Below are 66,125 nucleotides of genomic sequence, written 5' to 3' on the forward strand. Positions count from 1 at the left end.
GGCAATTGCCCTGAGATTACATCTCCAAACAAGCAAAAATACTAAACTCTTGTATCCTCTTTCATTAACTTGGTTTCATTTAAGAGATTTTCCTAGTGCTGGAAATCACATGAGCAATTATTTATCTGCAACGTGGAATCATTTCTGGTTGCTTTGCCAGCAAAGGATCACATGAATTTATACAGTAGAAGAGATCAGAAATCTTCTCAGTCAGCTGTTCTGCTTCTCAGTGGCTGGCATAAGATGCTTCATAACAGTATCTATGGCCTTTCACTATGAATGCTACCATGAATGAGATATATGTGAGAATAACATGAAAGGTTTCCTTCTAATTTGTGCCAAATTTGCTGCCTTTGAAAGTCCTATAAGTTTCCTTGCTATTATATGATGGTATAGTCGAGCTATCTTAACCTTAGATACACATTATTTTTACACTGTTATCATATACAATTGCTCTTTTTCAGATTCTCAAATAGTTTGCTATTGACTGTTAAGGAATTGCCCCCAGTGCAAACAGTTGTAAGAGTCCAAGTTTCAGTCTCTTAATCTCTTTTAGTGATTAAAAAATGATTGATTTTTCCATTCTGCCTTGCCAGTTAGTTTGATGACTTCTTTTATTTCCACTGTATCTTTTCTAGTAAGACGAGAAACCCACAATTTACTGTAAGTGAAAACATGCGTCCAACAGGAAACACTGTTTTCCACAGTGATCTCCATTACCTGCTCCATGAAGCCAGTATCATACTTGGATTTAGCACTGACTGTTCCATGCTGAGCAGACACCACTACTGGGCTGACTGATGATTCATTTTCACTCCTCTGGCCTCTGAACTTCCCCTGACTTTCAAAGGAGAAAGCAAGTACAAATAAGCTTGCCCTGAAGGTTAACAGTTTCAGGCTGGGGCCAGTTGAGGAAGGAAGGAAATCTTACACATCTCCTCCATCAAAATGATTTCCTTCTTCTGCTCTCTTTTCCATGCACAGAACCAGATCAATACAGTGCATACTAAGTGACTTAGCCATGCTTGAAGGCAGTGGTGGCCCCTCAGGGAACTGCAGCTCAAACCACGACAATCAGGTAGATTAAAAGTAGTGTCTTGAATTGCAAATGGAGAGAGGAGGTCTTGTGAGACATCACCCTCCCTCACAAAACAAAGTGAAGAGAGTGGAAAGCAGGTTTTTCATTCTAGAGGATAACACGCCTCCAAAATTTCATCAAGGAATTTCACACAGAATTTCTAAAATGCAGTGTTTCATTTTCCTGTGGATCTGCTGGTATGCCAATGTATCTTGGAAATTATGCCATAATAGCTGATTTCCCACTTTTGTTTAGGAATTTGTTAAACAAGATACATGTTGAGTGATTTGGAAAAATTGTCTGTATGAGTTAAACCATATTTTGTTGATACAGTCTCCTCAGGAATGTTTTGAAGACTTTGGAAGGTGAAGAGTGCATTGCCATAACCTGTAACTGTTCTAATGGCCAATGTTGACAAGAAAAAGCGTACAAATTTGTAAAAATAATAAAACATGGTAGAATTGGAAAGTTGGAACTGTATTCACCACTTCCAGACTATCTGGGTTTTGTATTAAAGGCTCCATTAGAATGGAGCACAAGGAATCTCATCTTGATAGCAATGCAGTGGAAGATGAAGTTATATGATAGAATATGATAAGATATCACATCAAACCATATCATGATTAAGTTGCAGAGAAACTTCTTAAAAGGGCATGTAGGGATAGGATAAGAGGTAATGGCTTTAAACTGGCAGGGATTATATATTAGAAATGCTTCACTGTGAGGTTGGTGAGACACACCCTGTCACCAGGAGTGTTCAAGGCCAGGTTTGATGGGGCTTTGAGCAGCCTGATGTAGTGGAAAATGTCCCTGGTCATAGCAGGAGGGTAGGGACTAATCCTTAAGGTCCCTTCTAACCCAAGCCATCCTATGATTTTATGGTAAGTGTTCATTTGGTAAGATACATGATACAATATCTTATCGTGATCGTGATATGATAGAGCAAACCAAATGAACGCAGTTTGACTTCATTTATTTATGTAAATAGTATAAGAGATGGCATTCACATTTCAAGGCTCAGAATCTACATCCAGGAACTTGAGACATTAAAAAAATAGAGGAAGAAAACAAAGCCTCTGCTAATGGTAACTCACAGTACTTCACTGAGAACAGGCTTTGAGGTAACTCCCCTCAGCCTCAACCCTAGTGATAAATACTTCTAGCACTGACCTGCTGGAGGAATACAGCAGAACCCAGAAAAAGTTGTGGGGCTGCACTGCACTTTAATTGGTGTGTTACAGACAGAACTTGTCAGTCTGCAGCAGAATATAATGCAGTCTTCTCAAGGCACTGCATCCAACAGTATCCCACAAACTGAGTCCAGATTTTAAAGATCTGAATGGGAAAAAAATTATGGCTAAACAAATCCTGACTTTCTCAAGGCAGTTCAAAACATTTGCACTTCGAAACAACAGAAAACCAAAAGAACTTGTTTTGGAGCTAAAAACTGTCATAGAAAAGATTGTGAGTGGAACAAGTATCACTGCAAGCCAGTAATTACTAAGACTTGTGAACTCTAGGGGATTAATGATTGCTAGAGGATTCAAAGCCAAAAGATAGAGACAACATCAGTCATTACAGACACAGGAAAACACTGGACAAGGGAATAATTTCTGAAAGTATTTGTTTCTGACCTGGTGGAACAACACTCTAACCAGTTTCATATTTCTCAAATTAATTTCCTAAAGATTTTTTGGTAGGGGGCCACAGGGGAGAAATCTACAAATGCAGCTGTGCCAGAAAGCAGTCACAACAGCAGATTGCTTCATGTCTTCTTATTTTGCAATGAAAAATCAAAGGAGTGTTATTTTAGCATAAAGAGAGACAAATTCCTCCTGCTGGAGGCAGAAAGGATCCATTTATTATTCCAAAATCTTGCAGTAAGGGCACTTCTGAGAGCAGATGGGAATCAGAGGTCCTTAGACTCTGCTGCCCTCCTGTTGCCTTAAAGTCCCTGGACAGAGGGAGACAAAGAACTCCTTGGCATTGGCCCAGTAAGTGTTTCATGTTATTCCAAGGATGACTTGGTTCAGAGGAGCTTCATTTGTTGTGAGTTGCAGTGGAGTTTTTCCCTTTTTTTTTTTTTAATATATTTCATTTATTTTCATGTCTTTGACGCTTTCCAGAGCAGCTCTTTTCTCATTGTCAGCTTCAATTAAGGATATCCTGGGAGTATCTGACATCTCCCTGAGGGCCTGGAGCAGACCTTTCCTAGTGTTGATCCTGGCTGTCACTTGCAGCAATTTTATTCTACTTTCCATACTTAAAATGGGAAATTGCATTGGAAATGAATGGCTGACAATTTGTGGATAAAAATTAGGATTCATTACATTCCTGGTAGTTGTCTGAAAAGTTATCTGGGTATTGTTCCTACAAGCATCTACATGTTCACACCAGCAATGTCATGGCGGAGCATTGTGATTCCATACCCCCTGCATTTTAGGTATCCAAAGGGGCAGCATTAAGCTAGTTGTGGTAATTCTGGTGCAAACTGGGAACTAAATCCTAGCTTGAAGTGAAATTGATTGGATAAAAAAATCAACACCAAACAAATTATAACAGGTGCTAGCATTTCTCAGGTGACTGCAAAGACTGTTTAAATCTCATTTCTAGAAGTTAAACTAAAGCAATCTAAGCAATCCAGGCTTGGCCAACACTTGCCTGCAGTCGTGCTTGTAACTTGGGTTGGAGCAGTTTGGGAGAAGCTTTCTTTGACTTTTCAGATGGGTATCCACCATTTTATGCAGGTGGGGAGAGGGTAAACAAAGTATCTATACCTTGTCCATGATGGCCACAGGTGTTCTCCTCTCGGGGGTGGTAGATCCTGTTCCCTGCCCCCTTCTGCCTGGAGACAGCCAAACAGCTTAGCAGTGCTTTTGGGAACCCTGCCCTCCTGCATCGGAGGAGGAGGAATTCCTCCACTGTGTAGAGGAATTAGCACTTTGGGCCCTGTTTATCCTTGGCCATGTGTATTGGGTCACTGGCAGCAGGGAGCTTGTAGCCCTGCTGGCTGGTTGCAGGAGTGTCAGTAACACAGCACGTTTCGGATGTGGGAGGAGTTAGCCTGCTCATAGCCACCCATACCAGAAATATATCTAGTTTTGGCTGCAACCAGGTTGGAATCTCAATTACAATGAGAAGATCAATGCTACAACTTGTGTATAACTACACTACTACTCCTGACTGACAGCTTGTAATGGACTTTAGTACTAGTGTTGTCTTCAAGGCTTAGGATAAGAAATACATATGTATTTGCTGGTTTGGACTAGCTCATCCACATTTGTTTTCTAGCTCTTCCTGACAGAGGTAATTGTTACCAATGAAGAAATCTTCAAGTGTCTTCAAAACTACATAAATAATTTGCTCTGCAGTCTGTAAGCTCAAACAGCATTTTTCATCTTCAGGTTAAAAATGTAACAGAAAGGCTCATAACTTAGGAAAATAAAAATGGGAGTGATGTAAAAGCCATGTCTGAAATTAAGACAATTTGTTTTCTTATCACATATGGACTGCTCTGGCTAAAGATGTCTTCTTTAAAATCTGTTGTAACTCTTTTTCCTTGCCCTGCCCAATCATAACAAAAGAAAAGATGAAATGGTTTTAAATGTTAAGACTATGATCTTCAGTGCTGGCCCTGCTGCTAAAAGTTGAATTCTTACTCAATTCATTAAAGGGCATTGGTTTCCCATGTCATATCTAGTTTTGATCACAGCAAAGAAATGGGAGACAATAAAAACAGGCATAATGTGAAACAGATTTTAGCTTTCTGCTTCATTTTTTTTTTGCATCAGTCTCTCACTTGAAAATACATAAGAGTTAATGTGATGATCTGAAAAAAAACCAAAGAAACAAAAAAACCCAACCAAACAAAAAAAACCCCAAACCATTTTATTTCTCTGTTCCTGTAGGAAACCCTTGCCTTTAGAACAAGATGATGTATAAATAGCAGTGTGCTGATGCAAAGTGGGTGGCTAAAGTTCCCTGTGGTGACTGGCAGTATTTAGAAGTGTGGCTTATGAACAGATCAATTTCTGAACAGACTGGGTGAAAGTCCCCAGCTTAGTGCATCTCACTTGAAGCATGTGTTAACTGATTCTAAAACCTAAGTCAATCCATTCAGGTGAAACTTCATCCATCTGAAGAAGGGAAGGGAAGGGAAGGGAAGGGAAGGGAAGGGAAGGGAAGGGAAGGGAAGGGAAGGGAAGGGAAGGGAAGGGAAGGGAAGGGAAGGAAGGGAAGGGAAGGGAAGGGAAGGGAAGGAAGGGAAGGGAAGGGAAGGGAAGGGAAGGGAAGGGAGAAGAGAAAAGGAGGTCTAAGTAGTCAGAGAGTTGTAACTGATGTAAAAAGTGATAATAATCCTAACACGATAATAATCCTAATATTAATAAAATCTTATTCTAATAATCCTAGTATTAATAAAATAATCCTAATATTAATAAAAGTGATAATAATCCTAATGCTTTGTCTCCTAATAAACTAAATCAGGAGGCATAAAGCCAAACTGATGTGTCTGATTAAAAAATCTACTCAAGTGGACTACATAAGTGGAAAAATAGGGCTAAGAGATGCAGATACTGGCATTTTTATTCTACACTATTTTCCTTTAGTCCAGTTTCAAACAAGGTCAAGACTACCACTGTGCTCAGTTTCATACTGCATTAGCAACATCTTGCTTGCAGGCTTACCAAGTTCCCTTACAATAAGTTCCCTCAAGCAGAATCAGGCTCTATTCAATTAATTTGCTTCAATGAAGTGTCACATTGTGATGACAAGCAATAAATGGTAAATTAGATCTTTAGTGCATAAATCATGCTTAGAAGTGTCCCTCACAGCAAGGGTTCTCAGGCAGCACTGTAATTGTGCTGACTGACAAAGCAATGCTGTCCCAGGCTACCAGCTTGGATGCGTGGTTATGGTCAATCTCCTGGAAAACTAGCCCTGTAAGGGGGAGAGGAGTTAGACAACTTTTAAAGTTTGAAGCAGTGATCAAAATTTATTGTTCCACTGTGCATTCATCTGTCTGTGACTGCCTTGACTTACTTGGCAAAGGTAAATGAGCCCAGAAAAGAGGGGAAACAGCTGAAAGATATATGTGATTTTTGCAAGTTTTGAGATGTCATTTCACAAACTATAGGGTGGAAATTCAAGGAAATCTTTGTTAGTAAGAGGAAGGAAAAAAACCCAGCCCAAACCTCAAAAACCTAAACAAGACACAGCAGAGGAAAAAAAAGGAAGAGGTAGTGGTGAAGGTTGAGGGTTTGCCTCCATCTGCAAACTCCTTCTGAAAGCTGCTGACAGAGCTTTGGCATCTGATCATCTCCTGACTGCTGATTAACATAGCACTGTTTTATATTTAACTCAGGCCAGAGCAGGAGGGGCTGGGGGGTGGGGTTGCGCTGCTTATAAGGGGAGCACGGCAGAAACAATGTTCTTCTGTGTCAGTTCCCTCCGTCTCCCAGCCCAGCTGTGCTTTGATCATTCACGTTTCCTCCGAATGCATGTTGTCTTTAATTAATTGAGTGTCTTGTGGAAAGCGAGGTGAGGGAGACAGGCAGAGAACAGCTATAGCAACACAATTAAAATACGAACCAAGACTGCTGAGTTTACTGAATGCGTGCTGAAGTGACTAATAAGCTTTTTTGTGGTTAATGTTTTGCTCTGAGAACAGATCTAGGAGCAGAGATGGAGGGCATGGATTTTGAGGATGAGAAGTCCAAGAGGTACTGCATGAAGAAAAAGCATGTGGCTATCATCTGTGGAGTCGTGGTTGTTGTAGGACTTGCTGTGGGGCTTGGTGTGGGATTGAGCAGACCTAAAGCTCCAGAGGAACCAACAACAGATCAGACGACAACAACGACAACAATGACAACGACAGCAACAACGGAACAGCCTCCTCCCCCAGTGGATTTGGGTCCCTGTCCTTCCAAGAATGATGACACTGGAGACTGGAGAGATTTTAGGCTGCCCACTTATGTCAAGCCTGTCCACTATGATCTGGAAATCAAGCCTGAAATGGAGCAAGACATTTACAGTGGGACAGTCAGTATATCTATTGCTTTGGAAAAACCAACCAGCTCCCTGTGGCTTCACCTGCGAGACACCAAGGTTACAGAAATACCCACACTCCGGAAATCCTCAGGACAGCAGATTGCTGTGAATGACTGCTTTGAGTACAAGCCACAAGAATACATTGTGATGAAGGCAGAAGCAGAGCTCCCTGTCACTGATGAAAGTGATCCCTATGTGCTCACCCTGAAGTTTCAAGGCTGGCTGAATGGTTCGCTGGTTGGGTTTTATAGGACCACCTATACTGAGAATGGACAGACCAAGTAAAGCAGTTTTGTTTATTAAGCTTTCTTCTCTATTTTTACTTGCTCAGGCCTGCTGTATTCCTGTTTCAGCTTTTCAGTCTTGTCTCTCACCAACTTACTGACATTTCTGGGCTGTTCTTTAGTTTTCTCATTCCCCTAAGGAGGATGTTGTATTCAAAGCCCTTTGGCTTCTGACTAGTGAATGTGGGCTGGAGAGATGAGGGGTTTGTTATAATTAATATTCTAAAAACCTTTTCAAACTCTATTGGTCCAAGCTTACCTTTGAACTGAATGGCTCCCTCAGGGAGCTGGAGGGATCAAGGCCTGTTTTTATCTCCCTAGTACAATAAATAGCATACAACTATCACTACTCTCTCCTGTTATCCTCAAGGTAACAGTTTTGGTGTAAAATGTTCTTCTGATAGTTTTCCTGATAGTGTATCTCCTTGATGCTGTAAGCTTGAGGAATATTCAAAACAGAACTTCCCTGTCTCTCTTGCAGCTGGTTTAAATTATATGTAGGAAAGCCTAAACAGTTAGGGTCATATTTTACTTTTTTTTTTTGTGCTCCATCTCTTCCTTATTAATATATCAACAGTTATTGAAAGATTACAAAGTCTCTACCTGTTCAGCTAACCCATTCCACTTACCAGGTTTGTACTGCTTCAAGGTAGAAGCTTGAAAAAGCCATTGCCCACTGCTCAAAGGCTGCTCTTCACAGTTAATGTATGGAGAAGACAGTCACCCATTTTCTGATATTTACATTTCTGAAGTGATTTATTCCAGCCTTTACAGCTGGTAGATAAACTTGGCTAGACTTTTACGAGGCCCTGTAGCAGGAACATGGAGACAAACACTGGTGTGTTTTCATGGCATTTCTTTGCCCTCCTGGGACAATGGTGTCGTGAGTGAGAATCTCATCAGCTCCATTCAGCCACTGACAGGAACAGCAGCAGTGACAAGCACCAGCAGCAGCGGATCCAAGAGGTAGAGGATAAAGCAAGCATTGATTTTTCCTGTGGAGAAGTCATGCAGGGAACAGCTCGAACACCAGGCAGCTCTTTTCCTCTCGTTTTCCTCCATATATGACCTCAGCATTGCTCTGACTTAAAAGGTGCTTTGGTTTCATACTTTGAGCAGCTTTGGTTTCATACTTTGAGCATCTGACATCTCCCCAGCAGTTTTAAAGTGCAACGTCCTAGAATCCTTCTAAGTTGAGCTGTGTTACTTTTCACTGGTGAAGTATATCTAGATATTAAATGTATAGCCCCAGGTCTGTCACAACCCCAGAACAGCAGGACCAGAACACAGGTCGTCTGAGTTGCAGAGCAGGAGAGGTGAGTGCCTGTCCCTCAAATCCAGACAGTATAGGTAGACAAGGACCAAGCATCTGATATCAAGAAGAAAGGAGAATTCTAAAGAAAGTATAAAATGTGAGTTCACTTTGACTGTTCCTACTTCTTGAGTTGAATGCTGGAAACTACAGTTGCAAGGATGATCCTAGCCAGCAGTCTGAAAACTCAATGCAGAAAGGAGCTTGTAGGTGTGAGCGTGTTAGGCTTGAGAAGGGCTTTAGTAAGAATGAGTGAATGGTAAATTCTGAAATATTTTTCATGTGATTGAGTTTGGGCAGATTGCTTGGGGGTTGGCAGAGGTGATGTACATGATAGTGGTAAGTATAGCTTTGAAAGTAAGGCAACCAACAGCTAAGTTGTTGCTATGCAGCAGAGGGTAGGGGATAGGATGGGGTAAGGAAGGACAGTGAGGGAAGGGTTTTATTACTTATTAAAAATGCATTTTTCCCCAGCTTTCTACTTAAAAATAATGCTAACTCGAATGAACATATTTATTTTGCCTTTGCCTGAGGTACACATCACTCTTGGAAAATTTCAACCCAAGTAGTTCTGTTGTTGTCATGTTGCAAGTAAATACAAATCAGATCAGGTAACAGCAATGATCAAACAAGTCTGTTAATAGTGAATGTTAAAGAGAAGGGGGCCGAGGTGAGAAGGAGATCCAATATATAATTAACCAACTCTATTATCCCTTCTGTGCTGTGTTAGAAACAGCAGCACCTTTAGACAGACTTAATAACACTGAAAGTCAGCTCCTAGGGCGGAGCTGCTCCCCAGATGTTTATCTGTGAAGGCAAAGGTTTGCCAAAGCATTGCTATAAGGCCTTTGGTTTATAAACTGGGCACATGTCCAGGCTCTGCTGTTGCTTAGATTCAAATATCCAAATAGATTCAATAATCTATGTTGCTTAGATTCCTTGAGAGGCTTAGGGAGAAGAACACCTCCTTTGGGAATCCTGCTCAGACAGATCATACAATCCCCATCAGGAGAAAGGTGCTTTTGGACATGTCCTGAAGCAGATTGTGAGATATCTTGGAATCATGCATGTACACCTGCAGGTAGGGAACAGGAAAGCAGAAACTTTGGAAATGTAGATTTTGGACATAAACTTGCCTAGATGCTTCTGTGCGTTCCCAAATCTAGCTGTAAGCACTTAAGTCCTTCGGTAAAACTGTTCCTCTGTCTGCTCATTTCATTTCCCCATTGATGCAAAAAGAATAGCAGTCCTCCCTACTTTGCATGATGCAGTGAGCATAACTACGTTACACTTGTATTGTTTTAGATCTTATGGAGAGGAGCAAAAGAAGAGTCCTTGGCTGGTGTTCTGGGTTATCCAGGTCATTCGCTTCTCTCAACGAATGTGCCAAAGCCTTCTTGTATTTTTTTCCTGAATATTAAAAATAATACAAACATATCACAGCAGCTGGCTTTAATTTTGCACTACTATTAGTGACAAGGTATGGCTTCCCTTTTTTAGGAATTCCCTCCCTTGTTGTCTGTAAGAGAACAAGAGGCTGGCACATGTCTAACAGGGATGTATTTAGGATTTTATTGAATAGACGAGGGAAGAATTTTCTTCTGTTTACAAAAGTAACACTTCTGATTTTCTTCCTGAAGCAGAAAGTTTCCTCAGAAGCAGCAATGAGTTGGAATTTTAAGGAAGACTAGGAGAAAAATGCTTTAATTAGTTCAGGGAGGAAGGAAGTTGTTTGACACTAACGACTTGTACTTTGCGGGAGGAGGGGGGGAAGGAAAACTCATCATGGTTCTAAATGCATCACTATTTTATTTTGAGAACAGCTGGATGCAGTCTCAGCCAGATCTTCACTTCTTATTACTATGATGTTTACAACTGTCGACTCTAGTTCATATTTAAAGGTCTGGACATCAAGAGCAGAAGCCACCAAGCAGTGAAGAAAATCTTATCTAAAAACTACATTATGTTGTTTGAAAGTGAATTACAACATTTCATGTTTCTATTCCCACTTCTGTGCATGCCGTAGTCTGGAGTTCTCATCATCTAGCCTATAGGAAGGGTAGTGCTGAAGTTTTTCACTCTTAATATCTGTCTGCCTCTGCAAACATATGAGGATAGATGGATTATCACCTTATAAATCAACAGATGTATCACAATGTTATCAGTCTGTAGGAACAAGACATAAATGTGTCAAAATATATAGCCAAGTTTTTAACCAATAGCTGTGAAGCATTGCCCTGGAGGCTTGGAGTTAACTTAATTGTGAAATAGCTCTGTTGAGGCTGAAATGATGTTAAAGTGAATGGTCATTATGCTTTCTGCCCATGAACCTTTGAGCTACTATTCCAAGGAACATGAATGGAGAGAGCCCAGACATATTACCTCTGTCAGGCTTGTAAATGACCCTTGCTGCTACAAGTTCCTAATGACCAGTTTAGTATTTAACCGTCACAGGGAAATGCCAAGGGCAACAGAAACATTGAAAAATTGGTTGTCAAGTGAGCTTGTAGGATTGCTGCAGATCTGTAATTTATGATGTACACTTTTAATTACTTTTTGGAAAGAAAAACTGCCTTAATATAGTTGGAGCAGCTGTAGAAGTGCTGTCAGAAAATGCTCAACATTCCAGATTAATTGAAGGAACATCTGTGATCCCTTTCACCATGAATCACTGGAGAATATGCTCTGCCACTGCTGTGGGTCATTAATGGGGGAGCCTGATGTCCCTGGCAGAAGCAAGCACAATATGAACGCTCACGACCTTCACCTTATGTTTTTACATGACCCTTATTGTCTAGCTCCTCCAGCTGGTTGTGCATAACGGAGATGACTTTCTGAACCCCCAAAACAGCTTGCATAGCACCAGTTATGTACTAGGATGTTCACCTGAACTTTCCATGCTTTCTCCAGCAGTTTCACTAATGGAGTCAGGGGAGCATAAGAGCACCAGGAGAAAACTGTATGTGGTAAATGCAGAAAAAGAAACACACAAGCAGGATGATTTATTGGCATTTGCACAGTTTCAAGGTGTTGTTTCAGGAGATGTTCAAGACCCTAATCCCAAGATATGCTGTAGTGGGTAAACAAGTCTTGGAGTGACTTATTCCTTTTAGGTGATATCATCAGTTCTTTATTTTAGGTGATAAATCAATGGTAAAGCTCAGCAGGAGGGAGAGCAAAGTTTTCACTATGCATGAGAGGTCATGCCTCTCTTATTGCCTGGCTCCTAAAAATATTTGATGATAAGCAATTTACATTAGCTTTTGCTCTGAAACCTAGATGATGTTGATGACAGACAGATGTTAATGTCAGCTCCTGCATTTCTAATGTCACCTACTTTTATGAATGGATAAATATGCACAAATATTTGTAGTTGGATTTCGTTTGTGAAATAATTTTTAAAAATGCCTAGAAATTGCAGACAAGATTTCAAAGCCATATAATGAAGCCTTGCCAATGTGTTTGTTTCAGGAGCATTGCAGCTACCGATCATGAGCCGACAGATGCGCGGAAATCATTTCCCTGCTTTGACGAGCCAAACAAAAAGGCAACTTACACCATATCCATCATCCATCCAGATGTGTACCAGGCGCTTTCAAACATGCCAGTACAGGTAAGTATTTCCCAACTGCTGCCTAAGTGCAACAGTTCTGTAGAGCCACTGAAAGGTAATGTGGGTCGCCAGGTTCTGTCATGTTCACAGACTCTACCACTCAGGCACTGGAAAACTCACGCTTAATAGACATTCCATGAACAGAACTGGTTGGCTTGTTAGGACTCAAAGTGGTCCATCAGCACACAACATGGCAGCACAGAGTCAAATCCAAAGCAATAATGAAACACCTCTTCAGTTGTTATCCAGCTGACCCTCTGTTCAAATATTCTAGGTGAGCATCCCCTGCTGACTATAAATAGATTTTGGCAGGTTCTTCAGTCAAACTGGGTAGGCTCGGAGAATGAGTACTCTGCAAGACAGCTGCTTCCTAGATGGAAAGTCTAAAATAATCACTAAAACTGCATAATGGTCCAGAACAAGGGTCTGCTGATCACAATATAATGGCAAAGAATCCTGCTAGCCAGAAAGACTAGGATTATTCTTTTTAATAATGGAGGATCTGAAACCGCATCTGTCAGCTCATGGGTGTGGATATTTATCATTCCACTATGTCTATAATTTCCTAAATAATCCATTTCTAGACCTACTGTCAAATTCCAAATTTTGCATGAAGTTCAATGGCATCAATTATCTACCTCTGGGCCTTCTGGAAGAAGGCTGAATGGCTTTCAGATGAGAGGGTTTCTACTGAATAGTCAACTGAATGTGTAGTCTATTGTATAATTTCTACTAATAAGTTCTGAAGTGGGAGATAAAGTGCCAAGTTTAAAAAAAAAAAAAGAAAGAAAAGAGCTTCCAGCCTCCAGGCTGTTGGCATTTGCATTTTTCCAATCACTCCCTCACCCAGAAAACAAAGGTCTGCTTTTATTTAGAGTGCCCCAAACTTATTCTCCTAGCAATGCAGCTGAGATATCTATTACCAGGCTGATACAGATGCATCCATACCCTTTGCACATTTAAAGCTCTGACCCACTTTTATTAAAAATATTTCTGTGATACCTAGAAGACCACCAGGCACTTTGATGAACAACACATGAATGGAGATTGCTGTACATTTCCTCACAGACCTCAGATAAGTGAGAATATGAGCAAGGAAGTAAAGGGATAACACCATATGTTATCAAGATTTATTGTGTTTTGAGATTTACTTTACACCTTGACATGTGGACCTTGCCTCTATTATGGATCTACAATAATAAGTGTGCAAAGCGCTAACTACTGCTTCTTAATTGATTTGCTAAAAAAATAAATACTGATAAGAAAATGTAGATTATGCTGAATTCATATTGAGGCTTGACTAAGGGATTATAGCAGGGCACTTTTTCATCTGGTCAAGGTCAGTAGCTCTGGTCTTAGTAGTGGAAGAACTTTGGGAAAGATCTTTTCCGCAGATGGAAATGCAAGAGTTTGTAAAGGCAAGGCACGTTGTATGTTATATGTCCCGTAATTTTGGGGGTGTGGAGCTTTATAATCAGCATGGTAAAATCAGATCAGCAAAATCAGAATCTTGTACATTTCATTTACATTTTTCACTAGAATTTCTTCAAATTTTTTTCCACTGAAGTCCTGACTTTGTTGAAATTACAGAAGATATCAAAATAGAGCCAAAATGGGTAAAATAATGGAAAATTAGATTGTGAATACCTTTTCAAAAAGGGGCTATGAATATGTCTGTGAATATGTGGTTTTGTTCATGGAGTCATATTACGTGTAATATTAACTGTCTGTCTGTCTGTGCATTATTTATATTGTGTTTATAACAAAAAAATCTCATGAACCACTGTATCTCTAGAAGGTTAACATCTTTTATACGTTTTTGGCTTTTGTTCTATTATATAGTCATCCAGTCAGAAGCACAAAAATTTTCAGACTATAGCAGAAAAGGAATAGAAGAAATATATGTTTAGAGTAGAATCATGGAATAAGCTGAGTTTAAAGGGATCCATCAAGATCATCAAGTCCAACTCCTGGCCCTGTGCAGGACACCCCAAGAGTCACACTATGTCCCAAAGAGCATTGTGCAAATGCTTCTGGAACTTTGTCAGGTTTGATGTTGTGACAACTTTCCTGGGGACCCTGTTCCAGTTTTCACCCTCTGGGTGAAAACCTTTTCCTAAAATCAAACCTAAACCTCCCCTGACTCAACTTCATGCCATTTCCTTGAGTTCTGTCACTGGTCATGGGAAAGAAGAGATCAGTGTCTACCCCTTCCTATTTAGTACTGTCAGCAAACTTAGAGAAAATACCATCCAAGAAAATCAGGAAATTTTAAAATTGATTTGGTAAATAAAAACTATGATTAGCATTAAATTTTATGTACATTTAGGCAACCCACCTAATAACCTAACCCACCATTCATTTGTATTTGAGTTACTTCAGGATAGATTCATGAGACTGGTCTATATCCCAGGTAGCATCCCTGCATCCTGACTTAAATATGTGATGCATATATTAAGAGAGGGGAGAATTCAGTCTCTTCCCTTCTCTGACCAAAGTGATGTTATTTTATGCAACTATTGCAAGAACAAAATGCAGCATACACCAGAAAACTCCTGTTGGCAAAATTTCTGTTCATGTGAATGATTTCAAATCCCTGATGAAAATTAGAGCAAGGTAAACCTCTTTAGTGCCAAAAAAGCAAAGTACCATTTCATGTATTGCAGAAGAAAAATACCTTGTCTGTTCTCATGCCTTCAGCAATGAAATGCCAGAAGAGGTGGACCTGGAGAGGTGATTTGTTGCTCCCATGCAGTTGCAGTCTTCATACAAATGTACTCTTATGCATCTGTTTGCAATTTCAAAAAGAAATTTGATTATTTTTGCATTTCTGCAGCAAACTGTACAGCTCGGTGATGGCTGGAATCGAACAACTTTTGAGAAGTCAGTCCCCATGAGCACTTATTTGGTATGCTTTGCAGTGCACCAGTTTACCTGGGTAGAGAGAACATCCGCAAGTGGAAAACCTGTAAGTCCTTCTGCAGCCTGAACGTGGTTCAGGTGACAGATGTGCCTTCATTTGCATTTTTTCTTTAAAATCTCTTTTTATATTAACAAGGACATATTTTTCCTTTTCCTGTAGCTTATTTTACGCAGCCTATTTTATCAGATTATGTGTTCACAGTGGTCCCTCTGACCTGGACTACATACAGTGTTTTGCAGTCCTTCCCTGTCTCCCATCTTTGTGAGATCCCAGTTAGTACCTCCCATATGAACATACAGGTGAGGAAGGAACACTCTTTCCAAACTCATCCCTGAATTGAAGCCCAGTGCCTGAAGGAATGTACAAGTTAGGGGGTACAGGAGAGTCCCAGGCCATGAATACAAATACTTTATAGTTTTCTGTGAGTTAAAATTGCATTTGATATTATTACAGCTGTTGAGACATAGGACTACAGTGCTAGGTGCCATTATGTACTGGCTTGCTTTATTTTACCACAGTGGCAACAGGCAACTGCCCAATGCAAGTTCTGTAAAAATAAGTATAGAAGTGATAGTGTCTGCCTAAACATTTGGATATTTGGTTGATCCCCTAATGAAGCAAATAGGTTTGAATCTGAACCTATTAAATTAAAATAGCTCCTTCATTTAGATGCAGTAGGCAGGCCAATCCATTTCCTGCTTAGATTCAAATCTCCTGAAGGTGCAGCTGATCGGGCATAAAGAGATAACAAGACATTGCATTGAATCACAAACTAAAATCCGAAATACAACTTGCCCCTCAACAGAAACTCCTCATTTAGCCTAAACCCAGTTTGGGATACTCAACCTGCTGTTAATTGTTTATTGGTTTAGATCTTTTTCTCATCTGATGCAGAGAGTGATCTCTAGAGCTGTATGCCCCTGCTTCTTCCCCTTCCTTTCCTGTTATGTAACAAAGGATCTTCTTGTTGACATGAGCTGGCAGTGGTTTCCTCGATTTCTGGAGACAATGTCACAAATGGACAGGGAATCTAGAATATAACCTCAGCCATTCTACTGTTCCCTTAGCAAGTTAGCTCTTCCTTAATTGCTTTAACCAAAAAAGCTCATCAAATCCTTCCCTACTGAAAGCTGTTCACTGATGTTAAAATCTGTCTCGTAGAAGTCTCCAAAGTTCTGATTCAGCTCTTAGCAAAGGCTTCCTGTCACAGGACTGTGCCAAGGCCTCTCTCTGTGCCCTTGCTAGCGTCATGCTGTATGCTTATATTCTTACTTGACAAATAACTAAAGCTAAATTACACTTAGACAAGCAAATGGAGCCTGGTTTGAGATACAGATGAAATATTCTTAGTTCTCTGCTGTTTGGCTAAGTAATTCACAGGAGTACATTTTTAGGCCACCCAGTCACACAATTTTGTTAACCAACTGCTCTTCAGCATAGCTGGTCCACTCATTATCAGGGACAGGACCTTGACTACTTGGTCTCACTAGATATACTCTGTAGTTCAGTTCCTTTAAAAATAAAAATTTTTCTAGATTTTCGTGCAGAACATAGTGCAGTAGGGAAAAAAATATACTGAAGAAGTGTGTAACACTGTTTTCTACATGCAGAAGTTAAACATTTACTACTTGTCCATGCCATGCTCCAGAGTATGGCCCTGAGGTCACTATTTTTTTTCCCCAAGCAAAACAGTACAGCCCACAATGTTCCTGACTGGTTGTAGCTTTTCTAAATAGAAGGGAGTGTTCACTGAAACAGGGTAATTAAAGTGCATGTGTGTAGATGCAGGGGTATTCGTGTCAGTACAGGGGTTGCCTGAAGAAACATCTTCTAATTCAGGCCTATGTTACTACATATTTAATTAATGCTGTTCACTAAACAATGTCTGAGGACTTGCCTGCACTAGAAAAATTGGGGTTTAAGTGAGGTTAAAATAATAACTTTCCTTTCTCTTAACATGGACATAGTTTTACAAATATAAAATACATGTGGAAGATCAATCACTAAAAATTATCTTTCCCCAGGGAAACCAGACTATCTTTAGGGGTTTTAATCATATATATAGAAAGTTATTCTTATAGCCTTTCCAAGGCTTCCTGTCCAAGAACTTTGAAGACCAGCTGAACAAAGGTATTTAGATTCACCAACCCCTGAAAATAACATTCCATAGTTTGCTGCGTAAATTTCTAACAATAAATCTCTCATTCAACAGAAAGTATCCACTTGATCCATAAATTACTTTCATAAACAACATCAAGAGCATACAGCTCACATGACACAGTAAAATATTTAAAAACTCTGCCGTTCACTCTGAAAGCCCTAATGAAGACATTAATGAAATGAGTGGTGGGAAATGTGCCCACAGCTGGAAACAATGCTCCTGAGCTGATTACCTGTAAGGTACTAAATGTCTGGTTTGGAAAAATCACAGAGGAGATTATATAAATGAAACCCAAAGTCAGTTCTAGTGCAGGCTGAAGGTTTTGGAAACCATTAATATGGATCAGCTAGGGGACTGAAGACTTCTAAATTGAGTAAAGAGCTTACAGAAGTGGAAATTGCAGATTGTAATTGCAAACTGACCCAGGGGGAAATCCCCTGGCTGGAATGTATTCCTGATTGAATTTCATAAGCTTTTTTTGGGTTTGTTTTGGTTTTGGGGTTTTTTCCCTAGTTTTTGGTTTTTTTTTTTTTTTTTTTCTTTTGGTTTTGTTCCAGCTTTATTTCTGAACACTTTCCCATCCTCCCCTCTCATTGGACAAGTGTAATTTATAGTATTGAAATCAATGTGTTTTCAGGCTCCAGAAGAGTTCCTGCAATGGACCAGCTCTTTTGCTCAGCTTGGGCCCTAAACTCCTGGCTGTAAGACAGCACTGAAGGAGTAAACAAGCCACATCAGTGCAGCAGATGAATGTGTCCCATTCATAAGAGTCATGGAGCTGGGAAAATGAGATAGATCATTTTTCCTAAAACCAGAAACTTCACTGCATATAGAAATCTCATATCCACAGTGGAGATCTTCAGGTGTGGGGGAGAGAACTGACTACATACAGCTCCAACAGGCTTTGGGACAGAGAGATTGAGGGAAAGACCCCCAAAAGGCTCCTTGAATTCTGAACTCAAACTTTGCCTTCACAATGTGAAAATAACTTCTCAAAAGCTTTTTCAAGTTACAGGCCTCCTCATAATGGGCATGGGTGCCATAAGATTCTAGTTTTGCAGAGCTTGTTTCCTACTGCTTGACAGCCATAGCCAAAGTGGTACCAGGCACCAGGTTTCAGGGATAGAAAGGTCAACATTCAACACATCAGTTTTTTGCATTCATATATACAGGAGGAGCACAGAAATGGTCACTCATCACACCAAACATGCCAGGGCTACCAAACATGCCGGTTTTCCCAGACTCACCTGGTCATAAAAGAGAGAACTGATTTTTGCTTATGATTTCCTGGGGTGCAGCAGACCAGAAGGCACCAAAGCTGCGGCTGTGTGGCCCAAGGTCCTGCTCAAGCAGCCACTCAACCTGCATGGGACAGCAGGGAAGACAGCAGGACATGTCTGGGAAGGGTCACAGATCTAGTAAATGCATGGTCGTCAGTGGGTTTGAGGTCTTCAAACATGCAAGAAGAGGAAACCATGATGACAGTACATAGGAAAGGTACAAAGAAGGTGAATAAAATAAGGTGCTATGGCCTTCTGACACATTTCAATACAGATGTGCTCCTGAAGATTGATCTGATGGGATCAGTCAAGATCAGTGAACTGCTCAGAACAAGTGGATCCCCTTTGACTGTGCTTGCCTAGGTTTCCTCCTTGGGAACACCAGGCCATGGGGAAGTAGGAGGTGGTATGTAACAAGCTTGAGGCTTGGCCACTGTGAGCTTCTGGATATGGGTCTTGCCAATTTTAAAATTCAGACAAACAGTGGAAAGTGTGCACATGTTGGCTTGGTATCTCTTATGTACAACACTTGAAAATCTTTATTGAATAAATGTGATAGGGAACAAAATTCAACATTCAGACCAGTCTCAGAGAAAACCTGCAGTGTTACTGATATGTATGCTAAATGCCTTTTCAGTGTTAGATGCTTGATTCCTCTTAACTGAAAACTTTTCTAATTGTCTCTCTGTATTTTACAGCTGAGAGTTTACGCGCAGCCACAGCAAATACACACGGCAGAATATGCAGCAAATGTAACAAAAACTGTATTTGACTTCTTTGAACAGTACTTTAATTTGAGCTACTCTCTTCCAAAATTGGGTAACTATGAACATTTATATTTTTTATTTTGTTAGTTCAGTGTCATGATTATGTTGGTCCTACAGATCTCTGTGCTTTGGTGGAAAGCAGCGTGAAAGCATTTGGTTGCTAACTGCTGATATTATGTCAGGATGTTTTAAAACTGTACCAGTGTAGTTCAAGATGTTTCTAAATGTCATGATGGATGAGTTGGTCTCAGTCACTGTTTTATTGCCAGTTCTCACAGTTCAGTTTATTGAACTGAAGAACTGGTGCTGGCATGTTTATTTTAAAGCATCTTGTGGAAAATCAAGGCAAGTATTGGTGTCATTAGCAAAGGACCATCACGAGCTAAAACAGAGCCAAAAGTTTCAGAAAAATATGTACCACTTCCATATGAACTTCTGGACAAAAGTCAGCAGTGAGATAAGTGAAGATGTAAACTGCCAGAGAGTATGTCATATTGTTTATTAACCTTAGTGCAAAGTGGGTGTGTATCCATGTCTTAGGAAGATGAATGTGGTCCAGCATCTAATTTGTAGTTTCTACTGCTGGGCTAAATAAAGATCTGGGACTAAATAAGAGCGGGCATGCTCTAAAATTTTGCCCATGGTTACAAAACAAGCAAAGAGAATGTAGTGGGCATCCTTTAGCTTGAGATATTTGGACTCTGCATCCAATTCATGCAGTTTAACATGCACAGTAATCAAGCTGGGAATGCAACCAGAGTTTTGGAAAATCTCCCTCCTAAGACCTTCAAAGAGGTAATTCAGTTAGTTCATGAAATTAAAAGGATGGAAAAATACTAGCTGCAAACAAGTCAAGACAATACAGGGGGGAAAAATCCCCAAAACTTTGAAGACAATAATGCTGTGCAAACCTTTTGTTGGCTATTTGTACCTGTACCTATCAGGCTAACCTATGTTACTTTAACAAAAGACTTTTACCTCCTCCCTTCAAAACAGCACCTGAGTTTACTGTAAATATGTTTGCATTTCAATGACAACTGAATTAGGGAAACCAGTACAATATGTTGTTCTTTCACACACTTGTCCCCAGTAATAATAGGTACTATATCTCACCTGTGCTTTATATTCAAACTTTCACTGTCATGAAAGCCTGATGACTGTGCCATAGCAGCATCTGGATAAAGGCCTGTCTGTGTGACAGGACAGACTGGTATCTTCAGGTCAGCAGTGTCACAGGATAGATACTTTTGTAGATTCTACACTGTTTTTCCCAGAATGTCTATTTGTTGGATCCCTAACCTTGACTTGCCATGTTGTTCCTTCATTATTATGTTATCCAGTTCAAACCTGATGAATTAGATATGTTTCTGCATAATGATTTATTTAAATATTGTATTTCACATTGATTTATGGCTTCTGTCATTACCTTTCTCCTTGTACCCTCCTTTTGACTGTCATTGAAATCCTTGCCAAACTATCAGCTTGATTCTGTAATCAAGTTGTTTAATTTAAAATAACTAATTCCTATCTCCTGTTGGAGTGGGGTGAGGGGTTTTCATTCTATTCAGTTTTAATTCCATCTGTACTTTTTCACTAACCCACATAGAAAGCATGTGGTCATTATTTGCAGAAAAAAAATGCCAGTTCAGTTGAGTCTGTAATTCTCATTTAAACTTATATTGATTGCTGACCATAAATGAGTGACCCCCGCAAATTGCCAGGGGTAGAAGCAGATGTTGTTCACTGCATGGGGGATTTACTTCAGTTAACATGTCAATAAATATTTTTAATACAACAGTGTGACAAACAATGTCATGCTTCATTATTCTACAAATAGTTTCAGGAGGTTTACTGCCTACAGCACATCTCCAGACAATAGTATGAATTTCTGGAGCCAAATTTAAGTAATGTATGATATGCACATTCCCAGGAGATGGCATAGCATCACCTTCCAGGACAGATCCTCAGCAAGTGCAACTGATCTTACCTCTGTTAATCTCAGCAGATCCAGGGCACTTGCTTTAGGCCAGTTCTCTTCTTGAACACAGATCATAGCCTGCAGTCCACAGTAGTAAGCCAGAATTACAAATGAAAAGCAAAACAGGCTGTAAATACACAGAGAAGCTAATTGATTTAGAGGATACAGTGGTAATTGTTTTCTCTTTCTTTTAATGCAGATAAAATAGCTATTCCAGATTTTGGGACAGGTGCTATGGAGAACTGGGGGCTGATCACATACCGAGAAACAAACCTGCTGTATGATCCTGCGGAGTCAGCCACATCCAACAAACAGAGAGTAGCTGCTGTTATAGCCCATGAGCTCGTTCATCAGGTATATTTTAGGACATGAGTCACTTTTACAGTGTTTCAAATATATAGTCACAACATTTTAATCTTGAAAATACTGTCATTAACTTCATCTCAGGATCTTCTACATGTGCTCAAAATCTGATTGCAAAAGATCATGTTAAAACAGATTCCTGGTAGAGCTTTAAAATACCATGACTACTGCTTTGGAATTTTTCTCAGGAAGTTAGATGCTTGGGCCCAGACTGTCAGCCAGTTTACGAAAATCTGTCTAAAATGTCTTAGAGAAACTAATTTACGTGTGCAGATGTCTCTTTTGGGCAGGCAAACAAGAACAGTTATACACTGTGGAGGCTGTCTGAAAACATATCCTTAAAAGCAGAAATCATCAAATCAAGAGGAAGAAACTAAAAATATTTTCAGTGGCACATGAATCATTAGCAATCTCCTGAGTAATATGTAATTTTATAATAAAAGCGATGTTTTAACACAAGGCAAGACCTTCATTCCTATTCAAACCCCAGAATTATGATAATTTTCATCTGGCAGCAGGAAGAAAAGTAAGCAAATCAATGTTCTATATGCAGATGGGAGATACTGAAAAGTACATGTACTATTTATCTAAACCTACATCTTTATGTTTATAATTGTAGTGGTTTGGAAATATTGTAACCATGGACTGGTGGGATGACTTGTGGCTAAATGAAGGATTTGCCAGTTATTTTGAGTTCCTGGGAGTAAATGCAACAGAACCAGATTGGAAAATGGTAATTATTTCTGCCTTGTAGAGGGTTCGCAGGGCTGGGAGGAACATTTTGGAAGGGAGTAAAATTTAGACAAGGATGATGAAGACTTAAAGTATATTTATAGAAAACTAACGTAGTGTGGTGCAACATAAAGAAAAAGTTGGTCTACGTTTTTCACCTACCTATGTTATGGTCTGAAGCTAGTCAAAGTGAACTCTGTGAAGCTTCAGTCTGCAGGGAAGAGTCATTCTTTTTTAACCAGTGAGTCTACTGTTCGGTTATTATGGCAAATAACACCTGAGTTCTGGACAGAGCCTTAACAGTTTTGCAGGGTTGCTTAAAGGTCTAACTCTGAAAGATGGAGATTTTCCTGGGCTGTACTGTCTTCATGGGACTTAGGATTGCTATATGATCTGGTAAGGGCTGGGAACCTGGGCCTGTCTCCACAGCTTGAGCTATTATCAAGGAAAATAGTGGACTCCCATTCAGCTTCTGCCAGCATTGTAAGTGTCCTTCAAATGCTCCAACTCAGATAATCTCTGTTCTGTACAGTGCAAAAATAGGCAGTGACAGTGGATAGCCAAAGTGCTAAAAACTGTGCCAGCTCCAGACGCTTTAGGGGGGTTGCAAAGTCGACCTTAAATAGGCATTATATTCTGTGAATAAAGGGAGTTTTCTTACTCCTTCCTTCCTCCCCTCCCAAACAGATGTGATGGCACAGAGCATACATATTTTCCCCAGGTGTCCAGGTGTAATGAGGTTCTGGGTGCTAAGACATACACAACATGCCAGTGGAAGGGAGCAGAGTAGGTTTTGCGTAGGTTGAACCTGTTAAAATCTACTATCTCCTGAGCCTAATGACTTTAGAAGCAGGCAGTGCCTACTTGCTGCTTTACCTGCCTCTCTCCCTGCAAAGAGGCTAAGAACAAAATAATTCCCTGGGTCATTTTTACACTTTAAGGTAGAAGATCTGTGGTCCTAACTATGTAAGAAAAAATCTAATGACCGAGTTTAAAATATAAAAGCCCTTTTTTAAATCTAGATATTGTGTTAATCTAAGATCTAAGACATTTCAATGCTATCCTAGTGAGTATTAGAAGAGAAAATCTAAATTGAATATTAGTATTTTTTGGTCAATATTGATTAGGAAATAAGAGGATTTTAACTGCTGACTACTTAATCTTTTTAAAAAAATTCAAATAAATTTAAAAAAAAATTAAGCCTTGGGATGGGGAACCCTGCCTACTTCTTCCCTCCCTCCCTTCCTACCCAGCTCCTCTTTTACAAGAGGAAACCATAATGCTTTTGTCACACTTCTGAAATTGGTAACACAGACTACTCTTTTTGCCCTACTGGGGGCAAGGGAGGGTGGGATGGGTGCGTCTGTGTTATGATACACACAGGAAAACAGGATCTGAAAAAGGAAATTTCTCTTAGTTAAGGAGAAAATGTGTCCCTCCCCTCTCAGACGTAAAGCAAGAGTTTTCAAATCCTTCTTTAGAGGCATGAAATTTCATTGTATTTCAAATTGCCTAGAGAAGTTGAAGTTCAAGCTACTTATTTGAGAAGTAGGCATATACTCCTGCCTTTGTTTCCATTCCAATGTCTTTTTCTCAGCCTGAACAGGTTTTAATTGAGGATGTGCTTCCTGTACTGAAGGATGACTCTTTGCTGTCTTCCCACCCAATTGTAGCCAATGTGTCATCTCCAGCTGAAATCACCTCTGTGTTTGACGGGATATCCTACAGTAAGGTAGGACATCCTCTGCTTGTGACTTTGGATGCAACGAAAGGGGCAACTTTGGAGAGGGCATAAAAGTCAGGGGTGCTCATAATCAGGACTCCCAACTCACTTGAGCTGTGTCTGTGCAGATCTTTGTTCTGGGACATTCCCAACTGCTGTCAGTGACGATGCAGTTAAAAGCAGCTGTGAGAGGAGCAGAGCAGCAGAGCGTGGTCAGCCACTGTGCACCACGCAGGCCTGCTCGCAGCGCGCACTGATGCAGGCAAAGCACGGTGTCACCGGCCTCTGCCACTAGAGTGCTGGGTTTAAAATGAAACTAAACAAGGTACTAATCACACCCCTCTCCCATCACCTCATGCTGATGCAGCCCAGTTATGTCAAGACTCATAATCTAACACAAGGGTAGAGGAGGCAAGGGCAGATGTCCAGGTATCCTTTCTGTCACTTCTCCATCACACCTGCAGGCCAGCATAACTTCTGTTTTGGGGAAGCAAGGCAGGGAACCAAGCAGTTAAAACAGGAAAGTGACTTTTTATCTCAAGTTGCTCACAGTATCCCAGCCGCCCAAAAAACCTTAGCAAAGATGGGCTACACCAGCCTCTACTGGCATTGGCTTAATTGGGAGAAAAATTAGCCCCACATTTCACTGAAAGTTGTGGAGCTCAGGAGTGCACTAGAGTGCAATAGTCCAGTAGCCCAGGAGGTGGTAGCAGACACTCCATTAAGCATTTGGTAAGATTTTTGCTCATCCCGTCCCAGCGTGCGGCAGTGAGGACCTGTGCCCATAAAGACTCCCTAAGGAGCTAGCTAGGATACCTTGGGTCTGTCTGAGCAGAGAGACACTGGAATGCTGGAGTCATCCAACCACTGTTGTGACCAGGGCACACAGAGGCCTTTGGGAGCCCATGGCCTCTGGTAGTACTTGCTGTGTGGGGCGGCAGCCTGGAGATCAGCCCTTGTGGGAAAATGCTGTGAAGTCCAGAGCTTGAGGGATGCCAGCAGCCAGCCTGAGGATCATCACTTTGAAGACCCAGCTTAGGGGGCTGAGGCCAGCTTCTTTCTCTCCATATCAGATGTAGCCAAAGCCACTTAGTCCTTAGACAAGGCTTAGACTTGGAACAAAGCAGGTGCCCCCCCATATCAAACCAGGCAAGTCTCTTGACTCAAGGGCCCCAACAACACTGTTCCCTCCAGTTGTTTTCTGCAGGGCATCAAGAGACAAGCCCAAAGAAAACACTCCTGTCACTCTTCTCCTCAACCAGCCATCTCCCATGCTGCTTCTGAACCTGATACACAATATTTTATTGGCAGCTTCTTACATGACCCAGTCAGTGTTCCCTATCTGATGCCGTAACACGCTTCCACTGAACACACAAAATCCAGCATTATTAAACACTGCTTGCTTTCCCTCCAAGCTCCCATTATCAGCTAAACATACAGTATATATTGCATTGACTTTAGCTTCAGCTGTGCTACAGTCTGTAACTATAGATACTACTTTTATTAGCTAGACATGATCCATCCATTTCCATCAGTTTTCTGTTTTCAATTGTTAAATCCCCTATCCAACAATACAACCAGTATTTATTGCATCATAAATGCCTCACAGTCAAACCATAAACCATGTAAAAACCTGCATTGTGTAACAGTTTTTAAATCAAACTAACAAAAGTCACGAAATATACAGAGCTAAATCAAATACTCTGGATCAAAATCTATTTTAGTGGTAAGCTAAGTAAGAAACATACTTTTGCAGGGGCTGTAAAAACAATGGAGAAAAAAAAATCCTAGCTTTTACTCATCCCTTTGTGCCTAGATAATTACAACATGAACTCATTTTTTTTTAAGCAAAAACACTTGAGGACTTGTGCATTGTTTGGGAACAGTTTGCTTGGGATATAATTTGGCTTGGGTTATAATTTGGCTGGAAAGAGAAAGTCTTTGCGTAGATTTAGCTCAAATTACTGTTGGTATTTATATATAAATGCGTGACAAAATTAGCTTGTTTCTTTTTGGCTTTGTTTTGGCTTCTCTTTTGTATTTTTCTTTTAAAAACCATCTTCTCATGATAATATTCATCGCTAAACAAATAAAGCATAATTTGGAATGCTCTCTGTTAGCCTTACCAGAACAACAAGAGAGCTTATCCAATCCTAAAATCCCAATGAATTGCCTAAGGGTCTATGGAGTCATTGCAGTGTATTCTGTACGAGAGCCTCTAACTGCTGTGGGATTGATAGGGCATTATATGCTAGGAAAGCTCTACTAGAGTAGAGCTGGTGAGTAAACAATTAATGTACATAATTGTTTTAATCTGCTTTTTAAAAGTATTTGCATCTCATCTCTTTCCCAGTTTAATCCTCTTTCTTATTTTGAAAGGTTTTATTAAAGTATCAGTGATTTTTTTTTGTCTTAAATGTTCTGTTAGAAATTTGTTCTTGGGCCTCCATATTTTTGGAACTTCCCAGCTACAGAAGTTTAGGATTAATCTTCCACATTTCTGCCACAAACAAGTCTTGCCACATCCTTGGCAATTACTATGAAATTATGTGGGTGTTGATAAAAGACTCCCCCCTATACCCCCATCACAGAATGTCAGCTAGTCAAATTAAGGTCACTTTCCTGAGCCTCCCCAAATAGTTGTAAGAAAGGGGAGTTATTAAAATACTGGTGTTCCTATAATCGGTGATTTTTGTTAGGATGAGTTTTCCTCAGACTCCATCATGGACTACAGAGGAATGACAAGAGAGGGGGGAAGAGACTGAAAAATAATAGTAGAAGGTGCAAGTGACTAACTATACATTACATTTTAAAGCAAAAGAAGTCTCCACTGTTATCAAATCATGTATAAGTGTGTATTTGTACTTTGGCTTTTAATATAAATGGGAGGGGATAGTTTCTGAGTGGTGATATCAGATAAGAAGTGGCTGAGAGACAAAGCTGAGGAACTGAGGTTCCCTAGTGCATACTCGTGGCCTTATGATCACCTTTGATCATTAAGCAGCTTTAGGATTACCACTAATGGATATCTCTTCTAAATGTTACTGAATTGGTTTTGAGCATATTCCATGGCAAACACATCAGATTTCTGTATCAGAAAACAGTCATCTGCTGACCACCTTGACTCTCCAACAATAGCCTGAAAAGCAGTGAGGCATATCTGTTCAAACAGTCCCTCTACCATAACTCATCTAGTTGTTATTCTCAGACACATAAATAGAGGAAACAGGATTTACTGAGAATTCAGATAATATTATTGTTTTCATGGGACAACTGGATTTTTAAATAATTCATAGCATTAGGCTCTCAACTGCCCCTTGATTTAGCTCAGAAAATGAAAACATGCTAATCCTAAAATTGTATTTTGCATCTTAGATGGAGTTTGCACTCCTTTTTTTTTTCTTCATCATCTTGTGCGCACTCTGTTCTTTGTTCCACATGGCTCTTCTACTTCTCTTTCCTGTCTTCCTTTTGTTTCTTTCTTCTTTCAAGGTCCTAATTGTTTGGCTTATTTTCTGTGAAGCCCCAGTTAGTAACTCCTCTGATTCCAATTCTACCCTGCTTCAGAGGCCAGAGCTTTTACACTAGTCCTCAGCAAATCTCATTCCTTAACTTCAGATGGCATACCCAACCTGTAAAGCCCCAGACTTGCAGCATTTTTAGAGTTTCCTTCCTGTTTTGTGTTCGTCTGAAGTCAGGGCCTCTCTCAGGCTGTTCCCCTGACAGGGGGAGTCCCCAGCTGCCCTCACCCCTGAACTGTTCTACATGAAACACAGAGCCCTGTTCACACAAACTGGTAGAGTGGCAGGACAGTAAGCTGCAGCAGCAGGGCTCGGGAGCTGAACCTAGGAACAAGTGTCTGATCACAACTAAAGACTGATTCTCACATCCAGATTTAAGCTCCATCAAGTAGGCATGCTATCCCACAAAGGAAGTAGAAAAACCACTTCCTTAGTCTGATGGATGATTTTTTTTTTTTTGCCTTATAAAATACTCATTCTCATGTTGCCGTTTAGATGAATGAAAATCATGTTAGAGCAGTGTGGATTGACCTTCTCCCCTTTCCCTTTGTCCTCAGGGTGCATCAATCCTCAGAATGATTCAAGATTGGATTACACCAGAGCTCTTCCAGAAAGGCTGTCAGGTAAAGGTGGCATCAAAACCTGCCAGACATACAGCCCATCTTCATGTGACAGTAGCAAAGCCATTATTCAAAATGTGAATATCAGAGATCCTGGTATTGGTAGCAAAAGTACTTAGTGGATTTCAATACTGGGTGGACAACATGGAGGGGAAGAAGTTCCATGCTCCCACAGAAGCAGGAATGTGAACTGCATAAAGATTTGATAGCCAGTGAGGACCTAAATTCCTGACAGCTTCTAGTGGAAAAACCTCCTCTACCGCACTGCTATCCTGTTGTCAACTGAGATCCCCTTATTCTGCTGTAAAGTGTGTCTGCGGCTTCCTATGGCCATGATCCTCCAAACCACACAAGGCTGACATGTAGGGACATTCTTAGAGGCGTCAGCTCATCCATGCCCTGATGCAGGGACACCCAGCCCTAAAAAGTGCAGGTAATAGGGAGAAGAAAAGAGATACATTGCACAGTTCATAGTCCTTTCTTGTGGAGGAAAAACGTGATGCTACAAAATTACAAAATGGGAGAAAGGAGCCAACCTACAAGGAGAAAACTTGTCTGTCCTTTATTCTGAACATACATTGGTAACAAGCGTTACAGTGCAGGCTTAACACATTTGTTCTTACTTCCCTCTCTCATGAAGAGCACATTTATGGACTGCTACAAGATTGTTGTATTTTCCTGTACTCCCCCTTTCACTGACTCAATCAGAACAGTTACCCAAGATGGGAAAATACAGCCACCTTTTCTCCAAGACCCTAACCCTTCCCTGCTGCTCAGTGCCTTCAGGAGCACTAAGGTAGGCAGCTGCGGCCTACAGCTACCATCTACTGACTGAACATCACCGGAAGCAGGTGACAGGGTAGGAAAACACCCGCCAATCAGCCAGGGAAGACACAGGATGGGAAGGAGGTTTAGGCATTGCAATTCTTTTCTGAATACCATTACTCCTTGTAAGAATCGTTTTGATCAAAACGTAGAGGTGACTAGACTTTCCTACTTCCACTCTGAGTCCACAGGTAGCGAAATCTCATTAAATATCTTCCTCCTGCTAAACAGCCTCTTATATTAGTCAGAAATTTGCAGCAGGGTATAGTGGTGTCCATTTAAACAAAACACAAAGAAATCTTCAAATACAAATTTATTTCCTACTAACAAGTCACTCTGGAAAACGCTGACTTTTGGTGTTATGGGATGCATTGGACAGCAAAGGAATTTCATCAGCTGAATACTGATCCATTTAATCTCCCACTCACAGTACTACCACCCATGTGTGGATACTCTGTGCAACTGAGAGGTACTCTCCATATCCCTGTACAACTGAATATGTGTATTGTTTTCACAGGCAAACAAGAAACACTGGTAGTATTTTCATGGTCTTCCATCTCTCTCTAGGCATATTTGAAGAAACACCATTTCCAGAATGCCAAGACACAACAATTTTGGGAAGCTCTAGAAGAGGTGTGTTTTGCATCAACCCAAACCCTTGCTAATAAATGTTTCACATCTCACTCACTGATTTCAGTTTCTCAAACTTTTAATATTCTGTAGCTCTTCTGTCACCGAGAGATCACAAGCTAGGCAGCCTCCCAGTATCCTTTCCCTTTCCCTTTCCCTTTCCCTTTCCTTTCCTTTCCTTTCCTTTCCTTTCCTTTCCTTTCCTTTCCTTTCCTTTCCCTTTCCTTTCCTTTCCTTTCCTTTCCTTTCCTTTCCTTTCCTTTCCTTTCTTTTCCTTTCCTTTCCTTTCCTTTCCTTTTCCTTTCCTTTTTTTTCCTTTCCTTTCCTTTCCTTTCCTTTTTTCCTTTCCTTTTTCCTTTCCTTTCCTTTCCTTTTTCCTTTCCTTTTTCCTTTCCTTTTTCCTTTCCTTTTTCCTTTCCTTTTTCCTTTCCTTTTTCCTTTCCCTTCCTTTCCCTTTCCTTTCCTTTCCTTTCCTTTCCTTTTCCTTTCCTTTCCTTTCCTTTCCTTTCCTTTCCTTTCCTTTCCTTTCCTTTCCTTTCCTTTCCTTTCCTTTTCCTTTCCTTTCCTTTCCTTTCCTTTCCTTTCCTTTCCTTTCCTTTCCTTTCCTTTCCTTTCCTTTCCTTTCCTTTCCTTTCCTTTCCTTTCCTTTCCTTTCCTTTCTTTCGCATAAGGCTGTGGGAGTGGAGTGAGAACCAAGAAAGGAGGCCTTGCTAACAAACACCCTGCTGCTGAAACATTGCCCCTGCAACTCAAACTCATTTCATGTGTGCAAACATCTCTCATCCACCATCATGCACCCCATACTGTCTCTTTTCTCTCTCCAGATTCAGGTGTTGAAAAGCTATCAGTAGCATCAATTCACAAGTAATTTTGGTGCTTACATCCCTCTCTAGCTTCTGAGTCCCAGCTGGGTGATCATCTGTGCCACCATTTTCTGATCTTTCCTGTTCCTTGAGGCTGGACTATTTTTTCCATCTATCTCATTACCCCCCATTACACTGGCATACTGCCAGGTTCTTCCCTGATATTATTTCCTTTTCTTCCAACCCTGTGGACATGCACACAGACTAAATTGTGCTTTTGCTTTTTAGTTCCAGTCTTCTCCTTGGTCCCAGACTTCTTCCTACTCAGCAGAACTTCCTGCTTTCTCTCTCTAGTGCTTTGCATCTTCACATCATCTTCCTCATCTGAAGAAGGTCACTAGAAGTGACTCTAGCTCACTTCTCTCACAGGTGGCATCCTCGGGAGGTAGTGACAGCTTTCTTCAGCTCCAGATATTCAGGGTTCACAGAATGAATCAAATTTTACATTGGTGCAGCTGCTGGTGGTTAATACTGGCTCTTTCTTCACACTCAAAACAGGGCACACTGCAAGGAGGCTTCTGCCCTTAAAAATCCCACTGTGTCCTTTCTGTCCTGTTCAGTTTTTCTGTCAGAAAAAAATTGAGAGATCTTTGAGCTTGCAAGGGGCCTCAAAGGTTATCAGTATTTCTTGTCCACATTACTGGCCAGTCTCCTGCCTACACATTTCTCATTTCTTCTGTGGGTGTTCAAGTTTCCAAATAATTTCTTTCTTCAATGACAGGCACCATAAAAGGATTTAATGGAGGATTTTTTTGTCCTGAACATGCTCTTTCCTCTGCCCCTTTCTGCTTTTCTTTTTCTTAATACTAGAGAGACTTTCTTTCCTCTTAGGACTGAATTTCCATTTTCACTACAACCTTCTTCCATCATTCACAGGCAAGTAATAAACCTGTGAAGGAAGTCATGGACACATGGACTAGGCAGATGGGCTACCCTGTTTTGGAGATGGGAGATAATTCAGTATTCACACAGAAACGGTTTCTTTTGGATCCCAGTGCAAATGCTTCTCATCCTCCTTCTGATCTTGGGTAAGTTCCTACTGCAGATGTTGATTCAAACCAGGTAGAAACTAAGTAAAATGTACCTTATTAAATGCATTTACAAAAATAAGTTTAAAAAACCAAACCAAAACAACAAAACCTATATGAACAACAACAACAACAAAAGCCCAAAAACAATAAAAAACCACCACCACCAACAAAAAAAACCCCACGGCCACCACCAACAAAAAAAACACCCACAAATAAACAAGCAAAACCCCAAAAACCTATATCAGTTTTACCTTGGGAAACACAATACCTGTCTAAATTCCATCATATTAAGCTCCATAAAAGAACAAGTAAAACCAGAAGTGTATAAATCTGTTAAGATAATTTGTTTAGGAGATACAAAACAATAAATCTTTCTTCCTGGAGGTAGGAAGAGATACCATAACCTTAATTTTTTTTATTTTCTGGAAGTTAGTGACCATTTACTTAACCCAGGGTTATAAAGATGACATATATTTCTCATAGCATTTGTCACCAAGGGGAAATCTCCCTGGGATAAAGTATAATAAACTAATATGGAAGAGCAGCAGACTGCTCAAAAGGGCTTGATCATTTTAGCAGCCCTCTATGCAGGTGGCTGACGATACACTCACAGCATGCTCTGCTGTCCCATATCCCTGATTGCCTGGTCACAGTCTTGGTCAGGCTGTGCTGTGGCTCCATTCCTGCCCAAATTTCTCATCTTTGTCCTGGGCATGCCCTGGAGTGAGAAATCTGCACCTACCCAATAAAGATATACAAGGAGCTGAGGAGCAAGAGGTAAGGTTGCATTTGCCTCCCAGTGCTTTTTAATGAAGGAATTAGGATTTTCTTGGAGAAGAAAAATAGGCTGGAAAAGGCAAGAAGCCCTATTAACTGTATCACAGTGGTGGCTTAAACTCTTTCATTTTTTCCATCTGTGAAAAACTTCTGTATTACTTAACCATTTATTTCAAGTCAGCATTGCAAAGATTAACTAGTGTCTGCACAAAGCCCTAGACACATCAACATTAACCTTGACACAAATTACTGACATATAATCATCTTTTACTAACTCAGTTGCTTTGTATCCTGCTAGAATATTGCCTGACATTATTTAGTAAATGTATATGTTCATAAGCACAAGTCAGCTTCAAAAAACAATATATAAGCATTAAAATAAACAAACAAAGACATACTGCAGGGGGTTTTTTACTATTTGGCTTCAAATGTAATTTGACTTTCTTTCCCATTAAATAATTTCAGTTACAAATGGAATATACCAGTCAAATTTAATCGTGGTGATTCATCAAATTATACCTTCTACAATGCATCAGATTCTACAGGTAAATGTATTCTCTTTTAAGGATAATGAATGGATGAAAGTTTTCCATATAATTTACAAAAAACAGAGCACAGAATGAGCTTTCATACTTTACAGTTTTCAGGTCCAGGAGGTAGCACACAGCTTGGTTATTCCAGTTACTAGTAATTTCAGTGATAATATTACTATTTCCCCTGTACAAACATGATGTCAATTTAGAGTCAGTTTCAGTATAGTGCTTAAGCATCTTAAATACAGTCCTATTCAAGGAAATATCTATGCATACTCTTAATTATAATGCACTAAAATCAATTTGGCTTAGATATGGCCATTGTCCAGTCCAAGAAAAGAGAAGTGGGAGGCTGATGAATGCTTGTGTGGCATGGTAAACTGGCAACTTGAGTTCAATTAAAGAAAAAGAGCTACAAATGATTAATCACCTTTTCTTATGCTGATTTCCGAACTGAGAAAATTCCTACATTGTTCTTTTTGATCATTGTTCTATTATGCAGTGAAATCTGAATTTCTTCTACTACACCTCCAGTGGACAAAATTGTGGGGAAAAATTACTTTTTTCAGATTTTTTCAGATTTTAAATTACATCCCATTGAATGTCAAAAATATTACAATTGGCTTATCTTGTACTTGTTTGTTACTTTCTTAAAATACAATTTGTCTTTTGTTCCGGGGTGGGTTTTTTGTTAAATGGTTGCTTTTAGTATCCACGCAAAAACAAACAAAAAAATAGCTCACGTTATGATACAAGTCAGAAGTTAACACAAAGAAATTTTCTTTCTCTGATTTCCATATGATCTGAGGGCTGCAAGGGGCTATTAACTTCACAAATCATGCAAAGTCTTGATTAGGTGCTTACTTCTACATTCACAAACAGCAACTGTAGGGAAAAATCTCTTTAGAAATACTTTGTATGTAACATCCAAACAGAAACATGCTATTAACTACAGCCACCCTCAAAACAGAGATTTCAAGACCATTGATTTCAATATGAAATAGAAAAATTTTGATAAGTAGCATCACCAACTGGACCAGGCCAAGCTTCTGAGAAAGAAAAATTTTCAAGTATTCATTTTAAATGGGAAAATCCCTAAACATGAGTGCTTGCATGAAGTCTCAGCCTATTTTGTAAATCTTTTATCAACACTTACAAAAATAGAATCAAAGAAGAGTAAGGAAAGAAAAGTTAAATTTAATTGAAACAAACTGGAAAATGAAACTAATGAAGGATAAAATATGAGAACTTTAATAGTGCACACGAGGATGAAAAATGTTTAAAAATATATATTTGCAAGAACTGCTTCTTTGCAATTTTTTACTTCTTACAACAACATTAAATCTCACCATCCTCATCCTACTCAGAAAGACCTCCATTTCAAATTTAACAAACTAGCTACCCCAAATAATTACTGCAATTCATTTGTGTAAGACAAGTGCTGACATTCATCAAAATCTGTAATAACTCATCTTTACTGAGAGCCATTTAGAAGTAAATAAAGAAATAAATTAAATTAAGGGTTGGACCTTATTTTGATATCCATTAAAACCAAATAAAATGTTTGGAGTCAAGGAATCTCCAGTGAGATCTGCATCATATAAGGTGCACAAACTGATGACTGTTTGTTTTGTAGGAATTCCAATACCATCTTCTACTGATACTTTTGTGAATGTTAATCCAGACCACATTGGATTCTTCCGGGTGAATTATGATAGTCAAAACTGGGCCAGGTTAAGCAATCTTCTGCTCCAAAACCACAAAGTGAGTGTTGTAATGTCTAACTTGTCTGGTGGGTCTCTTATAAGAGGTCTGTAAGGCTGGGATTTTTCTGCAAATAATCTGTATATTCTTGATCCCTCTTTTCCTCTTTTCACACAGAGCTTTTCACCTGCTGATCGTGCAGGGATTTTGGATGACGCTTTTTCTTTAGCAAGGTAAACTAATTCTCTACAGAGATTTCAACACAAATTTTTCACTTTCTGTTGCCTAATAATTAAGATTCAGGCAACCCAGGTGGTTGAAAGAAATTTTCTGACTGGTATGAGCTTCAATTATTTGTTGCATTATCTTGTCCTCCAAAAGGAGTGCATTTAAGTATGAATTATCAATGCATTACCATTGCAATCACAAGAAATGCTCCCTTTCAGTACCATGGCAAGAAAAAAGCAGGCTTCAGTTGCACAGGTCTTATAAAGGGGTGTTTTCTCCATATAGTTAACAATAATGGAAGCACTCCAGAAGAAGTTAGGTATCCAGAAGAGCAGAGGCGTGCCTACAATGCATACCAAGGCATTGAGTAGCTACCACCTCAGCTAGTAGTTTGTTTAGAAACTTGGTTGGAAACTTCTAGATCTTGAACCCAGCCATGCTGACACAGATAAATTTTAAGCAATCTGTAACAGTCTCTAAGTCTCCTCAGCCTTCCAGGATGTCACCAACCAGCAATTCCTTTCTTTTTTTGTGATATTAATGTCAGTCAGTTAAAGGCTGCCCACTTCTAGGCACACTGGGCTGCTGCACAATGCTAGCAGTCTTCTGACAATGGCACAACTCCTACGGTTAGGCATTGATCAACAGTAATCCTTGGTTATCTCGTTGGAAAACACCTGCCAAGTTACATTCCAGACAACTTTCTTCCTCACAAACTTTACTATTTCAGGCCTTCTAAAGTAAATAGTAAATCTAATATCTTTGGAGAAGCAGGATCTTCAAATTCATTAAAATAACAGAAGTTATGTTTTCTCCTTCCACAGACCTGGACTTGTGAATTACTCTGTTCCCCTGGAACTCACAAAATACCTAGGAAAGGAAACAGATTATTTGCCTTGGAATAGAGCTATATCAGCTGTAACTTACCTTGCAAACATGCTCGAAGATGATAAAACTCTCTATCCCCTGTTTCAGGTGATGAAGCTAACTAAAAGCCAACCCAGCTTGGGACCACTGAATCTGATAATTCAGAATCTCTCACAAGAATAATACTGAAGTTCAAGTGATTTTCAGTGTTGCTGAACTATTGCATTTACTTTTCATTATTGTTCTCTTTAAAAAACCCTCTAACTGCTTCATAGTGGTATCTGAATTGGATTCTGCATTCAGGACCATGCACTTGGAGAAAAGACATTATACTTAATTATTCTTATAATCTGTCACCATAAGGCGTGTTACAGGTATTTATTAGTCAAGGCTGTCCTGCATTCAATAAAGATGTATAGGGCAGCAAAACCTCAAACACCTGTCCTCAGCACAAAGGATGGCTATATCTCTATGTGGCAGTGAGTAGGTTTGTTAGTTGACCTAAAATACTGAACATGATTTAATGGTCACTAAAGTAGGTATGTCCTGAACTATCATCTCTGGAAAGCAGTTGTGGCAGTGTGTCCTTGCTGTACCCCAGCCTTCATCTGGGAACACAGACAAGGCTAGAGAGCAGCAGGTTGGCTTTGCCTGTCTGCACATCAGTATTGCAAATATTCAGACTTGGCGTGCTGTGGGGATCTGGAAAGATTGTGTGTATGCCTGTTCATGTTACTTTTCATTCAAGAGATGCTAGTTCTGAAAAAAATGAAGGAGAACAAACTACGAAATTAAATATATTATTATTTAAAGAAATCTACACATGTAACCAACACCCTTTTTCTATTTCAGGGATATTTTCGCAATCTGGTAAAACCAACTGTGGATGAACTGGGCTGGGAGGATTCTGGAGACCATTTGCAGAGGTGGGACAATCTTTATTTTTAACTTCTCATGTTATTGATGCATTCAAACAATAGTTAGCAGTAGGAAAATATCTCTCTCACTCTCTCTGTCTCTCTCTCTTTCCAAGGCTTCTTCGTGCATCTGTTCTAGACTTTGCCTGCAGTATGAATGACTCAGAATCTTTGAACAATGCTTCTCAGCTCTTCAATAGCTGGTTACAAGGAGAAACGTGAGTGCTCACATCTTTTGTGGTTTGTGAAGAACACAGCATGTGACTGGGTACCACTGATCTCAAGTAGGAAAGGGGGAAGAATATTTAAGTACTGTTTCTTTATTTTAGCATTCCTGCAAATCTCCGACTTATAGTATATCGCTATGGGATGCAGAACTCAGGCAATGAGACATCATGGAATCACATGTTCGACAAATACCAAGAAACTTCATTAGCCCAAGAAAAAGAAAAGTTGCTATATGGCCTGGCATCAGTGAGGAACATCACCCTTTTGGACAGGTGATTTAAACATACACAGATTTCTCTTTTCCTACAGAAGCAACTGGTCGTTGTTTGCTCTTTCCCCTCTTCCTCTCTTCTGTGCTGTCATTTTGGTCGGATTACAGCATGAGGAATGCAATACATTTTCAAGATCAGTTATCTAACATGCCCCTCTGAGATTGTACTATGGCAGGGAAAAAGCCTTGTTCTTTTAGTGGAAAGATATTGAAGACATGGTAGTTGCTGCACACAATCAACAACCTTCAGCTCTTTCAACAGTGTGTGCATCCTGTGCAATTTTAGTTGCTTAATAGTTAATTATCAGGACTAAATTAGTCATCCATTTCCTCTTTAATCAGTGAAGAGAGGCCAGGTCTACAAAGCACTGCTTATCCCAGACCAGGAAAGGAGCTTAAAATCAATGGAAAGAATTGCTTTTGGGTGTTGTCAGTCATCCTCCATTAGCTCCAGTTTGCTTAGCCTAGATGTCTACTTTCTAACTAGCTAAAATTAGGCAAACAGCCTTGAGTAATCGTTATTAACAGTCCTATGAAGGCATCCACATGAACTTGCAATGCTCCCTGAGGTGCTGTGCAAAAGTGCTCAAGCTAGAACCAAAAATGTTGAATTTATGCTGCCATGACAATGATGAGGAGTCTGGATACTGCCCCAGAGTGGTCCAGCAGACTGTCTGACTTGGCAAGTGTCTCACCAGGTTGTTGCCCTGCATAGGAACACTGGCTACTTTGGGCTTATCTGATAACTTTGCATGTTGCTGTATCATGTAGCACTCATGCAAGCAAACATCTACACCAGGGCCATTCACCACTGTATCAGAGCCCTACCTAAATACCATAACATGGAGCAGCCTCTGCTTGAAAGAGTTCCAAGTTTAAAGGAGGTGAAACACAGAAGTATAGGAGATTTAAAAAGATTCAGAAAGAGTAAATAAAAGATTCAGAGTAATTGAAATAACGGTAGGAAGCAGCTGCATTCCTAAATTCTTGTGACTGCAATAGCCTTAATCTAAAGCCATTAAATAGCTAATGGCTGACATGATTAAGACATGAATTAATTAGCTAGATCAGACTATATTTGCAGAAAATAAAAAATCCTGCCTGAAACAGGGAAAGCTTGTCTCTCAATTTACTATTAAAATAGCAAACAAGGAGGGAAGAGCAAACAGATTGAACAAAATGTCCATTACATATAGGGAAAAAGAAGGCAATCCTCAATCCCAACACACAACAGCTTGAAAGGGTGTTCTTCTGCAGCTGCTGCTATGAATCCATGACCATGCTACTCATTTCCCTGCAAACATGTGTGCTTCACCCCATCAGTCAAAACCATCTGTGCCATAACTGGAAGTATAGCGGCGGCACTTGCAGGCATGCTCTGCCCAAATGAATTTTAATTTTGTATGGAAAAAATTTTCCAAACAAACAGCACAGATGTCAATGTGAGCAAGCCACCTGTGCATGTATTCATGTTCCCTATAAGATCTTTAAAGTCTGGACTACTACTTTTTTTGGTGCTTGGCTTAACAGGCTGATCTACTAACTGATCCAGTCTTGTTTTCTCTACTGCATTAAAATAGAGGAATAATAATGGGGTTTGGCTATTTTCAAATAGAGACATAAACTCTACCTACTTTGCTAAAGATTCCTAAGATTTCTTTCAATACAATTATCTCTTGACAGAAGTTACATTTTAGATCTGTGTACTTTACCTTTAAAATGCTGTAGGAAAAAAAAATATTCCTGTTTGGAAATGGTTCTCATTGATTCCTATGGCATTTCCCTTAGATATCTGAAATATATTTACAACACTAGCCTCATCAAAAGCCAAGATGTGTTCACAGTCCTGAGATACATCTCATACAACACCTATGGAAAAACAATGGCCTGGGACTGGATACGACTGAACTGGCAATACTTAGTTGACAGGTACTCTAATGAACTCATGGGAAACTACATCCACCTGTAAATCTTGTTACATGCCATGTTTTTCTGTGTTTTCATTGTACAGTTATAATCACTGACCTTTGCAAAATGAAAACTGAAAGCTTATTCAACACAATTATATCCATTTGCTGTGGAAAAATTATTTTGTTGCTAACTTGAAAACCATTCTTCCCCTAAATGATTGCTACCAGTAAATGCTCATCAAGGAGAGGAAGTTTTACCAAGGCCACAGAAATCTGGTTATTGCATGGAAATTAGTGAATCAAGTCTCCATTCTTGCAACTGATTTCATGCCAAGAAGACAGAGTATAAAATGGGGGGATTTTAAAAATTTTATTCTAATGGTAACAGCAAGCAGCAGACATACAGATGAGCAGTGGAAGTAATCACGACCCTTTTTACTTTTCTCCTCAATAAACATATTTAAGAACAGCTCAGATACTATGTAGGAGTGCTATTTTTCAACTATTTCAAAAAATGCTGAAATTTGAGTGTACCTGCTTTATTGTAATACAGTTAGAAGTTTACGCTTCAGATAATTATGGTTTTGCATCAAACATCATTTATTAAATTGTTTTTCTAGATTCACTATAAATGACAGATATCTTGGTCGGATAGTAACTATTGCCCAAAACTTCAACACTGAGCTCCAGCTTTGGCAGGTATGATGACATCAATTCTCTTGAATTTAAGTCAATATATTTCACTATCTTCTGGACAAGAAACTTATTTTTTTGTCTTCTAAATGCTTAAAGCAGCAGGAGTAAACTGTAAAACTATTCCAATGCTACTAGCACAAGCTTTTAGTTCTCTCCCAGTCAGAATTACCCCTGACTGTGTCTTTGTAAAAAGCTGCTTGCCCAATAGCAGCATTATTTACTTCACATCAATTCTTTTCTCTTTTCCAGGTGGAAAATTTCTTTGAAAAATATCCTAATGCTGGGGCAGGAGAAATGCCCAGGAGTCAGACACTGGAGCAAGTGAAGAGCAACATCGAATGGCTGAAAGAAAATAAGGAGGAAATACAATCGTGGCTGAAAAGCACAGTAGGGCTTCAAAGTCTTACGTTGTGAAAAAGATCAGGCACTCAGATCTTCAAAGATGTTTACCAATGTGGATTTCTCACCTAGGTACCTTACTAAGACCTAATATTTTTTCCTACAAACATTCAGGAGGCCACTGCCAGAGCAATGTTGGTGTAGTTGCTTAGCAAGAATAGCTTGAGAGCTGAATTTGCCTGAACAAACAGGACAAAGGTTTAAAGTCATTCAAAGCAGAAGCGATGGCAGAACTGGTGTCCTTGCTGATCACTCTGGACTCACTCCTTATGCACGCCACTCTGCAAAGCTACTCCTTGGTTTGCACAGAAGTATGTCTAGTATACTCAGGGATTCCTTTCCAAGTGCACCTCATAGGAGCTTTCTCCTGAAGGAAAGGGAATTAAACGGTAGTTTTGACATTGTCTGAAAATCATCTCTATTCATAGCTGTAAAAATTCTATGTCTGGGATTTGGGTTTGCTTTCTGATACTACAGAAAGGCCAGTTAAGCTTTCCTCTCAATTGATTTTTGAAGTTTAACTGCTACTACACAAGGGATCAATATTTTCAACTTCTTTTTCAATGTTATTAGTTGGGATTCTGTAGCTTAGGGTAAGGGTTGTCTTGGTTACTTTTGTCTTATTTCTAAATCTTAAAGAAAAAAAAACTTGTGGCAGCCAATACTGCAAACAAGACATGCTTTACTTACTGCTTCTTTTCTTATAGAAAAATAAAATTTAAAAATCTACATGAAATCTCAGTCTCATTTTAATGAAATTATGAAAATTCATGGGTTATAGAAGAACAGCTGTTACAGAGCTCAGCTGTGCTGCACATAACAGCTTCAGTGACTTCTGAGGGGGAAGAAACCTATTAACTCCTCTGAGAAAACGCAGAAAAAATGGGAAATGCACCCAGAGGGGTCAGATGAGTCCCACTGCTGCAACTGGTCTATTGCAGGACTACAGACAGCAAAGAAAGAATTCTCAGTCCTAAGTCCCTCTGCCCTTGGGATGCTGGAGAAGGCTACTCTGTCTCTCCCAAGCTGGAAGCTGGGGGGTTTTGGAGTTCCCAGGTTTCCATGTGCTGTGTCCTGACACTGGACAAGCAGCAAATGTGAGCACCTCCTTGCCTTCTCCCTGGTCTCCTGAGCAGAGATTATAACCAGCTAGAGCCAATGTCTGTCCAGGTGTCCTGGGAGCAGGATCACAGAGCACCTCACAGTAGGTAGCCCAGGGAAATTTCACGCACAGCTGTCACGAAACTCTGCAGTTGGATCAGAAGACAGGAGCATGGAAAGGCACTCTGCTTACCTTCTTTCTGCAATGCTATTCAAAGGGAAGAGGAGATGACTGTAAGGTACAGTAGTTTCAGTACAGGCTATGTACCTGCCTCTGGGCCTTGGTACAGAGGACTCCAGAACAACTGATATAGTCCCAGATGGAAACACTTTCCTCCACTTCCACACTTCACTCAAAGCTGTTTTATGCCTCTCTCTAGACGTCCAAGTAGCTGTGACAAGCCCAGACAAATGTGGTGATAAAGTCAGTTGTCCTGTTGTGCTGGTTTTGGCTGGGATAGTGTTAATTTTCTTCACAGTAGTTGGTGTGGGCTATGTTTTTCATTTGTACTGGAAACAGTGTTGATAAAACAGAGATGTCTTCATTACTGCTGGGCAGTGCTTACAGTGTCAGGGCCTTTTTCTGTCTCTCACACCAACCCACCAACAAGGAGACTGAATGCGCATGAAGTGGGAGGGGACACAGCTGAGACAGCTGATCCCAGCTCACCCAGAGGATATTCCATACCATAGTGCATCATGCTCAGCATACCGAGATGGAGGGGAGAACAAGGAAGGGACGGACATTCAGAGTGATGGCGTTTGTGCTCCCAAGTAGCCATTATGTGTGATGGAGATCTGTTTTCATAGGGATGGCTGAACACCTGCCAGCTCAGGGGAAGTGGTGAAGGAATTCCTTGCTTTGCTTTACTTGCATCCATAGCTTTTGCTTTAATTAGCTTTTTAATTATTAAACTATCTTCATCTCAACCCATGAGTTTTCTTGTTTTTACGCACTCAATTCTCTCCCCCATCTCACCAAGGAGTGAGCGAGTGGCTGTGTGAGGCTGAGATGCCAGCTGGGGTTAAAACACAAGATCTGTCAAAGGAAAGTATCAGTCATTTGCCTCCTGCAAACAAAACATGGCAGGATTTTGACTAACAGTGGTTACAACTTGCTAGAGACACCAGCTGTTCTTCAAGGTGAGGAGGTGGCAAAGAGCAATTTCTTCCAGGTTTTCTTGCTGCTCAGATTCACACACAGAGAACAGTAAAAGTGAAGTAGCTGCACACACCCAAAACTACCAGCAGTAGACAGGGAGCAGATTGTCCTTGGGCAGCTGCCAGCTCAGTGCAACATACAACAACTCACCTTCACTATTTTACGCTTTTGAAGAACTGAAGGAGTGGAAGCCAAACAAAAATTCTGTTGGTTTCAAGGTCACAAACAGGTTTGGTAGCATCACATAGTAATGCCATTGCATTGTATCACTGTGACTATCAACAGTACAATCATCTCTGAAATTTTTTCTGTGTACAGTATGTTTTGATTGAAGGTTTTTAATTTCAGCTGGCCATGATGTGGAACATTGCAAAACCAATATAAAGATATCCAAGCACACAGCTCAGTCATTTTCCCTTTCAGAAATGATTTAATGAAATTTTGGCAAAAAATCCTAATTTGATTATTCATACATTTCTGCCACAAGCTGCTGTAGAAAGAGAAGTATGACTATTATGGGAGTGGTACAAAATTAAGAAGTTTCTTCAAGATATTTTTATGCCTTGTTACATGTAGCCTCTACTACCACCAAGTGGGATCAGGCTAGCCAACTTTGTCAGTTACAGTAGTAGGCTTTCATCAAGGAAAATATAGGAAGTAATGAAGATTTTCTGTGATGCTGGAAAGCTACAGCGAAAGCAGCCTTCATCCAAGTCACACAGACAATACCACTGTTTCAGACAAGACACATATTGTGCATATTGTGCGTCACTGTAGTAGAAACAATAAAAAAGGTCAGAGGGAGAGAACAGAAATATATCACTGAAGCACAGAGAGAAAGAGAAGCCAAAAGCAAGCCTGAACAACTATTGAGCTCATGGTCCTGCATAAATGGGGGAGAGAAGGAGATTTAAAGAGTGAACCAAGCAATTGCCACCTGTCGGTTGATTCTCATTCTGTTTAGGAAGCTGTGACCAATTGCAGCTTTTGTGCCTGAGCCACACTGGATCAGAGAGAGTTTTAACTGGTGCTTGGATACTTTTGATGTTACAGAAAGGTTAGCTGGACTTCTACACTGATCTTAAGTGGGTCAAGGAACACAGAAGAAAGTCCAAAAGCCCAGAAAGTAGCTGTTTTTATGATAGGGTAAAGGTTCTGTCAATTTTAAATTATGTTTTCTAGATTATGCAGCACTCTTGCTACCTTTAAATGGCTTATGGAGAATGTACTGTATGGCATGTGCCTCTTTCAGACTGTTTGTCCGAGATGGATAACAAATCTGGTACATGCTAAATCTTTCAGTCAGGAACTGGTGCATTTATAAATGGTCTGTGATAAGCTTAAGAATGCCAATTTGAAACTGAATCCAAAGAAATGTGAACTGTTTTAAAAAGAGATAATTTTCCCTCGGTCATTCGATCAGCAAGGAAGGAATTTCTACTGATAAAGCCGAGTGAGGGAGTGCAGAACCAGCTGGCCCCTTAGATCCACACAGCTTTTTGAGACTCTGCTGTTCCTATTGTACCACACCAGAAGCTATTGCAGGCAGTGAGGCAGAGAAACATCTTGAGTAATCGAAGTGCAATGTGGTGGAGTTAAAGAGGGGCCACTTACCACTTCTGCAGTGTTGGCTTACACCAGCTCTGCAAATCTGTCTCATATCAGCTACAGCTGTGCGTCCTATAGAGCCTGAGCCCATGGGCCCCAGGAGGCTGTAAGCCTGATAGGAGCACGAAAATGCTTTATCTTGATAATTCAGGTAAAGAAACAACTGAAGACATTGTATTACTGCAGAGAGCAAAAAAATGAATAGCACCAATGGGAACTCCGAGGCGTCTACAACTCCCCGACTCAGCCAGTTTCTAAACCAGCAGCTAAGATCACTATGAGTATGCAGACATTAAAAAACAAGACCCCCACCTTTAACATATGGTATGTCTGTTGAAAGAGAACATGACTGGGAAGTATCCCTCCAGTCTTCCCACAATAACCAGTAGAATTTCTTGGCATTTTGTGTGATGGCATCTTCCAGCAGCTTTTGGGACTCAAGGTGAGAGGGAAAAAGCCAGCCTGTGCTGGGTCTGAAGGATAGGAACTTATCCTGTTGCTAGCAACAACAATACCATACTGCCAGATTAAAGCTTTCTCTTGTGTTATACATATCCAGTTACCAAAATTAGTCAAACAAGGTTGAGTTTGTTTTCCCAAGTGTTTACACAGAATCCAGTATTCCATTAGAAGTCAGTTGTCCTGGAAGTATTTCAACTTCACATCCACACCTATGGCAGTTGAATGTATGCCTGTATGTGGAAAACTGGCACAGAAAGATACAGGTATATGACACTAAAGAAATATTCTCTAGCTCACAGGGACTACAGTGGTTCACAAGGCTGCCCAGATACCTGAATTTTTCCAAGATGTGTTTTGAAAAAAAAAAAAAAAAGAAAAAAAACTACAGATATATTTATAAAGCATCTGAAATGTACATGGTTCAGGTAAGTCTGAGAGTTTCTGGCTTCCCAGTGTACATTCCAAAGAGTCATGAGGAAAGAGCAAATTCTGAAAAATATGACCACAATATAGTGTGAAAGAATATGACATGACTTCTGTTGCTGCAGAAATGTCTGTTGTGCTTTTAACAACACCTAAAATCTAAAAAATACCATTAGTGAGTAGCACTCACTAGTTTCAGTAATCCATCACTTGCAGAAAGCCCTTCCATATCAACCCTCTATTCTTCACAAACTGATATCCAGAGACTGCTACCAAGCTGACACCTGCTTGCTAATGGTTTAATGATGGTGAAACAATACACATGGATGGTCTTAAGAACCAGGTACCCAGGGAAAGGAAGGTATCCAGGCATGAGAGAGGACTGGAGCCTAACTCTTCAAAAGGAAGGCTGGAGGTACGTGCTCATTATTTCAGTAAAAAGCAAAAGTGAATGCGAAATAGACGTTGCAGTTATTAATGTTATATCCACCACACAACCTTCACCCAGCTTAAACCATCAAGGTTTATTTTCCTTTGGAGGTGGATGAGATGGCCAGCTGACTTCTAAATATCCTTCCCAATATTTTCTTTAACTGTTTGTAGTGAACAGAGGGACTGGTCACTGATATGATTTCTTCCAAGGAGTGCAAGGCCAGACATGGGTGATGAGGTTCTGCCATTCCAGAGCTCCCATTCTGTTTTGCCTACTGTCAAATGCATTTGTACACCACAGGTCAGCAAGGAAGCCTCTCCAACCAGGAACTGCAAACTCCTGAGCTACAGAGCTCATATCTGTAGCAGCTCTGCAACTTAGGGCTGGTTTTTATGTCTTTCTCAAAGAGGAATCCTGAAACCAAAAAACTGCAGGATGCATTTAGGAGGGTTGCTAACACAGCTATTAGCCAGAGCAAAAGTTGAGGTACCTCATGCCAAAAAAGGCGTTAAGCTGTAGGTCAAATTCTCGTAAGCCAAAGGAGTTACTGTGGCAACCTAAGAGGAAGATTTTCCAGGTGTCTGGTGGGCAGCCAAAAACTGATTGGATTCATTTATTTTAGCAAATAGTCACTTTCAGCAAACTGAAATTATGGCCCACCCAGGTTCCTTAAGCAAATTCAGCTGGAGAAAACACTACGGACCCGAAGTTACATAAACCCTGCTGAAAAGTCAGCACTCCCGCTTTTTCTTGGGCTGGAGCACTTGCAAAGAAAGCAAACAGATCAAGGCTCAGTTCTGCCTCCTCCAAAGAAATGTATGTGAACTCTTCCACACAACTCTACTGGGCCTGGTCTTTCCAATTTTCCCATGGTACTTAAATAATAGTCAGAATCAAAAGTAATTAGTAACTGCCTAGTTTGCTGCTTCACATGAGCACCTGAGAACACAGGCATTTTTATTAGCATTTTATTACAGAGTATTTTTATCATTACTTTAAATAAAGATGGATACTTTCAACAGAGGCTGCTAATAAGCTCAGATCTGTATCAGTAGGCCCTAAGTAATTGCAAATGTAGAGGAGCACTGTTCCGTAGTACAGTGGGGTGAGTAATAGCCTGAAAGGGCAGGCATGGGGTTTAAAATTCTCTCCAGCAGAAGCAATATTTCATGAAGTCCATTTCCAACACAAGATCTCCAACCACTGCATGTAAGAGTCATTCCTCTCCTCCAATGCTCTTGCAAATGCAGTCCTTATTTTACCCTACCACCTCAAGGACTCCAAACCAAAATGCTCAGTCCTGTGCAAGGGAAAATTTCTATGTCAGGTGAGACAAGCCTTCAGGTTTCCACTTCTTCAGCAGAAAACAGAGCTTCAAGCTGCATAGAAACATGCTCCTTCTCCTTAGTTCAGGAGAAAAACAAACATAAATGTGCTCCTCCATTAAATGCCCAAAATAACATGACTGTTGGCTTCACAGACAGCTTGTTCAGCTCCCTGGCCCAACTGCAACAGAGGAAAGACAAGCTCCAGGCATGAAAGACAGCCAGTGCAAACCAGAGCAAACTACCCCCTCAGGTATCACCTTAGCCGCAAAACAGAAGCACACAATTGAGCAATTTGAGAAGGGCTGATGCAAGCTGGGGCTGGTTTTAATGAACATCGAGTCAGTCACAAAAAAGAATAGCCAGCAGCAGAGCCAACACGTAATTAACACTGAAATGTCACAACCAAGGGCAAGGTCAGCCATGGCTAAAATCAGATTGTAGGAGGGGCAAATCAGGTACAACACCAAAGGGCACATCTTAGCTGGCACTGACATGGCCCTGCCAGAGAGTCAGAGCTAGGCCAAAGGATGGTATTCATGCAAGCAAGGTGCTCCACTACCACACCAATCTGGCACTTTCTGTGCTGCACCCTGGACAGACCCCGCCTCATGTCCCCTGCTCATGGCTGCAGATGCACAGCTAGGACAAAACTGGGCAGAGCAAGAAAGGTTTGGTCATCTTTGCAGTTTGAATGAATGGAGAACAACTCATTTAGCCAAAACTGCTCATTCCGCTCTAATGGATGGGTGGGTTTACTCAGGAAAAAGACATTTTTGGGGTGCCTGCCGGGCTGCTGAGGTGAACATGGAAACAGTCCGCAGGACAGGGAAACAGAGAGGCAGTTAAGTTACTAAAGCAAGCTGACACCCATGTCCTAGTGACACACACACAGCTTGTGTTCTGTTTATTTAAATATTCTTGGTTTAGGGGCTAACAGTTCTGCAGAAAATATTTAAGAGTTCTTTGCAAAATATTGAAGGTATTTTTATTCTTTAGTTTGGACTCCTTGCATAGGAGATTAATGCAATCTGTCCAAGACAAATCAGATAGGGAAGATTAGGGACAGGAAAAAAAGCAAGCATCAGAAAACATATTAGTGAAGTATCATTAAGTTTTTACTATGGGAAATACATTACCCCAAAACATATGTTAAAGCAAAACATAAATTTCTGACTATAATTTTAGGAGTTATTGCTCAAATATTTCTTAAAATGCAATACAAAAAATTTGATCTATTTGCTATGTTCACTAGAAAAACAATGAAAATTGGTGGTCTGGGAAATATGATTTGTTCTTGCATTGGGTTGTAATAGCTAGAGAGATTTTATGGTTAGCAAATCTTTAGCAGTGGAAATAAATAGGATAATCATGAAGATGCATCATGGTGATAAACTTCTTTTCCTCTTGTTGAAGAAAGAAAAAAACGTACTTTATGGGAGATAGAGGACGTGCAGTGAATTTTTCCCTATTTTTATTTCTTCACAGCGTATTAAGAGCAGCCTCTAGTGGCAGTTGGTAGCCATTACATTTAATTATTCTGGCTTTAACAAGCGTGCAGAAACACAAACACCTCCTTAACTATTTACAATACATCTTCAAAAAATAAACGAAACAGCCCCAGCCTGGTCTTAGAGACCAGTCACTAGGCACACAGGGGCTTCTAAGTAACATTGCATAAAACTACTTAACCTAGAAGAAATGGTAATCATAAAGGCTAAAATTTATAGGTATAAAAAAATAACAACCAACCCATATAATAATCTTATATGTCACTTTTTAATTTTATTTAATTCTATGTCACATTTTAATCATAACATGGCCTGGGTTGGAAGGGGCCTTAAAGATCATCTAGTTCAACCCCCTTGCTGCAGGCAGAGACCTTCCACTAGACCAGGTTCAAAGGTCCTTGAACACTTGCAGGGATGGGACACTCACAGCTTCTCTAGACAGCCTGTGCCAGTGCCTCATTACCCTTGCAATAAATAATTTCTTCCTAACATCCAGTTTAAACCTACCCTCCTTCTGCTTGAAGCCATTCCCCCCTTGTCCTATGCCTACATGCCCTTGTATAATGTTCCTCTCCACCGCTCTTCTAGGCTCCCCCAAGAGTCTCCCTACTGGAAGGCTGCTCTAAGGTCTCCCCAGAGCCTTCTCTCCTCCAGGCTGAACAACCCCAACTCTGTCAATCTGTCTTTACAGGAGAGGCACTCCCGTCCTCTGACATCTTTGTGACCCTACACCAGTTTTGGTCCAACAGGTGCACACCCTTCTTATACAGGGGCCCAGAGCTGAACACAGAGCTCCTGGTGGGGCCTCCTGAGAGCAGAGTAGAAGGGGAGAATCCCCTCCCTCACCCTGCTGGCCATACTGCTTTGGACGCAGAACACAGTTTGGCTTTCTAGGCTGCAAACACACATTCCTTGGTCATGTTTAGCTTCTCATCCACCAACACCCCCCAAGTCCTCCTCAGGGCCACTCTCAATCCATTCTCTGTTCAGCCTTTGTGCTTGGGATTGCCATGACCCACGTGCAGGACCTTGGCACTTGTCCTTGCTGAATTTCATTATGGTTACCCAAGACCACCTCTCCAGCCTTTCAAGGTCCCACTGCATGGCATCCCTTCCCTCCAGTGTGTTGGGCACACCACACAGCTTAGTGTTATTGGCAAACTGCCTGAGAGTGCACGCAATCCCACTGTCCATGTTGCCGACAAAGATGTTAAACAGTGCTGGTTCCAATACCAACCTCTGAGGAATGCCACACCTCATTAGAAATTAGTGAAAATGCAAGATATGTTTCAAAAAGCAGTTGGCACTGAATTAAAAGGCCAAACATTCAGAACACAAGACAGTCACAATGAGCATCTGTATGTACATACACATCTGTATAAAAAAGGTGTGCTGGATTCTGGCATGATGGCTATTTTACCTCAAGCAGTTGGTTGCAACTAAAAAAAGCTTCCTAGCAAAACCAGGCATATGTAATCTGCAACAATCATAAATGTCCATAAACTCCCTAACATCATTCTGAGCCAGGTATTTTTTAGCTTTTTTTCACTGATAGCAACTGAGACATTAAGAAGATATTTCTTCTTCAAACTTGTCTTTCTTTTTGGATGTACACACACAAACATGCACACACACTTGTGCTTTGAGGGACTGTGGAAACAAGCACCTGTGATTCTGTGGGGTGCCCATGCTCAGCAAAATGCTGAGGGGTCATGGCAGGACCCAAACAAGCTTTGGCTGCCTGAGGTGTGGCTGGGAATGGCAAAGCCAGGCAGTGTCCTCTCACTGTTCTGCCAGTAGCCCACAACAATGCCCTTAGCATTTCCAAAACAGGCTTATATTTGTTTTTTTAATCCATTGCTTTGGGGAGTCAAATGTTCTTTTATTCCTTACTGAAAAGAAGTTGGGAAATATTTGTTTAAGAAGCCTGAACAACTGCCTTTAAGTCGTTTCTTCATTTACAGAAGCAGGACTCATCTACCACTGCCCGTGGTGACTGCTCTCCTGCAGACGTGGCTCTGCCCACAACTCTGGAGAATTGCTACAGTCAGTTAAGCTTTGCTTAGAGAAAATGAACCCAGGTTCATAGTCATGATAGTGTCTGTAGCCTCAGCATTCCAGCAACACTTTTGCAGCATTGCAAAGGGAGGCTGGAGAGCCAGGGAGAGTTCAGGAATGCTGTTCCAGGCAGGACAGCAGCAAGGCATCAGGTACCTGTCCTCTCAGCACCACAGGGCAGCACCTGGCACAAGCAGCGCAGCCCCTCTCCCTCAGCCAGCCAGGCAGGCAGGCTGGGAGCAGAAGCTGCCAGAGGGATGAGTTCCTTCTCATGGCTGGCTTCCCATGGGCTATGGAGAACAGAACCTTGTACCCAGTGGTGGGACAGTGCTCACCCTGGCAGGCACGAGGGTTTGACCATCAGGTCCCGGTGTGCTCTTACCATGTCTGCTGCCTCCCCTCACACCTACCTCCCGCAGTGGTGTGGCCTTGCTCTTACGCAGTCTGAGGGAGCTGAGGCCTCTTCCAGACTCTCTTCTCACACCAGTTGAGCTGCTGGTTCACTATTTTGAAGTATAAAGCTTCTCCTGGGAGTGCAGGAGAGATCCTGTCACTGGCCCACAGCTGAGTGGGGTTCTGTGGCCTAGCATTCCGGGCAGCTGCACCCCTCCAGCACCTGGGGTGGCTCTGGCTTCATCTCCCGTCCCTGGCTCTCCTAAGGTCATCATCCTGAGGGAGATAGATCTCTTAAGGGTCCAGGAGCCTGCCAAGGGTTTGTGTCTCCACATAGCAGGCAGGGCCACGGGAGGGAGAAGGAAAGGCCCTGCCAGCATCCTGCACGATCTACAGCGCACATTGCCCTGTACCAGGCTGGGCAGCACCAAACCTTGGGCAGATCGAGCCCCCACACCGCTGGTGCACCCGGGAGGGCAGGGGTGGGTGGCCGGCGGCTCTCCTACAGCCACTCATCGGATGCTAATCCAATCACCCGCTCATGAAATCAGGCTGTGCCGCTAATGAAATCACCCTGCAGCAGCCAGCAGGGCTCCACCGCCGCTGCTCTCAGCACCGGGTCGGCCGTGCTGGTGGGCACCCAGAGCCCCCAGGGCTGCCCCGGCAGCGCGGGCTCCAGTCCCTGCCACAGCGGGCCCGTCCTGCCAGCAGGCAGAAGGGAACAGAGAGCAGGATGGCTCCGAACAAGACATCAGTTTCTGGTTTTCCTTCCCTGCGAGCGTGGGTTTGATCGGGGAAGCTGCTGTCCACGTGTGCTGGGAGGAGACACTACCTCAGGCGCCACACGCCTCCCCAGACCGTGTGGCGCGGATGCTCTGGGGGGTAGCTGCTGTCTGCAGCACTCGTGGGCACTGCACAGCCAGCTTCGAGGTGATGGTCATAACGAATGTCTCCCATAAATTAGCAGAGAAGCATCCCAGCACCCAGAGCAGCACCCTGGCCTTGGCCTCGCTGAGATTTATTCCCAAGTGTTTCCTGAGTATTTATCAAATCAAGAAAGGGCAACCTTTTCCTCGTGCAATACTTTATTTCTGATACTATCATGCCAACAAGCTAGAAGGGGATAAAAAGAATGCTAATGCTGTTTCCTTTAAATATCTTTTTTTTCCTCAGGAGACTTTTGAAGATGCCACAAAATATGCCATATTAATGACTTTTTTACATTAAAAGCTGCTGGATGCAGGGGAGTGAATTCATCCAGATCATGTTTGAAGCAAGGTCTACCTTAAATTGGAAGTTTGTTTGGGTTTTTCAAGCAACTTGGACCTGAAAGAAATAAAGGAGGTGGTGATTATTTGTATGAAACTTATTCATAGCAAAGGCTTTAGCATTCAGCAAGCTAGTGTGCTCCTCAAAAGGTCTGCTAGTTAATTGGTATGTTGTTTAAGGGAAGATTTTAATGGTGTAGGAGGCATAAGCCTTTGTAAATAATATTATCTTAAATGCAGAAAGCCTTATCATGCACTCCTTGCTCAGGCAAGTCTCCTATTGGGATCATCAGGAGTTTTGTGTAAGAAGCACAGAATCAAGTCCATAATGACCTAGCTGCTTAATTGAGTGGTACAGAGAAACACGTTCAAGCAGTTTTCAGGCACATCTGCTAGACATCAGTACTGCCGTGATCTCACTAGGGGGAGCAATTTATTTTGAAATATTAGTCAATATTAGCTCAGCGCTTAACTGGGCCACCAGTGGGTCAAAATTAAGAAGACTTTTCTCAAGCAAATACACATTTTAAGATACAAAGATAAACAAGGGGAATAGAGAAATGAAAAGACAGTGATATTAAAAATCCCAGCTTCTGAAACAATGAGTTGTAAACAGAAAAAGGATTTTGTGCAACATATGGAGATGATTTTTGTAATGTTTTTCCTGCTAAAAAATCTACAGTAGAGGTTCTGTTCCTGTTTCCAGTAGAAATTCCTGTTTTCAGGAATTACAGATAATTTTGGTTGGCCCTGGATGTGAGATTTTAAAACATGGATAAGCTATTCCCTTTTTTTATCATAGGCTGTAAAAGGAAATAAATTCCCAGATGCATCGAGATTCTGAGAAGCATTGCTAGCACTCAGACTCTGTCAACATTTCCATCTAAAACTATTATTTAATGTAGAGTCATAAACACCTTTCTGTAAACATTTATTTAGTGCCTGACAAGATCTCCTCTCTAAAGGGGTGGGGGATGGTGTAGTTCCAAAAAACCAGAGGTTTAAAACATTTTTAATAATATCTTTAAAGGCTGTGTTCTAAATCTGTCACGGTTCAATACTGTCCTTATTCAAATTCTATATTGGGGTAAGTTTGTTCTGGACTCATACAGTGCCTGGCACAGTAAGGTTCTCAGAGACCCAAGGCACTGCAGTGAAAGCAAATAATACAGATTTAATACTGACTGTGTTTATGCAGTCTGACCCTGAGTACTGCTTAGCTCCTGGGTTCTGCTGTCTGGCTCAGCTACGTCTTGACTCCGTGTTGGGGTGAAATGTGGGAATGTGATCCCTGTGCTTTGCCCCCTGCCCACTCTGGAGGGAGGAAAGGGGGTCTGTGGACTAGCAGGGAGCCAGAGCAACCTTCCCGAGGCGCAGTAACATGGAGCACCACTGTCCCACAGGCAAGGCACAGCCACTGGGATTTAATCCCTCCTCACAAAGGCCAAATGATCGGCTTGTGCATCTGTGTGAGCAGGAGCTGGTCTTTGTTTCATGTACTCGGCAGTGCCTGTATGCAATATCACTGAGTCTGTTTGCTCTGGTGGGTTTTTGATTTAAAAAAGCCCTAAACTTGCCATCTGGTCCACTAAAGAGGAGCCTTCTTTCTACAGAGCGCCAACTGTGTAATATGATTTGCAGGATGAGAGCTGAAAAGTTGTGTATTAGTAAGTGAAATAACATTACTGCCACCTCCCAGATGTATTAGACAGAAATTATTGTTATGAGCAGAAATTACAAGCATCACAGTTAACTAACTGGAGATGCTGTTGGCTCTGTCCCTTACTGAAACAAAAATCAGTTGTTATTTTCCAGATCTGACACACACACACACAAAGGATGGCTCATGCCCACACTGTCGCTGCATTTCGGGAGGCTGGATGGAGGTATGTGCTCCACGCTCCCCCAGGCTCCGGCCACGTGCTGGTACAGGGAACACAATGCTGTGCTTAAAAAAGCAGTGCTGGCCATACAGCAGAATCCTCTTGGATCTAGGTGCCATTTATCACAGCGTCAGAAAGTGACCCCAAGGAAGGGAAGAGGAAAAGAAGGGCTGTGCAATTTTCATCTCTGTCACGACCTGCAAGAAAAGCCTCGCTTTAGCTGCTGCTGACATTTTACTATTGAGAAAATCAAATCTCAATTTTCAGTGGAAAATTTTTAAAGAATGGTAAGTGCAAGTGAGTGCAGATGTAAGGCTACCTTCAAACGTGATTGAATAGTGGAAGAAAATAAATTTCTATAGTTTTAATCTCTCCTAATCCACAAGGCTGGGGTTTACTTGTTGCAGACTGAATTTTTCTGGTAATGCTTTAAATAAAAACATGCAGTCCTCGTTATTCTACTTGCTTTAGTCTACAGGTGAATAGAGATTTAGTAGATGTTCTGTCAGGCAAGGAGGAAGCAAAATCTGACATACCGACAGAACGTGACTAATAACCAACTCATACAGAAAGTCTTTTTGTTAACATTGATGTAACTTCTTTGCTAAGAGAGCAGGCAAAAATCTGCTTTTCTTTCAGCAAAGCACTGAAACACAAATGTGAACTATGTGAATATCACTGAGCTTTTATAGGTATAACTAGTGTTAGAAATTTCAAAATATTTTCATATTCATTTAATTGCTGAGGGATCTCCCATTGCTCCAAAAAATTTCCAGAATGAAAATTCTGAATACTTAAAGGAGATTTTAAAATATTGAACAAACATGGGTACAAATTGCCTTCACATGCCTGCCTTCCAGTTTACAATCATTTCTGGTCTGGTGGTGCCTGCTAATGTGTGTGTGTGTATGTATGTATATGTATATGTATCTATGTGTATATATATGTAGGTATTTCTGATTTCTTAGAATTACTACAGCACCTATCTTTATTGCATCGGATCAGACTGTACTGGTGTAATTGAATGGTAAGTAGCACATAGGAGACCATGTAATATCTAAAAATTCCTTTAGCAGCTTATCTCAACTGAGGCAGCAGCAGTAGCCTGGATTCTGGAATGCTTGATTTCTATTGAAAATCCTGACTGGCTTAAAACCCAATCTAAACAAGTATGTATGTAAAGTGCACTAAAGTGTACATAATCCTTTAATATTCAATAAATCTGTAATATTTAGTTGTCCATTTCATAAGAAACTTTATGGACCAAGGCTCCTTTGGACTAGCAGCAGAGTTAACAGGATGAAGTTAGCTCTTAACCAATTTATGATTTTGTTTCCCATTAATATCTGTTGCCAAATTAATGGAGACTGAGATTCATGGCATTACAGGCATTTTAGGAAAACATCAGAGGGCTCTGTATTGCTATTATTTTTAAATATTTGGTATTACATGTAAAGCCAAACATGTTTTGTGTAAAAAAATAAACAGAGATATTGCTTTTTTTTTTTTTTGCAATCTTCAACTTAAGCATAAATTTCTTCCTTTCCCACATTTGGTTGGAAGAAGGGGGGTTAAGCCTCTGCATCCACCAAACTACACCTAGTTCACATGAGCAGATTGCTGTACAAAATCCACAAAGGCATCCACTAATCAATTCTTTGGAGGAAAGTGGGTTCATCTATTTTTGCTACAAGGAAAAGTTGTCCTTTGCAAAAAACCCTTTGCCCTTCGCCATGTGAATTAGCAGTACACTGCTGTTAGTCTAAGTGGATTAAAAAAGAGCAAAGACTCCTGGTCCATGAAAGCCTGCTCTATAGCTAGATTTTGTACAAATGTAACTGTGTCAGTTGTGTGAGAGACCTGGAGAGGGGGAAGCACAAGGGGGGTCTTTTAACTTCATCTACAGCTCCTGGTATCAATGTACTTGCAGAGACAGGAAGGTGCTTGCAATTCATTCCTTTTCCTGGTGAAGAATAACAACATCGGTATGGGGTCTTTATGTTGGTATAATGGCAGTCACGATATGGGGCAGAGGGGAATGGCTGTGTTTGTGGTCTTATGCCCGAGTGGAGGAAGAGACACAGCTCCTGTGTGCAGGCACAGCCGAAATAAAGCGCTTCCCAAGGAAGGCAGCAGTGCGTTCTGCAGCTGGGCTTAAGAATTTTGCTTGTGAGCATATCAAGGAGCTTGGCATGCTGACTAGATAAATGTTTAAAAATAAGTCTAGTGCCCAAGCTGACAAGCTTGTGCCTTTTTGAATATATTAATCTGAAGAAGAAAATGGATTTGTCTGGAAATTTGTTTCATTTGACTGAGGCTCTCATCAGGGATGTAACGTGTACTTGTCTTTTTCGTTACTCACCTGAATATTTTTGGTATCTTGAAGCAGGGAAGATAAAGAGAGTTGTATACTATTAATCACCCTTCTCTTTGTTCTCAAGCTACCTCTGCTCCTTCTATCCCTCTTCCAATCATACCTCCCTTGCCAAATCTTTAGAAAAAGGTAATCGCTGCTATATTCTTTCAGGGACTCTAGCACTTACTGGTACAACATGTAATTCTTGTGTCTAATTTGCTTTTTTGTCATCTGACTAGGAGCCAGTAAAAAAAAAACCACATTAAAATGGAATTTTATAAGTAACAGATGTGAGCTTTTTTTTTTGTGAAAAATGTTTGTGTTTTAAAATGTTCAAAGTTTTTAAGGAAAAAACCCATCTAATTCTGCTTGCTTATTTTGATTTTTCTTCTTTTTCTTTAGTTCTTTTCTCTACTTTCCTGAGCTTAGAGGACAAATAAAATTTTCCCAGGCAAGACAAAGAGGAAGAGTATTGTCTTTGGTTTTATCATGGTGAAGTAAGCACAGAGAGGGTAAAGTCAAGAATTTTCCACAAAATTGGAATACCAGAGAGGTTACATTGTGTTCTTCAGGTACTCACCATTACATGGTACAAATTCCACTGGCGTTATTCACCAGTAGCATGCCTAGCAATTATTTTCACTGGACAAAATAGGGTTTGAAGAAGAATTTTGGAGAAAATGGTGTAGTTTTGTGTTACCTTAGGACCAACACTTTTGATAGCCTCCTCTTCTGTATGAGTATCTGAGGGGCCCTGATTACAAACATCCTCAAACTCCAGCTCCCCACCACTCCCTTCTCTAGCCATCACAACAATGAGTTGTAATCTCCATGCATAGCTATAATAGTGCTCTTGTATAGAGATATAAGCTTCTAACAGGCAGTGCTGACTCCTGGCAGAGCCACTGTGCGCCCTCAGGTCTCCATCCCAGGGTCTGTTGCTGCTCCATGCCAGGCATGGGCAGTATTTCATAGCAAGGTCCTGATGTGACCTGGGCTGGGGACATCGCTGGGACACGTATGTGCACGGTGTGAGTCTAAAGAACTGCTCAGTCCTAAAACATGTAGGCACTGTCCTCGAGCTGAAGGCTGCACACCAGAACTGCTCTGCGGCCCCCTCTTCCCACGCATGAGTAAACATTCAGCTTGAGGCTTCTCACCTGTGTAGAAAATCCTGTTTTCTTCTCCTGGAATAAGAAGAGAAAAACAGAGGTGGCCCAGTTCGCCGCACAGAGGGAAGAGAGAAAGGGGTGCGCTGGAACTGGGTTCCTGTGTGCAAAATCCTGGGGATGGAATAATGTCATTTCCAGACCAACTGATAGTGACAGTCCTGCTTCCTCTCCAGCCACAGCTGCAGCCACGTCATCCCTGAGCCCTTCCTGGGTGGAAACAGCAGCCTGGCTTTGCATGGCAGTGGCAGAGGTGACACAGGCAAGGGGGCCCACTCAGGCTGAGCTCTTCCCCCAGCATGCTCTTCACCATGATGACGGAAAATCTCATTTAACCAAACTCACTATTGTTGCCTTCATTATCTGCGCTGATTGCCCACTACTCGCACTTACAAACTCCAGACTGGATTATGACCCATTGCAGTTCTTCCTAATGCCACAGCGCCCTTGTCTGTGCTGTCTCAGGCTGTCATGGTCTTGGGCTGTGAGTGTTCTGATTCAGTGTTTAGTTCCCCACCATCTCTACAGAAAAAAATGCTCAGCCCTCCCTAAATTTCAGCCTGGCCTGGATAAATTAATTCTTTTGTCAAGTTCTGCTTTATAAAAAGTGGTGATTCCAGCTGTCACTTGACCACAAACTCTCTTTAAGGTCTTCCAAGCTGGCCAAGGAAAAGCCTGCCCAGCCCAGTGAAGCCTGGGGTGGGTAGCTGGGGTTCAGAAGGACAGCCTGCGGGTCTGTTTGACAGATGCCTGGGTGGTTCCAAGGAGTGAAGCAAGCAGCAGCCCTGTTTTGCCATCAGTGCAGGGAGCTGACTGGGGTGTACTGCAGCAGCCTGGCTTTGTAACACATCCCTGCATGTTTCCTGCAGCAGCCACAGTTTGATGCAAACTGTGGGGATACACATGTGTAAGCTTCAGATAATTTAGCTGCTCAGCTCTAAGAAGACTTTCTAGAATACATCCAAACTAGAATTTCAGAAATTTGGCTGATAATATTTAGGAAAGGAAAGGGAATGTTCCTCACACCAGCAGAACCTTTTCAGCAAATTAGCATCCCTGCTCATAAGCATATACAAGCCATTGCCTTGCAGCAGGATGAGAGTGTTTTTCTCTCTTTGGAAATGACCCAAATTAATTAGTTAGATTAATTTCATTAGCTCTGGAAACACTGGATGAGCCATTTGTGTTGAATCTTTAATCAAAATATACATAAATCAGCAACCAAGGAGAGACAACCGTCATGGATGTTTTTCATATGAAGGAAAGTATGGAAAAAATTTAAAATAGTCATTTACATGAAGCAACTTTACATTCTAATGGATGTTGTATTTCCCAATAACAGCAGTTACTAATACAGGCATCTGTGTCACACCTTTTGCTAAAGCACTTTTCAAGGAATATATTTCACAAGTAATGTATTAAAAATTATCTCACTTTTCTTAATGCTTTAGCTGTCAATTTAAATATGCTTCATAATGGGATCTTCCCCCAGCTGCTGAGATCCCATTAGCCAAAGAACCTCCTGTGTTCCTCTCCCCTACACAGGGAAATTAAGCTGTCCCTATCCTGTTCCCATTTTCCCCTTGCAGCTATGGCTGCAAGAAACCAGCTGAGTTGCAGGCAGAAATATCAGTGGCTGCTCTGAGGGCGTGAAGGTGCCCAAGTCCAGTCTGGGTCTTCGTGATAGATCAGCAACATCCTCCTCCTCAGGGGTTTTCAAAGCAGCTACAACCAGCAGTATCCTAGGAATGCAGTTTCCATGCAGCACTTCTTTTTGGTGCAGCATCTAGTCTACTGAACATGATCCTGTAGGACTCACAGCTCACTGGGGAGAAAAAACTTCTTCCAGAATCTTGACAAGCAGATCCCTGGAAGGGTCAAGGGTCTGGATCTATGCCAAAAGAAGTAGAATCTTCCTGTGAATGAGAAATCATTGTTGCCTTTTGCATATAGATGCATTGAGGTGGGGAGCTTAAGCAACATACCCAGGGTTACAAAGCAACCAAGTGGTAGAGCAGAAACAGACATCTGGCATCCTGACTCCTATTTGTCTCTAGTTTCTATTCTCTCTTTCACTGATGCTTTCAAATCTGTAGTTAACATTGCTGTAATGCATTTAGAAATGAGTACAAATAAGTTTTTTTTTTTTCTAGTGGGCAATAAAGATGAGATGATTTTGCACAGTTGTAAAATTCTGTTACATATAAAGGATTCTTTAATTTATAATAGCTATTAGAATGTTTGTTTGTGGGATTTTCTTGGGCTGGAAACTTCAGATGGAGCATTGCTTTGAGCTAATCATTTAGCAAAGGACAAAGATACCTTAGATTGCTGACTCGTCCTATAGTTAATGGTTCTCTCAGGCTTTTCTCTGTCAAATGTGGCAACTATGACATCAAATGTTATCTCTGTAAACACATGCCAACTCAAAATAGCACATGGGGGGGACAGGGAGGGAGAAGGACAAAAAGTTCCTTATCCTATATTTTAGCCAAGATTATGGTCACCAGCATAGAAAAAAAAATAGACTTCAGTTCACCTACACTTCACAGAATATAATTTTCAAAAATAAGTGACTGATGTAACAAACCATTTCACTTTCAAATTAGCCACATTAGGGGGTCATGCTCTAAGTGCATGAAGTATGGAATTCCTGCTTCTGGGATGTCAGAATTTGAGTTGTTATATATCACTTGCAGAGGGACACTATAGGCATGAGGATAGCTACAGCTATTAGAGACCTTATTCTAAAGATTTCCCAAGGCAGCAGACTGGCACTTCAGACAACCAGACTGTTTTGTTGATCTGCCACTGATCTGCCATGTGACCTTGAGCAAGTCTTCTCACTTTCCTCTAGCTCTGTTTCTCCTCCTACAATTTGCCTTATCTATTTAAATGGCAGCCTTTCTGAGCAGGGAATTTCTCACCTTGTGCTAGCTAGTAGTGCTTAGCTGAATGTGAACCCATTTTCCTTGGGATTATTGTATTGCAAAGCCACCAAGTAACTACCAATTAAAAGCACTAGTATAAAATACTAATAAGCTATTTTTCCAGAGGGGATGTTAGTACGGTCAGAGAAACAGTGATTCCTCCTTCTCCACTACTTCACTTCTGCTGCTAGAAGATGAAGCAACCAATGCTGCCACTTTACAGTCAAAGTTTCTGGAGGCAAGCCTCAAAACCATGAAGATGTGGGGTCTAACAGTGTGAAGCTGTGGCTGCTGAGCTGCACTTGGCTCAGGAGCAGGTCAAATCCACTCCCATGCTGGGTTTTATCAAGGAGGATGAGAGGTGCTCCTAATCCTGGCTGTGAGTGAAAGTGAGCTTGCGGAGCTGCCAAGGCTCTGGCTGCAGCGCTGGAGCTCAGCCGCCCGTGCTGACAGCCCTGGGTTGGCAGTGTGTATTGTCCCAGGGGCTGGGTACCTCTGCTGATGGCCAGCTCCAGGCCTCACAGGCCACACAGCCGTGCTGAACCACACAGACTGAATGAAGTCTGCAAAGCTCTCTCCCTATAACCTGCACACACAGTGTGGAGCAGCAGAGGACAAATAACCCAGGTGGTTCACAGCCCACCAAGACCTCTAGGCCTGAGAAGGTAATTTAAGAGGCAACTGAATGACATGACTGCTCACCAGCAAAAAGCCACAGCCTGCTCTAGCTTTTCCAGTGTGGATAATTGTCACTGGCACTATCTCACAGTGAAATACGCCCTGAATAAGAACAGGTACAGAGTGCAGAGGCCTGCTTCAGAGTCCTGGGCTATGGTGCACCTCTCCAGAATTTGTAAGCAGGAGCCTCGTGTGTCTTAATTTACATGTGTGACACCTGTTCCTGAACACTGAAAAAAGTATAAAATAAAAAACACCCTAAATGGACTTTTCTTCATCATTTTTGTCTTATTATCCCTAGCCATCTCCAAGCAAGCAATCTATACAGCCTATGGAGTCACATCCCACCGGACTATTGGTTAGGGTCTTAGACCTATAGACCAGTAGTGCAGGGAAGCTCTGTCTTCCCCCAGAACTGGTGGCATTAAAGCCTTTCTGGAGTAGAGAGGTTGTCTGGGGGTGAACCATAATTTTTGGAGGGAAGGTGGCTTTTGGTGGTGATATAACAAGTGCTACAGCCTATGTTGACTTTGGCAAAGCAGTTTATTATCCTAAATAGGAGTTGTTTGTAAGTTTGTCCAGAAATATGGAATATATTTTACAAGCTAGGTGCAAGTTGTCAGCTTGCAGCATATCCACAGTAGAGCAGTTTCCTCGGCATTCTTCCCATAAATTAGAAAAATGCCCAGACTATCTAAGGCAGCAGTTCACTGCAGAGAACAGGATTTCTTAACACAGATATGAGGCGAAATGTGCCTGCCTAACTCATCTGCACAATTTGGGAAGCTGAGGCTTTCTCCCAAAAGGCTTGTATAGCACACACTCATCATGCTCGCAGCATCCATTTCCCAGCCAAGCAGACACTTTCCTCCTCCATCTGCAGGCTGGGGAGAATAAGCATGGGGAGTGAAGCCTATGCCTGTGCACACACATGGCAAATCCCAGAGCTTTCTGCCTGGAATCCCTGAGTCAGTAAGCAGCTGGATTTGTATCCCAGTCAGGAGGCAGCTCTCAGAGGAACATCTGGCTTCAGTCTCTATCTTGTCTGCTGTTCCTTCACACATCTACTTCCTTAAAAACAGCTTAGTGGGGTGAGCAGAAGGGAAAACTGGCTCCAGGTCCTTTTGGCTACTTAAAGAGGACCACCCTGTTGCATTGTCAAACAAAAGTTATATATTTCCTACAAAAAATATAATACTTAAATAAGGGAGACAATTAGATGTAGTTGCCTATTGCAATGCAGTTCCAACATCTTTGGGATGACTCAGAAGTTTATATGTGCAAGAATGCTGACTGCTGCTCGCCTTCTCTACAGTTTGATCTTCCTGGCTGTTAGAGAAAGGGCTCTGCACAGAAAGGAGCGAGTGGAAATTTTGGGTGCTTGGGGGGATTGTGTTAAATATTAAGCAGGGATGTCAGTCTGCCCAGACTTCCAGATGACATCCTTGTTTTGCAAATTGCCCCAAAAGAGGCTAGTGGCAATATTTTTAGAGGCTCATATTGCTTAGTGTGAATGACAGCAGTTGAGTGTCTTCTGTGACAATTTCCAAATAAGCACAAGCCTAATGAGAAAGGAGAAGAACAAAGACCACTTCTGTGGGGCAACAGATTTGAGGGGAAAAACTGTGATTTTGTGGTCAGTCAAATATGGAATGTGCTGATGGTTCCATAAGATTTTCTAATGGAAAAATCATAAGCTGCAAATAGTTAAATCAGAGTTTCTATTTCTCAGCAAACATCTTAAATTACACATAAAAAATCTCTTAAACACTTTAGCTTAAGAGAGGCCCTGTCTAGCTCTAGATCCTTTGCCTTTTGGGAATTTTGCAGCAGACCACCCACTGGGAAAATGAAAAGTTGGCATCTCTACCACTGTGGCAGTTTTTCTGGAGATGAGCCCCTAAAATGCTTTGCAATTTTCCTTAGGAAGACCAAATGAAAAGGTCTGACTTGGTCAACTTGATTTGACAAAGTAGGGAGGTGTAAATCACTCATGCCATAGTACCTAAACTATTAGGTACTCTTTTTACATCTATTTGGACCAAATGTGCTGCTTCACCCCACTACTTACATGTAATGTAATCAGCTCCCACTTGTCTATAATTTCACAGAGAGACATGCTGTAGATGCCTTGTCTCAGATAATGAGCTAGTTGTACTAATTATATAAATCTGTCCCAGCCTATTAGAGTCTTTCCTTAATGATATTGCAGTGAGGTGGCTGCTTCATTCTGTGTCAATTTTTCCTGTAGCTATGCCTGTCTTTTTGATTGAAACCTTTTGTGGTTCCTTAGTTAAGGTAGCCAATTTCCAGTCTATAGGCAAACAAGCCACTTCGTCTCCAAATAATTTTATGAAGATTATGTTTTTCACCAGAATAAAAGATATGGAATTGGAACACTAATCTTGTGCATTGAAAAAACAGTAACAACAATAACAAAAACTAAAATTAAAAATAACTTTTAAAAAATCCACAAAAAATAAAGTGTGCATTATGCATAACAAGTAGAAGTAGATAGAAATTAGGGATTTAATTTGTCGACCATATGCTGAAATGCTCTTACCAAGTTAGCTGAGCATTTCACAAACACCAATGCACTTTTATCTTTACACCGCATGGGAGACAATTGTTGCTCTAGTTAGGCAATTGTTGCTCGAAGGGCAGCTGAACAAGAACGTCTGCATGGCATATGAACTACACAGGACCTTCCAGGTGCCCATCTCCTTTGGCACACACCAAGGACCTGATAAGAACACACTCTAATTCCCTCTTAAGCTTGCTTGCATGCCTGGTTTCCTTCCTGTAGTTGAATACATAGGCTTATTCAACATGTTTTGACTGCTTAAAGCGTTACACCAGTCTAGATGACCAGAATATGCACTTGGATCTGAAGGTCTTGAAGCACCCCAGATCCTTCAGTCTAAACACCGTCTTAGTGGCTTGACCTTGTCCATGTGCCTGAAACATGAGCTAGTGCTGATGTCCTGCATTTCACTGAGTTCAGCATTTGTACAGCCTACTTACAACCTAGTTAGCTAGGCTCAGCTTCAGAACCTGCCAAATTTTAGGATGGGCCAGTAACACCATGGCCAAGGGCCCTCTGTGTAGAAGGATCCAGGAGACAGGGTGTGTCTGTCTGACCCTCTTTGCTAGAGGCAAGAGATAGGGTTATTCTACACTCCCATAGTATCCAGCAATTGTTTCACCCTCTTGGTGCTGGGGCCTCAAACCTAACTCAGCCACCACGTCCCTTGGGGTTTTACTGCTTGCTTACAGAGGGAGTTGGTAAGAAGAGTTCACTTCCAGAAGATGGAGATGTCCCATCCATAAACACTTCACAGGGGAATATGGGAGAGTGGGAAGCAGCTGAAAGAAGGTTTACTACTGTGCCTCCAGTCAACAGCAACTCTTGGCAACAGTCTAAAACACCACGAGCCCCTTGGGGTACTGAGTGTCCAACACCAGTTACTACACCAGATTGCATGGCAGCAGTTTAATCACAGAGGCCATGGAGCCAAGATTGCATATCTGATCTTGTGCCTTTAGGAGTTTAGCAGTGCAGGGCTGTAGCATTGTGTGTAGATGAGTGTCAAATACTGTCTTGGGTTTCTTGCCAAGATATCAAGAACTGCTCTTTGTGATTTTATACTTTTCACTCATTTGGCTGAAGTCCATGTTTCTAGCCTCAGAACACGCATCTCCTAATGGACAGTGGGAGGCTTTTCTTTGTACCTCTGGGAGACCTCTGCACTGAGAACAAATCCTTGAGCAGGCACCTTCTCAAGCACCCTGCAGTTGAAAAAAATGGCGGGACAGGACTGGAGCATTATTTCTTGAGGCTTGTTCTAGGCTCTGTTTTTTCCTTTGTAACAGCCTGACATTCCTAATCCTCCGGGGTAATCAGGATGGGCATTCTGCCCACAATACTTCACACACTCTGCTGGTATATACATGTAAACTAATTTTTGCAGTGAAATTTATCAGAGGCCCTGAAGAATAACAAAGAATAAATTCTGAGTATCTTCCTTACAGAATCTACATGAAGACTACCAATTTAGCTGTCCCATTTTCCCTCTGCAGGCTTATTTAAATTAGATTTCTCTTAAGAAAGTGAAAATGTGCCACTAAAATAAATCAGTAAAACAAAATTGCCTGGGTTACATCACCAATGAATTAGATTCAGAATTATCACTCTTGTAACTTACCACCCCTGAGCTGATCTAGAGAGCATACAGATTTGTCTTAATGACAGCACATTGGTTTTGGTGGCATTGTATTCAATTGAGGTTTCTTCTTGTGACGGTCACTGCACAGGACCTCTCACAGGAACCAGAAATACCAGGAAACCTCTCACAGGAACCAGAAATACCAGAAAACCTCCTTTCTTCTGCTCAAGCTGTTTCATCTTTTCTTCTTATTCATTCTTTGGCTTCATTTCTCCAGACAGAAGAGAGAAGGGAACCACTCTGCGACTTCTAATGCAACATGTTTCTAACATGCATCTGCATGGTGTCTGCTCATGCCTGCAACCTCCATACAGGGTCAGCGTGGTCTTCATAGCCTGGGCAGCATGGTCTCTTCCTTCCCCCGTGAAAAGCTTTCACAGAGTTCCTTTAAAGGGTTTTCTCCATTTTTAATTCATTTATTTCCCTAAACATGAGACATACCCTGGTTCCAAAGAGCTGATTGATTTCTCTGGCCAGAGATTAAGTATTTTCTGGTTGGGAATTTTTTATTCTAGGCGCTGTAGAACCTCCAGCTATATTCTCCTTACCCAGCCATGCAAGATTAAATGAGCCTGTCTAAGGCCAAAAAAAGGGAACCTGTTCCCACTCCTTCCTCTCCAGCCTTGGAGCCTGGTCCTGATTCAGCATGTTCTGTGGGCACATGCTCCATTCCTGCTGTCTTCCAGTATGAGTCAAGTCGTTCTCATCCTGTTCAAATGCCATTGGAAGCCAGTGGGATTTATGTATATGCATACATGACCCATGTATTGGATCAACAAGCACATCACAGCTTCTGCTCCTTCCAGCACAAGGAGGAGAACACTACACTGACCAGTGTAAGTCCATAATATTTTCAT

At 41.2% G+C, this 66,125-nt stretch overlaps 1 protein-coding gene across 2 annotated transcripts; it reads left to right on the forward strand.

Moving 5' to 3' along the window:
- Positions 1-6,512: 6,512 nt before the first annotated feature.
- ENPEP (glutamyl aminopeptidase) lies at positions 6,513-40,879 on the forward strand. 2 transcript variants are annotated; one of them, XM_030947762.1, is made up of 21 exons: positions 6,513-6,616; positions 6,747-7,407; positions 12,194-12,335; positions 15,172-15,303; positions 19,398-19,518; positions 21,644-21,798; positions 22,427-22,540; positions 24,137-24,271; positions 28,341-28,406; positions 29,796-29,861; positions 31,598-31,749; positions 32,995-33,074; positions 34,699-34,826; positions 34,944-34,999; positions 35,819-35,969; positions 36,714-36,787; positions 36,895-36,996; positions 37,108-37,278; positions 39,066-39,206; positions 39,808-39,886; positions 40,133-40,879. In XM_030947762.1, the coding sequence occupies exons 2-21, from the start codon at positions 6,761-6,763 to the stop codon at positions 40,295-40,297; spliced, it is 2,877 nt and encodes a 958-aa protein (XP_030803622.1). In that variant the 5' UTR covers positions 6,513-6,616; positions 6,747-6,760; the 3' UTR covers positions 40,298-40,879. The 2 variants fall into 2 exon arrangements, with proteins under 2 accessions (XP_030803622.1, XP_030803621.1); XM_030947761.1 differs by having other exon boundaries at positions 6,530-7,407.
- Positions 40,880-66,125: the final 25,246 nt, after the last annotated feature.

This window comes from Camarhynchus parvulus, chromosome 4, assembly GCF_901933205.1.
Source record: "Camarhynchus parvulus chromosome 4, STF_HiC, whole genome shotgun sequence".
Lineage (NCBI taxonomy): Eukaryota > Metazoa > Chordata > Aves > Passeriformes > Thraupidae > Camarhynchus > Camarhynchus parvulus.

Excerpts from the sequence above, each read along its gene's own strand:
- ENPEP (XM_030947762.1), top strand. The coding sequence starts at position 6,761 with ATGGAGGGCATGGATTTTGAGGATGAGAAGTCCAAGAGGTACTGCATG. Across the intron at positions 36,788-36,894 it reads TCTGGAGACCATTTGCAGAG|GCTTCTTCGTGCATCTGTTC; the intron begins GTGGGACAATCT and ends TCTCTTTCCAAG. Across the intron at positions 37,279-39,065 it reads AACATCACCCTTTTGGACAG|ATATCTGAAATATATTTACA; the intron begins GTGATTTAAACA and ends CATTTCCCTTAG.